Raw genomic sequence first — 72,089 nt, forward strand, 5'->3', positions numbered from 1 at the left:
GGACTGATACCAAATTGACAAACCACAGTAAAATTGCTCATACACTGAACCTGGGAGATAAAACAGCTGAGTGACAGGTGGGACTAATCAGTTGGTAGGTAAAAAATCAAGATTGGATTTGATGAGGGGATTTCTTGGTCCGTGGTGCATTCAATCCTCTTTTCAATATACTGAAAAGTCATTTTTTTTTTTAAGCTAAGTTTGATTTTCATTATTTCCCAACCGTAGGTATGTCAATGTTCTTCAACGGATTGCCTTCTCACCGGGCCTAATTCTGCACCTAACCAAATGGCCTGAGGGGAAGATTCAGAGGTAAGGAGCAGCGGCTGTGCCTTGTTGGAGCAGCCGTGAAGAGATACCCCATGCCCAAGGTAAGAGAAACCCAAGTAAGATGGTAGGTGTTGCAAGAGGGCATCAGAGGGCAGACACACTGAAACCATACTCACAGAAAACTAGTCAACCTAATCACACTAGGACCACAGCCTTGTCTAACTCGATGAAACCAAGCCATGCCTGCTGGGCAACCCAAGACGGGCGGGTCATGGTGGAGAGGCCTGACAGAATGTGGTCCACTGGAGAAAGGAATGGCAAGCCACTTCAGTATTCTTGCCTTGAGAACCCCATGAACAGAACAAAACGGTAGGGAGAAAATTAAATGCCTGGGCTCCTGTGAAATCTTGCTTTGAAGACCTGCTGTTTTTATGTCAGTAGTTAGTTGCAAAAAATAAGTAAATAAATAAAAATAAAAGTCATTCAGTGAGGTGGCATCAAGTTGGTTACTTTCATCTGGTGACAGACTTAGCTCCTCTTCAGACCAGTCCTTTCCTGATCACCCATAGTGGTCAAGAGAGGCGATCATTTTAACACCCAAATTAGGTCTATAATATTGTAAGAAATCCTACACAGATAACGTTTCCTTTATTCTTCTCTAGATTAGAAACTCTTTTTTAAAAATTTACTTTCATGGAGTATAGTTGAATTATAATGTTAGTCAGTGCTGTACAGCCAAGTGACTCATTTATACATACATATACATTCTTTTTCATATTCTTTTCCCTTAGGGATTATTGCAGGATATTGAACATAATTCCCTAGGCTACATAGCATTACCTTGTTGTCTATCCATTCTATATATAATAGCTTGCATCTGCTAATCCCAAAGTCCCAATCCATCCCTCCACCACAGTTCTTAACAAAAGGGTGTTTCCAGGTATCTGGAGGGAGCATTGCCTAAATTATACAGTGAATTCTCTCTCTGTCTCTTTAAGAGGTTCTGCTAAGTTAAGTGCATTTCTGTTAAAAGGAAAGTGAAGTCGCTCAGTGTGTCTGACTCTTTGCGACCCCATGGACTGTAGCCTATCAGGCTCCTCCGTCCATGGGATTTTCCAGGCAAGAGTGCTGGAGTGGATTGCCATTTTAAGAGCTTACAATATCTTGATTCTCCACTCTTTCTCCTTGCTCTCTCTCACTGCTATGACCATGTAGCATTCAATGGTTTGCTCTGTTATGGGGTGGAAATTCATATACTGAAGTCCTAAGCCTCAGAACCTCAGACTGAGACTATGTTTGGAGACAGTACCTTTAAGGACGTAACAGACAAAATGAGAGCCTAAGTGGGTGGGCCCTAATCCAGTATGGCTGGTGTCTTTGTAAGAAGAGGAGATTAGGACCTGAACACAGAGGAAAGGTCATGTGAAAACCCAGGAAGAAGGTGGCCTTCTTCACGCCAAGCTGAGAGGCCTCAGGAGAAACCAACACTGCTGATACTATGGTCTCAGACTTCCAGCCTCTGGACTGTGAAGAAAATACATTTCCATTGTTCAGGCCATCTAGTCTGTGGCACTTCATTATTGCAGCCCCAGGAAACTGAGGCACTCTGGGCAGCTACACTGGTGGTTGAGATGCAGAGAGCTGCCTTGGTGATGGAAACACTAAAGTGGGTCAGCAGGTGGGGGGAGATACACACGATGTGGCCTCTATAGGCATTGGGGGAGAGGGTGTGGGGACTGTGCGCCGTGTGGGTTCAGGGCAGTGTGAGGAATTGAAAACAAGAAGGCCTGGGCATTGCTGACACAAAGTCCAGATGTTTAGGCTGCCAGGGCTTAATCTTCCTTCATTGACAAGGTTAATTTACTTTAAAAAAGGCAACTAATAATTGTTTTTAAAAGCATAACAGGAGAATGCTTGTGATGAAAGCAGCCATCCTCTGCTCAACCTCACCCTTCCTCCCAGTAGCAAGCACTTTCAACTCTTCTGGCTGTGTCCTCTACTATTAAGTTCATCTTTTAAATAATATATTTATATTCTTATTCTATTCACTCAATGAATATTTAATAAGGTTCAGAACTAGTTGCAGGTACCCAGCAGTGAATAAAATAGTCCAAATTCACTGTCCCCATGGAGCTGATATTTCCTTGGGGGAGGAGAGTGAGGAGCAAAATGAATAGGTAAATTGTGTGAGATGTAATAGTGCTACTGTGAAACCATGTCATACAAGAATGTGATATCTAAATTAAAAAGCACACCCCTAAAACTGGAATTAAGCAAGGGAGTGGCTCGTAAGGACATCTGAGGATGAAGATTGCAGGGACAGAAAACACAAATACAAAGCCCCTGAGGTGGGGGTGCTTAAGATGTGCTTTAGAAATAAGAGCGATGAGGAAGTGGAGTGAGCAGGGGTTGTCCTGTGGATGTGGCTGGAGAGGGCAAGGAAAGTGCAAGGAAGGGTGATGGAGAGTCTTGAGCCCACCAAAGCCTTCAGCTATCACTCTGAAAGATGGGAGCCATGGGAGGGTTTTGAGTAGAGAAGTGACAAGATCCAGACCAGACAAGCTTAGCAAGAGCCTTTCTGGTTGCTGGTGTACGATGAGATGGAAGAGGGGCTGAGCTGGAAGGAAGCAGTAACCAGGCTACTGTAGCCACATGGCCTAGAGGATGAGGAATGGGGGAGCTTGGGGCATATTTTGGAGGTAGAGTTGGTTGGATTAGCTGATACATTGAGTTGAATGAGCTTATACATTGCATGTGGGGGGTGCTGGGAAGAAGACAGTCAAGGATGACGCCAAGCTTTTTGGCTTTAGGAACTGAAGAATGGAATTTCCACTAACAACACTGGGTGAGCTTTTATAAAAAGCAAATTCAAGAGGGAACAACATGGGCTAGGACAGTTTCAGTTTATCTGTTGTCATGATGGAATTAGCAGCAGCTTCCTCTCCCTCTCAAAAGCACCCCTGTTAGTCTGATTGTTGTGGTTGCCTTGCTCTTAAGTGGGGATGTCAAGAAGGCAGAAGAGTAGGGGATTTGGTGAGAGGCTGTGCCGGGTACAGACTGTCAGATCCTTCAACATCTCTACCATTTGCACAGCAAAATAAGTTTAAAATTCTTCAACATGTCACTTCCAATCTCCACTAGAGATTTCACTCCTAGGGTTCGCCATGTATTTATATAGTTAACAAACACAGTGAACACATTAGGTGCCAGGCACAGTTCTAGGTAGGTTGTAAATAGTTACTGACTTTATCATCATAATGGTTTTACCGGGGAGAAGAGTGGCTATAGAAACTCATGTTGAGAAAAAAGAAATATTGTTATGAATTTTGAAAGCCTTTCCCAATATCTTTCAGATCTCAGAGTCCACTGTTGTTGAGAAATCATTTTCATTCTTAATATATGTTATCTGATCCACTTTTGTAAAGACTTCTTGTCCCTAGTTTTCTAAAATGTCAAGAACCTCAGTGCCAACATTTTTGGATCATTGCATTTTGTCCCTACCATTTGGAGACTCAAACGTGTCTGTCTGGGAAATTCATATTCATTCTCTCCCTCAGAATTTTTTCTTTTTTTCTTTGTGAACATCTTTTATTGGGTTTCTCTCTCTTTTTATTTTGTTTTCTATCTTCTGCTCTAATTTCTAGAAAAAAAAAAACTTAACTTCTAACTCTTTTCTCAAACATTTTATTTTGGCTTTATTTTTTTAATTTTTATTTTTCTCTCAAGAACTGTTACTTCTCCTCTGATTGGCCTCTTTTCTTAGCAGTTTGTTTGTGTTTCATTGGTGCAATATTTTGTCTTATTTCTCTGGGGATGCTTATTTATTTTTGCTGCTCCTTTGGCTTCCGGAACCATTCTGGCTTCTTTCAGTAGTGCCCTAAACTTTGGGGGCATATATTTGTTGATTTGATTTAGTCTCTCTGTGTCAGGATGGAGGCTTTTCATAAATGTCCAGTGATGCTTGGTTTTCTAGTCATATCAAAATATGAGGCTGAAAGGTTGTGGAGAGCTCCCTATGCCTCTTGAACTTGTCTTCTACTGGAGGATGGCTTTGCAGTGAGATACCTCATCCCACCCTTGCCTACCTCTTTTTCAAGGGGTTCTTCCAGTTCTTCAGAGAAAACTTCTGTCTAAGAGATATTGGACTGGAGGATAAGGGCTAGCTTCCCACCATCCAGTGTACATTTTCATTTTGTTTCCTTGCTTTAATCGGAATCTGACCTCCACTCCAGCCTACTCTCACTGTGCTTGGTGCACCTAATCTTGAGTTTCTCAGGTTTTTTTTTTTTTTTCTTTTTTCCTACCATAATTCAATTACATGGATGTGGTAGGGTCCTGGCTTCATGGACCAAGAGGGGAGTTTTATAGTTCCAAACTAACACACAGACTTTCCACCCATCTCCCTACTATGAGCCCCTGGATGAAATCCCAAGCCCCCAGCAGGCTTAATGGACTTGCTTTTCTTCTGTATTCTCTTTTGCAAGCAGCATTTACATTTACTGGGTCTGCTTTTGTTCCTCCAAATTTTTAATACATTCTCTCCTCCCTTGTTGTCATCTTTCCTGTTCTCTTTGTCTTTTCTTGGATTTGATTGCTTTTTAAAAAAAGTTTATGTCTGTTTTTTCAGAGTTTGGAAGGGGCAGAAAATAGATCCATGCTTGCCATGCAATTAATTGACTTTTGATCTAAAACCTATCCACAAAAAATAAAATAAAATCCTATTTTGGATACATTGTTGAGATAGATAAAAACTACATTTTGAGTTATCAATCAAACTTATGCCTCTGCATCTTATAAGTTTCAACCTTACCCTTGAGAAAAAAAAAACAAATACATAAGCCAGGTCAGTATCCTATTGAGTCAATTTTGAAATGCATTGAAAGAAAAAAGAAAGTGCTAGTTTAATTTTTTGTCTCAAAAGCATTCAATAATTCATGTAAATTGATCCATTATTTTAGGAGGAGCTAGCCCCTCCCCTCACCAACCGCATGTTGGTAGGCTGCGCTTTCTCTGCCTTTGTGCTGATTCTGACTTCTTCTGTGACAGTGGATCAGGTTGAGAGCAGTTTTCTATGAACAGCCCACTGTCTTTCATCAGAAGTAAAGTTTCATGATGTATTCATTCCCATGCCTTTGCACTCAGGTGATGGGATAGTCTGTCTCCCAAGAGAGTTGACAGGGCTTTTGGAAGGTCAGATCAGAGCTTTAGGGGTCATTCAGATCATGATGATAAAACACAGGACTGAAGCTGTCTGCACAGCTCTCAATCCTGGCTCTTGGTCTTCATGTGTGTACACATGATTTTTTTTTTTTTTACACAAATGGCATCAAATGAGGCACCTATGGTATCATACCATATGTGCGGTTTTGCAAGTTCTATTTTCACGCAAATATTTGTTTTGGAGCTTTTTCTGATGTTGATTCATGTAAACTTTATTCATCACTTTTAACTTCTGAATACCATTCCAGTGAATAAAATGCCATATTTTATGTATTGGCAAGTTTTCTAGAGCCTCCAGGTGTCTCTCAACTTAAGCCTACAGAAGGATGTCTGAATCATGGGCTATAAGAAAGGCTCCTCCTTTAAACTAAGATTTCTAGTCCTTTCAGCAAGTTCTCCATTCTCTGCTGGACCAGGTGTTTCTCGTCCCTTGCCAGAACAGAGGTACCTGGACAGATGCCCTCAGATGGCCATCTCTTCCTTATTAATTGATGGGATTAGCAGGCAGTCAAAGCAGAGATTTTATGCACCCATGTCTTGCAAACGTCACTGGGTACTAAGGTGCCCACTGCTAACACTTTCAGGAAGTGGGGGTGCACTGCTGCAAATGGGCTCCTACCCTTAATCACTGCCTCCAGTTGAGCTTGTGGGAAATCAGACACCAAGACATCATTCAGAGCATGTTTTGAGCAAGTTAATGCAATCATAAGACACAAATAACTATCATCTGAATTGCTAGAATGGTTGTGAGGAATCACTAATTAAATAGATTATAAAGCATTTTATTATTATTATTTGCAAAAAGCCCATCAGAGAAATGGAGTCTTAGAGGCTGGCATCAGGTCAGCATGAAATCTCCTTCTCAGGAAAACAGACTCCATCTTGCAATTCATGAAGCTATGAAATTTCTAATTTGAGGATTTGTGAAAAGATGCACAATCTGTTGCTTCATACAGTCCATGACTGGATACGGTTTGGCCCATCTGCTCATTGGAGAATCACTTGGGTATGCCTTCTCTTTAGTATTTTAATTTCAGGTGTAGGTGTTTGGAAAAGGGAGTTACTAAAATTAATTGTGTCAAGATGAGATATGTAAACTTATAAAGTGAAGCCACATGTTTAGCAATGCTAAACAATAGTTCTGTCCAGTTATCTCTGCAGACAGTTCTGATGGGCACAGATATTTATTTACTTCTACGTATTAACCACCTTCCTATTAAGAGAGGAAACATTTTAAAAAATATTTTGTACTTAGCTCAGAATTTGGTGAAGAGAATTTTGACAGTGGTGGTGAGCATTTCAGGGTGAGAGGGAGTTTCAGTTATTTAATTAACAAATAGTTTCTGTTTGCCTCCTTGATGTCAGAGCTTGAATTGAATGCCGGGTTAGGAAAAACAAAGATCGTCTTTGCCTTTCTGGAACTCTCAGGCTCCTGAGGCTCAAAAATAAATAACCATGCTAATGCGTATGTGATTTCAATAGTGGAAGTGCTGTGGGTGGCTGTACCATATGTCACCGTGAGGAATGACCTGGCCTGGGAATCAGGAGAGTAGGATACTGCTTTCGTCTTGAAATGTGAAGAGTCAACAGGATTTTAGATGGGCCAGAAGGGGTGGATGAGCAGTAAGTGTGAAAATCTGTACCTGAAAGGTGACAACACCTTTAAAGCCCTTGTTGTGAGGCTGGGTTAGGGTTGGGGGACAGAAAGCCCTGTCACCTGTCCCCTGAGGGTAGAGAGAATGGGCAGGTGGGAAAAGAGGATGCCTGGAGTGTATGGAGGAGCTGAAGGGGTAGGGCTTGCTCTGAGGTTATGCTGAAGGCAAAGGGAAACCAATGAAGTATTTGAATAAGAACACTTTGGTTGCAGAGTAAACAAGGAGAGAAGAGGAACTGGGAGCCCAAGGCAGTCCAGGTGAGAGTAATTTTATAAAACACACTACATACCCATAGTGGTGAGGAGAGAGAGTGAAAGCAAGAGATCTGCAGACATGTGTGTACGTGCGTATGTGTGTGTGAAAGAGAGACTTGCAGACATGTGTGTATGCACGTGTGTGTGTGAAAGAGAGAGAGAGAGACCTGCAGACACATGTGTATGTGCGTGTGTGTGTGTAAAAGAGAAAGAGAGAGACCTGTAGAAACATGTATGTGTGCGTGTGTATGTGAAAGAGAGAGAGACAGAGAGTCCTGCAGACACGTGTGTATGTGCGTGTGTGTGTGTGAAAGAGAGAGAGAGAGACCTGCAGACACGTGTGTGTGTGTGTGTGTGTGTGTGTGAAAGAGAGAGAGAGATGAGTTCAAAGCTTGAGGGGCTTGGGTTTTAAAGTCAAAGCTGGGGATACCATTCTGAGACAATTATAAAATTTAAACTGGGTCCTCGCTCTGTGATATCAGGGTGGTTAATAGAGCAACCCACAAAGAGAATTACAATGATAAGCTTCAGCTACAATGGTTTATATATTTTTCTACCACTTTTCATACAAGAACAACAAAACCAAAAGCTAAATTTAGCTCTGCCATGTTCCAACTGTGTGACTTTGAGCAGTTTCTTAAAGCTTTGGGCCTTAGTTTCTTCATTTCTGTTAACTAGTGCTAACAGTGTTCCTTGAGAGTTGAACAACCAGTGAAAGCACATAACACGTGTGTGTCTGTGTGTGTTTTTGTGCTTGTATGTGTATGTGTGGAGGGTAGTGGAGGACAGAGGAGACTGGTGGGCTACTGTCTATGGGGTCGCAAAGAGTCAGACACGGCTTAGTGACTGAACAATAACGTGTGTATGTGTGACTGTGTGCGTGTCTATGTATATCTGTGTGTGTGTGCGTAAACCGGCTTCCCCTTCTCCTGGACATGGCACAGCAGGCACTCCCCACCGTCAGTGTGAACCCCTCCCTCTTCCTTGGTGATGTGGTCCAGGCCTACACCTTCTCTTGTTGCCTTCAGGCAATGGCTCCCTAATTTAACTCCAAGGAGAACCACTTCAGGAGTGAAAGACTGAACTCAGACCTGCTTTTTCAAATGTGTATGAGCACCTTTCTTTCAATGTGTAGCTAATAATTTAAACTCAAGTAGGTCTATTTGAAGATTCTATAGGAAAAACACCGACTTTGGAGGAGGCCCAGGTAGCTTTGGGCAAGGACTCAAGTCTCTTGGGCCTTGTTTTCTTTAGCTCTCAGGACCCAGGGAACTCAGGGTTAGAATCAGGGTCAACCCTTGCCTGGTTTGCAGATAAAGTCTGATTGGAACACAGCCACATCCATTCATTTACTTAGTGCTGAATAGTTGCCACCGAGACTAAATACTTGCCAGTGGACTGTAAACCCTTAAATATTTATTATCTGGCACTTCACTGACAAAGTTTGCCAACTGTTGAGATAGATCCTTGGTCTCAGCCTTCCCTTTCTTCCTCTTTCGTGTTTTCTTCGTCCCCTCCACCCCAACTCCTTCTTTCTTCTATTTCTTTCTTTCCTTCTTCACATCTGACTCTTTCTACCAACAATATATTATCTATTAATAAAAGCCTTATACAAGACAAAAATGGGACTCATCTATTTCAAAGATGTGGATGTGGGGATGGTTTTCAGTTACTTCAATTTGAAAATCACTAAACTGAATTGTGGCTTTCTTGGTAGCTCAGCTGGGAAAGAATCTTTTGGCATTTCAGAAAACCCAGGTTCAATTCCTGGGTTGGGAAGATCCCCTGGAGAAGGGATAGGCTACCCACACCAGTATTATTGGGTTTCTCTGGTGGTTCAGATGGTGGAGAATCTACCTGCAATGGAGGAGACCTGGGCTCGGGAGACTTGGTTTTGATCACCTGGGTTTGATCCCTGGGTTGGGAAGATCCCCTGGAATAGGGCATGGCAACCTACTCCAATGTTCTTGCCTAGAGAATCTCTATGGAGAGAGGAGCCTGGTGGTCTATTCTAGAATTTATATCTTGACTCTTGAGAACTCCTTATAGACTTTAGAAAAATAGTCAAGTGAAACAATGTGACTTGCCAGCTTCCCCCATCCCATCCCCTCTCCCCTGCTGGCAAAACCTTCCTTTATTTGGTTTCATCTTCTGTTCCCCACGTGTTTCTTGTCACCCCTGTAAGTCAGTCTGAGATCCCCAGTCCCTGCTGCCATCTAGCTGCCCAGGAACCCTATCCAGGGTATGCACTTGACCTTTGCCCCAGCATCTGCAGTTCCAGGCTTTTCTGGATCTCATCTCTGAGGGAGAAATTTCAGGTACTCTCCTCAGTATCTGCTTCCTACTGAGTGACAGCTGGATAATCAGATACATTAAGGCTTTTAATTTTATAAAGACTGTTAATTTTTACTAATAGCTTAATGAATTTATTCCTCCCAGGTAACACATTTGCATTCTAATCAGGGCTTTCAGAACGATGATGTGCTAGTTAACCCAGAGGAAGGACTTCATCGGAGGGAATGCAGGCCATATTCAGAGAATTTAAGAGGCATCTAGAGTAAGAAAAGCTTCTGGGTGCGGCTCACATCTCTGTAAAAATGGCAATCCATTCCGCTTGTTCTTGCCACTTCACTATTTCATGCCACTTGGCTCAGATGAGTAGGCAGCTTCGTATAGTAGGCTGTGTCCCTTCTACTTATAAGCCAAATGACCAAGAGCATGTGACATGACATTTCTGTGGCTCAGACTCTATCTGTCCATTGCAGTGATAAGAGGAAATCAGCTTAGTTTTCTGCATATAAAGGTCTCAGTAAATGTTCCTTATTTTCCCATCAAAGTGCAATGCAGACCTCTTACATATGGGATAAGAAATTTTCATCTTTGTCTCATGCACAACAGGTTCACTGATTTAGAAGATAAAGCTTTTGGGGGGACCTTCTTTGTGGTCCAGTGGTTAAGACTTCACCTTCTAGTGCAAGGGGTGTGGGTTTGACCCCTGGTAGGGGAGCTAAGATCCCACATACCCAGCAGAAAAAAAAAAATCAAAACATAAAGCAGAAACAATTTTGTAACAGATTCATTAAAGACTTTAAAATGGTTCACATAAAAAAAAATCTTAAAAAAAAACTTTTTTGTCTTTTTCTCTTCTCCATCTCATTCTTCAAGGGGACAATCATTGAAATCAGAGAAGTCAAAGACACAAGAGACATTTTCATTTACATCTCAAATGCAAGGAGAGCCTAACTGGTTTATTTAGGGTCATCAGAGGTCTAGTTAGCAGCAGATGGAGAGCTGGAAAGCAAGCCTCCAAATCCCCAGTCTCTGCAAGTCAGAAAGCAAATAGCACATTTCCTCCCCTGAAACTTTTATCCTATACCAAAGAAAATGCTGAATCAAAACTCCACCTTTGGAAACATAAAGAATTGCTCAAGAAACCTCCAGGACTGGTAAGGTGGCATATTTCATCCCATTTGGACCAGGGAAATGGTCAAGCTCTCAAATCCACTTAAGGAAGCCAAAAAGTAGGTCATTGTATCTTGCCCATCATTTATCATCTGTTTCTTAAGTCTGTTTCTGTAACTAGCAATGAAACCTGACTTCATCACATTTATTATGGGATGAAAACTGAGCTTCTGTGTGTTGATGGCACAGATCTGGGGACTTACCCTGCCCACTTGAACTTTAAATAGACCTCTTACCGTTTATGCTGTATTCATTCCACCATGCAAAGAGCTCTCTCCTCATTGCTGGAGAGCCTAACAAGAAAGTGGCCAGCTGCTTCAAGTAGCCCTAGTCTTGAGGGTAATAACAACCTAGCCGGCTGTGGGTCTCTCCTCCCACCCCTCTTTTCAATCCCCATGCAACTGTTTGAGTCTCTCCTTGCACCAGCTGCCCCACCCTCCCTTTCAAAAATTACTTTCAGTAATTACTCCAGCTCAAGGATGCTGTCCAATCTAAAAGAGCTAATGAGAACCAGTCCTTCAATCTAAACTGTAATCAGCTTATAACAAGCTCCCTTTTCCTGTGCTTCATTACTGTGACACAATCTATTTTTCATACCTCAAAATGATAAGGCAGAGTTGGGGGAAAAGAATCTCTATCACCAGGCTTGCATGAAAGGGAGATGGGCTTAAGCATGCAGAATTGATTTATTTGCATTCTTCTATTGCTTTGGTGGCTGCATCTTTGAAAGAAGTTAATATCGTATTTTTGATTTGGCCCTAAGAACAGCAGGGCCTGACAATCAAGCATGCTTATTACCAGCCAGGAAGGGAAAAAAAAAAAAAAATAACCCAGTGGAGCTCAAGTGCATCGTGATTTATTTGGACATGTGGAGACTTGGAAGAGAAAAGCATTTTAAATTCTTTTGGGGCATCTGCCAATACTTTCTTTATCAGAGTGTTTGTTCTCCCTGAAATATGGATGCTTGTTACCTGTAAACCTATTAGCTACTTACCTGCCTTACTTTTCATGTGTAAACTCTTCATTGTTCATTTCCAAAGAAAGAACATGGAGGGCGCCGGCCACGGGGGTTCTAACTAGGAGTTTGGGAAATCTGCTTGCCTAATATTGTAGAGTCTGTTGATAAACACCCAGACTATTTTAATCTCCTTTCCAAGTTTATCCTCCTGAGTTCATTTCCAAACTGTCATGTTTTGCCTGGTGTGATTAAAGCCGGGCCTGACGAAGCGGCCGCATTCTCCTGGCATGATTTCCTAGGCACGGAGGCTATGGCAGAGCATGCCTATTAATCCCACCTAATGATTAAAGAGGCTGATGGCCTGCAACATCTGATGGGTTAATACCGGTAGCCGAGTCCTTGGGTTTAATCCAACTCAGGCATCACTTTGAATGAGACAGTTTGATGAGCTTCAATAAGGCTGGGGCTGCTGTCATTGTCCATTTTAGTCTCCAAATACCAGGAAAAGATAAAAGCCAGTCTCAAAGAGCTAGACAGCTCCTAGGAGTTTGAATGTCAATAGCATAAAGATATCAAATGCAGATTGGAGTATTTTTGTTAAATAACTGTTAACGGGCAGAGAAACCACACAAAGAACCCCGGTGCACTATTCTACTAACCTCCCTGCCAAGAATAGGAAAAAAAAAAAAAAAATAGAACTCATTAGCCAGATTTTAAAAGTTGTTTTTCACTGCTTTATCTAAAAATGTGTACAACATGAGGTTAAATTGGAAAATCTTTTACCCCATTCCTTCATTGGTAGAAAATAAATGCGTACAACTCATTTAAAGCTAGAGGCTCAACAATTTACTCATTAGACACAATAACCAGTAAGCTGGTACCTCCACTCAAGTGGGGTCTTGATCAGACAATCAGGGAAGGTGGGTCTCTGCTGCCTCTCCGTCTTCAAGAGCACTGGGATCCAACTTGCTTTTAAAATCGCAAGGCTGTCAGAGGACCCAGATAGAGCATCTGCACTTCAGGCAAGTCCATAAATTAACTTCTAGTAGTTATGGCATTCTGAAAGAATGGCGCTTTCATTGGAATTCATGGTTCGTCTGTTTCAGGAATGTTATGTAACCATGCCTGTTATGCAGGGAGAATGTTCTAACTCTCAGGTTTGCAGAAAGGAATTTTTCTTGCCAAAGCAAGACTTTAGGTTATCATCCTCTCCTCCTTCTGCCTCCCTCCCTTCCTCCCTCCTGGACTCTTTCTTTTTGAAGGTGACCAGCTGAAAATATGTAAAGGGGAATGCCTTTACATTTGATGCCAGGGGACAGAATTCATAGCCTCCTCCAGACTTTTCAATCAGGATTTTCTTGTATGAGTGTTAGATTTGAAGGAATTTGAGTTGGCTGGCCGAATATATGAATTTATACATCACTGTATTATTTTCTTAACGGATGTTGATTTCCAATATGCTTAGCCTCTCTCATGTTTTATCCACCTGCCCATAAGCATCACAATTGTGAACTGTGTTGCAAGTAAAAACTCAGGTTTCTGTCATGCATATAGGTCTTTGCTAAAGATAAAACTGAAAGCACCAGATTGTCTCAGGAATAATATAAATTTACAATCCTGTATGGTGACTTTCATCTTAGTCAACATACACACAATATGCGGTAAATCTTTATTTCTAACTAAGAACATTTATAGACACCTTCTGTATGGTAAAGAAGAACACTAGGTATTCAGAATATCAGACGCGTATTTCCTGGAATCTAAATAAAGATTTTTCTTGATAATGTTAAGCAAAAGGGGAAATAATAATTTAAAAAGCCTACTCTTAAAGGTATACCTAAAAATAATATTCAGGTTATAGTTTGGGAAGATACATTTCTATTGGTGATATAATGAAGCTAGTCAGTGTATCCACGAGTATTTAAAGATGTTTGCTTTGTTTGATGACCAATTTAGGATTATAGTTTAAAGTTTCCCCAAATAAGCCAGGGAACATGTAAATGATTTTAAACACATAATAGCTTCAGTGCAATTTCTTAGGATGTAAAGACACATGAAGAATCCTTATTGTCAAGGACTTTAAAACCTAATAGAAGATATAGAAACACTGAAATCAAAGTTTAAACATATCCACATATTGTCTTTATAAATATAGTTTAAATTAAGCTCATACATTTTTCAACAGCTAATGCATTTTTAAGTGAAAAAAGTACAAAAGCGTACCTGGAAACTTATATTGATTAGAAATATTTTGAGTGAACTGTTTATGACTTGTGGCAAAAAATGAATGCTGTGGTGATTTTACACTGAGGGCCACATCGAAGGTGGGGAAGACAATCAAGATAAAACGGCTGCACGTCCATGTGCCTAGATTTTAGAACTAATGTTTCTTGTATGTTTCATTTTGTTTTCCTCTCTCCCATCTTTCCTACCACTTCTCCCTACCTCCCTCAAGACTTGGGTTATCATGTAACTCATCTGTGACTTTTTCTCTTTAAAATTCACTTTTATAGAAGAATATTATTCAAAAAAAATACATCTTGTTATAGAAAACAGTCTAATTTCTTAAAAGAGAGTTTCATAATATACAATTTTATCATGGTAACTTTATCATTAAGAACACTTCATGATGTAACCTCATTATTGTTAATAAAAAGCTGAAATAAGCGCCTTAACATTTTCACTCAGTGTTTTTAATATGAAACAGTCATGGGTTAATCTTTCAGAGAGGGGCTTAATGACAATGGAATATTATGAAAATATATAAATATTATAATACAAATTGGTTCTAGTTAGCAAGCTTGCATCCTCTTGATGGAATATAAAAATAATCCTTTGAGGATTTATTAACCTGAGATCCAAGCATTAGTTATGGATTTTCTTCTGAGAGTTCATTTGGTCAGTTAGCAAATCTAAGTTTTTAACTTTGCCTTGAACTGAAAAACGAACTTCCCAGGTGGCCCTAGTGGTAAGGAACTTGCCTGCTAAAGAGACACAGGTTGGATCCCTAAGTTGGGAAGGTCCCTTGGAGTAGAAAATGGCAACCCACCCCAGTATCCTTGCCTGGAGAATCTCATGGACAGAGGAGCCTGGCAGGCTATTGTCCACAGAATTGCATAGAATTGGACACGACTGAACCGACAGCACAAGAATGAAACTGGTGACTGAAAAGGCAGAGCGAAATGGAATTAATAAAATGTTATTCATTGCCAAGATTTCTAATCTGGGCAATAAATTCACATGATAAATAAATTCAAACAATAAATTCAAAGAAATAATTTCAAACAATTGCAGTGCACCATTGTTTTAGGCCTGGGCATGGGCACCTGTGCATCTCATGTTTTCTATTTTTACATTTACATCTCATGTTCTACTTGGTACTGTGGGGGGTCAGAGGGCACCCCAAATATGAGTGACAGGAGATGGTGAAATAGGGATAGGCATCCAGGAGGAGGAAGTGGGAAGATCCCAAGTACCTTGAATAGTTTTAGAATTCTGCTTTAGGGTAATCAAACCAGAGGTCCACATGGATAACGATACTATAAGTAACACTAACTCTTGGTGTTAACGTATTTCTTAGTTCTGTTCAATAGATGTCCAGGAAGATATCATAGAACTGGTGGCTGTGAGCTGGGAAATCAAAGAGCAAAATTTGAAAACTAGGAGACAGAATAAGAACATTCAAGAAAGAATGCACTGTGTATAAAGAAGAAATGCTTCTGGGGAGTTTTTGATTTACAAGTTGCAGACATCATCTAGTTCAGTTCAGTCGCTCAGTTGTGCCTGACTCTTTGTGATCCCATGGACTGCATCACGCCAGGCTTCACTGTCCTTCACCAACTCCTGGAGTTTACACAAACTCATGTTCATTGAGTCAGTGATGCCATCCAACCATCTCATCCTCTGTCATCCCCTTCGCCTCCCACCCTCAATCTTTCCCAGCATCAGGGTCTTTTCAAATGAGTCAGCTCTTCCCATCAGGTGGCCAAAGTATTGGAGTTTCAGCTTCAACATCAGTCCTTCCAATGAACATCCAGGAATGGTCTCCTTTAGGATGGACTGGTTGGATGTCCTTGCAGTAAGGGGATCTCAAGTGTCTCCTTCAACACCACAGTTCAAAAGCATAAATTCCTAGATGCTCAGCTTTCTGTATAGTCCAACTCTCACATCCAACATGCCTACTGGAAAAACTATAGCCTTGACTAGACAGACCTGTGTTGGCAAAGTAATGTCTCTGATTTTTAATATGCTGTCTAGATTTGTCATAACTTTCCTTCCAAAGAGTAAGTGTCTTTTAATTTCATGGCTGCAGTCACCATCTGCAGTGATTTTGGAGCCCAGAAAAATAAAGTTTCCACTGTTTACCCATCTATTTGCCATGAAGTGATGGGACCGGATGCCATGATTTTAGTTTCCTGAATATTGAGCTTTAAGCCAACTTTTTCACTCTCCTCTTTCATTTTCATCGAGAGCTCTTTAGTTCTGCTTCACTTTCTGCCATAAGGGGGGTGTCATCTGCATATCTTCTGCTTCTGTTAGGTCCATACCATTTGTGTCCTTTATTGAGCCCATTTTGTATGAAATATTCCCTTGGTATCTCTAATATTGATGTTATTGATATTTCTCCCAGAAATCTTGATTGTAGCTTGTACTTCATCCAGCCCAGCACTTCTTATGATGTACTCTGCATATAAGTTAAACAAGCGGAGTGACAATATACAACCTTGACATGCTCCTTTTCCTATTTGGAACCAGTCTGTTATTCCATGTCCAGTTCTAACTGTTGCTTCCTGACCTGCATATAGATTTCTCAAGAGGCAGGTCAGGCGGTCTGGTATTCCCATTTCTTTCAGAATTTTCCACAGTTTATTGTGATTCATACAGTCAAAGGTTTTGGTATAGTTAGTAAAGCAGAAATAGATGTTTTTCTGGAACTCTCTTGCTTTTTTGATGATCCATCGAATGTTGGCAGTTTGATCTCTGGTTCCTCTGCCTTTTCTAAAACCAGCTTGAACATCTAGAAGTTCATGGTTCAAGTATTGCTGAAGCCTGGCTTGGAAATTTTGAGCATTACCTTACTAGCGTCTGAGATGAATGTAATTGTGCGGTAGTTTGTGCATTCTTTGGTATTGCCTTTCTTTGGGATTGGAATGAAAATTGACCTTTTTCAGTCCTGTGGCCACTGCTCAGTTTCCAAATTTGCTGGCATATTGAGTGCAGCCTTTCACAGCATCATCTTTTAGGACTTGAAATAGCTCAACTGGAATTCTATCACGTCCACTAGCTTTGTTTGTAGTGATGCTTTCTAAGGCCCACTTGACTTCACATTCCAGGATGTCTGGTTCTAGGTGAGTGATCACTCCATTGTGATTATCTGGGTCATGATGATCTTTTTTGGTACAGTTCTTCTGTGTACTCTTGCTCCCTCTTCTTAATATCTTCTGCTTCTGTTAGGTCCATACGATTTGTGTACTTTATTGAGCCCATCTTTGTATGAAATATTCCCTTGGTATCTCTAATTTTCTTGAGGAGATCTCTAATCTTTCCTATTCTATTATTTTCCTCTATTTCTTTGCATGGATCACTGAGGAAGGCTTTCTTATCTCTCCTTGCTATTCTTTGGAACTCTGCATTCATTGACCAATGTGGCAAGGAAGCTCTTTTACATAGGAAAAACTTTAGTAAAAAGAAGTGTTTTATAGTACTTACAGGATTTATCCATATTTACACTTTACTCTAGGGCTCAATTAGTACAGACAGTACCATTGCTAATATGATATACAAGAAAAACTAGTTGTTAATTATACTATAGACTGGAGGTTATCAGTACAAATAACAAAATCATAAAGGTTTGGTGAGTTCACCATAGTAAGTCAGTTGGGGAAAAGTATGCTAAAACAATACACATGCAATCACTGATTGTTAACTTAAAAAAAAAAAAAGAGAAAAAATCCTCATGAGTCAGCCAGAAACGTCACAGTCTTGCAGATTTTCTCTTTTTAGACAAAAGTAAATCCGTCTCTAAGAGGACATTCTCTGTCTGAGTCACGCTGATAAAACATGCTGAACAGAGAGACAGGAAGATGACACCTAAACAGTTTCTACCCCTGGGGATGATCAGCATGGTGGAGGAAAAAAAATCATGTTTTTCACTGGCTAATTCTGTTTTCGAGTTAAAATAAACTTGGAAAATTATCTTTTACAAGAGAAGCATGTTTTCTTGTCATGAAAAGGCTTTTAACCACTTTTCACTTGTAAAATTTGAAATGTTTTTAAGCATGGTTTTTTTTTGGAGTAATTTTTGCCTCCACTATTGTTCATGGTGAGAAGTTTAACTCTCTGGTGATTAACATATGCGTGCATGCTAAGTCGCTTCAGTCATGTCCAACTCTGCAACTCCATGGCCTGTAGCCCTCCAGGCTCCTCTGTCCAAGGGATTCTCCAGGCAAGAATACTGGAGTGGGTTGCTGTGCCCTTCTCCAGGGGATCTTCCCCACTCAGGGATTGAACCTGTACCCCTTTATGTCTCCTGTGGTGGTAGTCCAGTTCTTTACCATCAGCGCCATCTGGGAAGCCTGATGATAAACACATATTTATTGAAATGCTTTCTACAAGCAATGTTTATAGAAATGCTTTCTATAACTGCTTTGGGTGTTAAGAGCATTACAATAATTTATTTTACTTTGAAAATAACTCCTCCAGCCTTCTAGTGCTGCTGGATCTTCTTTGCTTTAGGAAAGTGAGTAGTTCGTGCACAAACTATGCTGAAGCAAGCTGATGTAACAAATGCTATGAGGTCAGGAGGTCAGGTTTCCTTGGTTCTGGCTCCAGGGATCTGAAGAGTGCTTCCTTCAGTTCAGTTCAGTTAAGTCAGTCAGTAGTGTCTGACCCTTTGTGACCCCATGGACTGCAGCACGCCAGGCCTCCCTGTCCATCACCAACTTCCAAATTTCCTTACTCAAACCCATGTCCATTGAGTCGGTGATGCTATCCAACCATCTCATCCTCTATCATCCCCTTCTCCTCCCGTCTTCAATCTTTCCCAGCATCAGGGTCCTTTCAAATGAGTCACCTCTTCGCATCAGGTGACCAAAGTATTGGAGTTTCAGCTTCAACATCAGTCCTTCCAATGAATATTCAGGACTGATTTCCTTTAGGATGGACTGGTTGGATCTCCTGGTTGTCCAAGGGACTCTCAAGAGTCTTCTCCAACACCGCAGTTCAAAAGCATCAATTATTTGGTGCTCAAGTGCTTCTTTGGAAAGTGAAGTCACTCAGTCATGTCCAACTCTTTGCGACCCCATGGACTCTAGCCTACGAGGTTGCACCATCCATGGAGTTTTCCAGGCAGGAATACTGGAGTGGGTGGCCATTTCCTTCTCCAGGAGATCTTCCCGACCCAGGGATTGAGCCTGTGTCTCCCACATGGTAGGCATTGTAGGCAGACACTTTACCATCTGAGCCACCAGGGAAGCTGGGATGTTATGTTCAAAGTAGTTTATTTACCTTAGCCTTGACTTTGTTGGGAGCAAAAGTTTGCCCCCAAATTTCCAGAATTTCAGTACTTTTTATTTCCAGGGTAGACTGGAGTGGTTGCTTATTCTAACAATACATACTTAAAATATCTTGATTTTGAAGCAAGTACTTGTCAGCCAGACCTATACTTTGCAACTGAAGAAAGGCACACAGACATAGCAAATTTAGCACACCTGCTCTAAAAGCATAATGAATTCCTCTCATCTCTCCTTTTCTCTCTTTTTCTTCATCTAAACTTCCTTGTCTTTTATTTCATTTCTTACCTGCCCCCTATCATTTTCAGGATGCTTTGGAGAGTACCTACTCATTCACTAAGTTTAAATATTGTGTTTGCTATATATGTCTTTTAAAAGGAATTGTTTGTGGATCAGCTTTCTGTCACATAAAAAGTACAGATTTCATTTTAGTTGGATCTTCCTGGACTCTTAAACTTAGCACTTAAATCCTTTCTGAGAGACAGTATTGAATAGTGACTATAAATTTAGACTCTTGTGACTCCAGCTTTGTGATCACCTTTGTGCCACTTATGACCTCAGTTTTTTGACCTCAGAGCACCTAACAGCTTTAAACCTTAGTTGCCTTATTTCCATTTCACAAAATGAATATGTGACAGAGGTGAAATGAGATAATCCACTTAAAATCCTTAATGTAGTTTCTTGGGGCTTCCTTGGTGGCTCAGATGGTAAGGGATCTACCTTCAATGTAGGAAACTTGGGTTCAATCCCTGGCTCGGGAAGATCCCCTGGAGAAATGAATGGCTACCCACTTCAGTATTCTTGCCTGGAGAATTCCATGGACAGAGGAGCCTGGAGGGCTATAGTCCATGGGGTCATGAAGAGTTGGACACGTCTGAGCGACTAACACTTTCACTGATAGTAATTCTTCAGTTGAGTTGAATATTCTTTATCAGCATCATCATCATCTTTGTCAAGGTGCCAAGTGGTAGAGGGTATCTTTTTGGAACATCAATTATGCTTGAGAATTTAAGGAAAAGAATTAACTGACTTTACTCATAAATAGTTGAAAGTATCATTTGTACATTGAAATAAATGCAGCCCTATTGCAGAACAGAATGCAAGTCGTCGTATGGATTTCTCAAAGTAAAATAAGACTTAACATCATTTTGTACTTGTAGCAGAAAGCCTCTGATGGAGTCTATTCACTTTCTTCTGACACTTGGGTATTCTACTCCAGGGGATATTTTGAGAGGTGCTGCTACTGGTTATGGGCTTCCCTGGTGGCTCAGAGGATAAAACGTCTGCCTGCAATGCAGGAGACCCGGGTTCGATCCCTGGGTTGGGAAGATCCCCTGGAGAAGGAAATGGCAACCCACTCCAGTATTCTTACCTGGAGAATCCCATGGACAGAGGAGCCTGGCGGGCTACAGTCCATGGGGTCGCAAAGAGTCGGACACGACTGAGTGACTCCAAATGGGAAAGAGCCACAATACACATACAGTGGCATATGTGGTGGATTTGTAATGCAGCAACTTAGCTAAGCTTGTGTTGCATTTCCAACAACTTCTTTTCCTGAACAGTTTTGATTTAGCAAGGACTATCAGAGACAGTTTTGGGGAGATGTAGATGGTGCATATGGAGCGATCATATTCCTTTTTACTGGAGAGGTCTGTGGTAATCATGAGGCATCATTGCCATCTGCACCTGTTGTCATTTACCTGACGGTTCACCTGCTTGTCGTTGGGCAACAGCTGGACCCTCAGCGTCTCCTTCTGGATCTTGTATCTCCAGCTCCAGGTTCATGATGAGAGGCAACCGCCTTTATAGCAGGTACAACTGGATACACAATTTCTGAGGCCTGAATGTACAATGAAAATATGGAGCCTCTGCTCAAATATTATTAAGAACTTCAAGATGGCAACAGCAGAACATTAAACCTTCTGTGAATAACCATAGGAATGAAGTCTCTATACCACAAAGCCATCCATATTTTTCACAGTGTTATTTCAATGACACCAGTGGGGTTTCTCTATTTTCTCTAATTCCTTCACTGAGGTTTATTTATTTATTTTTGGTAGTGGGAATAATATTTGAAAATCTTGAGAAGATCTGAGACTTAACAATGAGAAAACTGCTGAAGATGACAAGATGTCAGGTCCTCCTTCAAGAACATGGGGGGATCTGAGGAAGTGGAGAATGTCCTTTGGACAGACATACAGGCCACTGAAAGAATAGAGGTGGGGCTCGAGGGCAGATGTCAGCACACTTCCCCTGTGAGGGGTGAGAGAACACATATTTTAGGCCTTGTGGGTCATATGTTCACTATTGCAACCACTCAGCTCTGGTATAGTAGTGCCATGAAAACAGCCATCCACAATATATAAATGAAAGAAAGTGGATCTATTCCAATAGAACATTATTTATTGACACTGAACATTGAAATTCATATCATTTTCATGTGCCACAAAATATTTATTGATTTTTTCCAGCCACTTAAAAATGCAAAAACCATTCTTAGCTTTCAGGCTGAACAAAAACAGGCAGCAGACTGGTGCTTGCCAATCTCTTTTCTAGAAGCAAACATCCCTGGTTATGTTTGTCTAAACTTGACTTGGCCACTAGACCAGAGTTTATGGTGGGTCACTAGGCACTGGGGTCACTGAAGAGCTATCACAGTGAAGAATCCTGAGCCTCAGAAATCAGTATATGGAACAACTACTCCAGATCAACCCTATGTAAAATAACTTTTTAAAACTATATATGTAGAATTTAAGTAGCCTTTTCTCTGATTCCCCCTCTTTGCTTATGAGGAAAGAAAATTTGAACACCAGACAATTCTAAAGGCTGAGACAAAACTACACATATAAATATATTTGGACATGTATCTACACATTCATGTTTGGATAATATCCATCTAGGTACACAGTGTGTATTAATGACATATGTATGACATCCCATATTTCTATCTATGAACATGTATGATTATGGATGCACTGGTACATGCTCATGCAATACAACATGTACAAAATCTTGTTTTGCAGCTATTTAAGACAGTGATGAAAACCCAAATGTTCATTTGAGAAACATAATTGGTTGCATACCATATACATGCTTTGACATAGGATGGAGTAGAAATGATCGTATAACACTATCACCTCTGCTGAAGTTGGAGGTAGGGTAAGCAAATGTTATTTGCTCCAGGCTTCAAGCCTCATTAATGTGTGTTGATGAAGTCCTTTATCACATCAAAGAAGCAGCATCTTTTAGAGACAGTTGCTTTGAATAAAAGGTTTAAACATGGGTACAAAGTAAATTTTCTTAAATTTACTAAATGAGCACACACATTCAACTATTATTACAAATATTACTCACTCATGGATTTTATAGTGATCTGATTAATTTGAAATGATTTTCAGATGAAGGACAAAACCATTTAATCTCCTTAAAATGCTGTTCTTTGATTTTAGCCTACCTTTTTTCTTCCTTTAGTTTGTATAGTTTTGCTTTAAACTTGACTTTCCCTTTCCCATTTAGAGAGACGTTCTCAAACACAAGACTAATTCCTGCTGGTAATGTTGCTCATTAGGAACATTTCCAGCAAGAGAGGTGAATGGTGCAGCAAATATCTCTTCATTTCCAGCATGGCAAATAATCTGTCAAGACAACACCCTAGCCAATTGTTTAATTGCGTATCAGGTTTAGGTGACAGAACTTGGACATGACATGACAAAAGGGCTTAGGGAGGGCTATCCATCTTCCTTCCCTTTAGAACAGCTGAGTCTTCAATAAAGACATCTGTTAAGTCTTTATTTCCTAAGGCATATAGAACCAGCCTTCTTACCTTTCAATTAGTAATGGAGGAACTTCAAATAGGTGAGTTTCATTTTGGTTTTTGCTATTGCTGGCAGGTTTCAGATACTTGGAGAGTTTAATGGATTCCATCTCCTCCTCGTTCCTGTTTTTTTTTTTCATACTCTCAGGATGGTTCCTATTAGAAGTTCATTGGCTTCTTTTTCTTCCTTGCATGCAATTAATTATTTTTGAGATATTGGCCAGGAGAGAAAGAAAAGAAAAATCTTTTTGAAAAGATTATTTTTCTTCTTTTTTTTTAAAAAATAATAACCACCTTTTAGAGCTGCTGAATGAATTCATCTGAATTACACCTTCACACATCATCACTTGCAAATAAATTCTTCTTGAACTTAGTTTCCTAAAATTTTCATAAAGTTTAGAATGTGCCCAAGATAAAAAAGGGTCTTTTTGTATTAATCCTATTTTTATTTTAAAGTTTGATCTATTTTTGGATCCTCTTCTTTTTAACAGTTCCTGAACTAGTTTGTTGGAACAGGCAATGGCACCCCACTCCAGTATTCTTGCCTGGAAAATCCTACGGACGGAGGAGCCTGGTGGGCTGCAATCCATGGGGTTGCGAAGAGTTGGACATGACTGAGCGACTTCACTTACTTTTCACTTTTATGCATTGGAGAAGGAAATGGCAACCCACTCCAGTGTTCTTGCCTGGAGAATCCCAGGGATGGGGGAGCCTGGTGGACTGCCGTCTCTGGGGTCGCACAGAGTCGGACACAACTGAAGTGACTTAGCAGCAGCAGCAGCAGAACTAGTTTGTATCAAAGATTTCCAAATTATTAATATACATACATCTGGAGACCTGATCCATGGTACTAGGTACAGCTACTTGCTGTAAATGTGTTGGAATCTCCCTTCTAAATGTATTTCTTCTCCTATTTCTACTTTGTGCAAGAGGAGACTAAGCCTTATTTTCACTTTAACCTCAGCCTAACCGTAGTGATCGCTATACACTAAATCACTCACCCATTCGTCCATCCATTTAATGTATTTTACTAGGTACCCACTCTATGCCTTATACTTAGCTATTTGCTGGAAAAATAATGGTGGGATTAAAACTCAGACACAGTCTCTTCCTCAGAGAACTTGGAGTCTAGTGAGGAATGAGATACTAATTTTTAAAAATCTCACAAATAATTATATATTTTCATTGCAGGAGATGTACATGGGAACTTTTGATAGGACAAGTGTACCTGGTCAGGACAGGCAAGGAAGACTACCCCAAGGAAATGATGACAGAGCTGAAGAATAGAGGGTGAAGAAGAGGAAGACAAGGAGGGTAACTGGGGAAAAAAAGCAGTGGAAGAATGGAAACTAGAGAGGCAACGAACTACCCTTCCCCCACCTCCAAATCCCACATTGAAATAACAGCACTCTATTTTTATGTTATGTATGGCTAGGGCTTGCACATGTGCTTTGAATAGTGGTGATGGAAGGATGGGTTTTCCTTGAGAACCACAGAGGGTTTTGAGTCCTAACTAGAAAACAATATAGAATAAAAACACCTGAAGATCTATTATGTTGGAAAAAGTGTGCCTTTTCAGAAAACATTTGCAAGTGGGTTTCTGTTTCTCCTCCCAGCCTATCAGTCTTTTTTCATGTGGATTATCTACAGGAGACATGTTTGATCACTTTTAACCAGTTAGGTAACAATATTCCCACATCAAATCTTACATTGTGTCTCAACTCCTATTATTCTGGTCTTGGAAGAGTTAGGAAATGGCATATCAGATGTGGAGTAGGATATGTACTACATATATGAGTTTATGATTCAGGACGTGAGCTTGAATTAGGGCTTAGTTTAAACCTCAAAGGGCTTCTCTTGTGGCTCAGATGGTAAAGAATCTGACTACAGTATGGGAGAACTAGGTTTGATCCCTGGGTCAGGAAGATCCCCTGGAGAAGGGCATGGCTACCCACTCCAGTATTCTTGCCTGGAGAATTCCATGGTCAGAGGAGCCTGGCAGACTAAAGTCCACGGGATCGCAAAGAGTCAGACATGACTGAGTGACTCACACTTAAAACACAAGTTGAGCCATTTCTCCCTCAATGTTCTTCCCATAACATCAGTGCAATGTGTCCTCAATAAATATATATATATATATATTTTAATTTTTAAAGGAAGAAAAGCCTTACCTTCTCACAGCATCTTTAATTTTAGAAAGACAAAAAGCAAGCCTGTCCAGAGATGGAGGCTTTCTTCTCCCATAATTTTCTCTGTTCCATTTTATTTTATTCCTAAGCTTCTCTTTTAGCTCATTTTACAATTTCATCTAGCCAGCCTTTCTTCTCGCATGCCCAGGGCTTGCAGGGGATGCGACCACGCTCTCTGCCTGTGGACCTACAGCATTTAGCATTTTGCACTGTCGCCTCCTTGCCGAGCTAGGAAGCCTGGACCAGATTGGGAAGGAACACGTGTGAGCAGTTGTCCTTTGTTCTTGTCTTGGCTCCTCGCTCTGGCCATGTGTTCTAGGCAGGACTTCCAATTAGGGCGCCTGGAAGAAACGAGCAGATTGGAGGTGCCATGTCCTCCTCCGCCGCCAGCAGGGCTGGGGGTGGCATAATATGCCACCCAAAACTCATCAGGAAAGACTTGTTTCCAAGGAAGGAAAATGTGGCATTTCAGCCCCCAGGTAAAGGATAGAGGAACACATGGGAAGTGTGGTGTATCTGGGGCAGGGTGTACATAAATCAGTGAGTCCATATTTTTGTAATAAGATGAATATGTCCCAAACCTGAGTATAATTTTTGATTGTAACTGTTGCATATGTTGAAGTGCTGTGTCCTTAAGTGAGCTATAAGGTCATTCAGCCTTCTTTTCCCTTAAGCCTTCTTTTTCTGTTGTTACACTCACTATAGGTACTATATGATTAATACATGCATTAAACACTTGTAGGTAAGTATATAAGTACCATAAATACAGATACTTGGGGTTTTGTTTGCTTCTATATCCTAGTGTCAGAATGGAACCTAGCACATGGTAAGCACTAGCGTAATATTCAGAATATTTCTTTAATTATCGATTCAGTACCGGTAGCAACCAATCCAAAGATGTAAAAACAACCAGTATACTAGGATGACCATCAATCTTAATAAACTCTCAATGAATGTTGGTTGAATAAGTGCTGAATATATACTTTTAAATTGATTTTTGAGAACTTAGGAGATCCAACCAGTCCATCCTAAAGGAGATCAGTCCTGGGTGTTCATTGGAAGGATTGATGTTGAAGCTGAAACTCCAATAATTTGGCCACCTGAGGAGAAGAACTGACTCATTTGAAAAGACCCTGATGCTGGGAAAGATTGAGGGCAGGAGGAGAATGGGATGACAGAGGATGAGATGGTTGGATGGCATCATCGACACAATGGACATGGGCTTGGGTGGATTCCAGGAGTTGGTTTGGACAGGGAGGCCTGGTATGCTGTGGTTCATGGGGTCGCAGAGTCAGATACGACTGAGCGACTGAACTGAACTGAGTCATTTCACACACACTTACTAAAACGTGTATATGAATATAAAAAATCTTCAGCTTGTCTAATAATCAAAGACATACAAATTTAACATATTGTATTGTTGTTTCTCTGAACTTCCAAAATGAAGACAAATAATGTTTCCTTAACAGATATGAACGTTGTGAGTGAACAGCTCTCTAGTCCAATTATTCTACAGGTCACTCTCTCTAGCCTGGAAAATGGTTTCATTCACATTGACCTGTAACAGGATAAATGGATAAAATATTACATATATTACACAAACTTTTAAAATATATTTAAGAGTGTTTTGCTGAGTAATTCCTCCTGGAAATTTTATTGTAAAAAATTACTTTATGAATGCACAAAGTTATACTTATGTTCATCATACCATTTTTAATAATAATTAAAAAATGAGAGTTGCTCAAAATGTTCAGAAACAGAGAATCACTAAAGACATTACGTTGCATCCATGCTAGGTTATCCTGTCTATGCAGCACCTGATAAAAGGGACTTTGCACATTATAATAACACACAGGAGTGATAAAGATTGATATTTATTCACTGAATTATTATAGCAAAGGTGGTCTAGCTACCAAAAGACCACATTCCATTCAAAAATTATTGAGCATAAAAAAGAATGACCCCCTCAACAAAACAGTGTTTATACTTTTATATTTTTGTTTGGAAAACACATACCTGTATGGAATACATGAGATCAGATGGCACTAAGTACAGAGCATCTGTGCTCTATAGTATCTGTCAGTCAGTCAGTCTGTTCAGTAGCTCAGTTGTGTCTGACTCTGCGACCCCATGAATTGCAGCACGCCAGGTCTCCCTGTCCATCACCAACTCCCGGAGTTCACTCAAACTCACGTCCATCAAGTTGGTGATGCCATCCAGCCATCTCATCCTCGGTCGTTCCCTTCTCCTCCTGCCCCCAATCTCTCCCAGCATCAGAGTCTTTTCCAATGAGTCAACTCTTCGCATGAGGTGGCCAAAGTACTGGAGTTTCAGCTTTAGCATCAGAACACCACCCCGGGACCGATCTCCTTTAGAATGAACTGGTTGGCTCTCCTTGCAGTCCAAGGGACTCTCAAGAGTCTTCTCCAACATCACAGTTCAAAAGCATCAATTCTTCGGCACTCAGCTTTCTTCACAGTCCAACTCTCACATCCATACATGAGCACAGGAAAAACCATAGCCTTGACTAGAAGGACCTTTGTTGGCAAAGTAACGTCTCTGCTTTTGAATATGCTATCTAGGTTGGTTCCTTCCAAGGAGTAAGCGTCTTTTAATTTCATGGCTGCAATCACCATCTGCAGTGATTTTGGAGCCCAGAAAAACAAAGTCTGACACTGTTTCCACTGATGCCCCATTTATTTCCCATGAAGTGATGGGATCAGATGCCATGATCTTAGTTTTCTGAATGTTGAGCTTTAAGCCAACTTTTTCACTCTCCTCTTTCACTTTCATCAAGAGGCTTTTTAGTTCCTCTTCACTTTCTGTCATAAGGGTGGTGTCATCTGCATATCTGAGGTTATTGATATTTCTCCTGGCAATCTTGATTCCAGCTTGTGCTTCTTCCATCCCAGTGTTTCTCATGATGTACTCTGCATAGAAGTTAAATAAGCAGGGTGATAGTATCTGTAGTATAGTGTAGATATTATAGCTTTATCTACATATCACTACATAGATAAAGAGATAAGGAAAATCTGTAGTCTATCCCAGTATGTTCATGGTAGAATTTACTGGAAATTGGATAATTATTTTGCTTTCTCTCTTGTTGTCTTTGTTAATCTGCATTTTCTAATTTTTCTACCATTACCATGCATTTCTTGTGAAATTGAATAATAATAAATGGATAGAGAGTATCCCTTTGGGATTTTGGTAAAGTGAAATAAAGTGAAGTGAAGTGAAGTTGTTCAGTCTTGTCTGATTCTTTGTGACCCCATGGACTTTAGCCTACCAGGTTCCTCCATCCACGGGATATACCAGGCAAGAATACTGGAATGGGTTGCCATTTCCTTCTCCAGGAGATCTTCCTGACCCAGGGATTGAACCTGGGTCTCTTGCATTGTAGGTGGATGCTTTACCGTCTGAGCCACCAGGGAAGTCCAGAGACGATGGTAAGAACTGGCAATCCTGCCTAAGGAAAATGGCACAGGCTTTGTACCTGGAGAGACCCCTGCTCCATTCCTCAGTCAGTTCTGTGTAACCCCAACTAAATCACCTAACCACTGGGGTAATACCTGAATTGTAGGACTAGTTTGAGGAAGAGAGACAATGTTAAGATTTTGACATACTTCCAGCACAGAGTAGACCCTCTGTCAGTTGTTATTTATTGTTACTGTTATGAGGAGACAATTCCTTGAAGTTTGAGAGCAGGTGTGGACTTTTGGTCTTTCTAAGCTCTGTCAACTAAAAAATATAGTCACATCCTGAAAGTAGTTATTTTATTTGATGGGAATGTTTAGGACTCTAATCCCAGGAGACAGCATATCAGTAACTCTGAGAAAACTGCGCCAAGGAGGCAGGAGGGGAAGTTAGGCTATATACAAGTTTGCAACAAAGAAAGCAGACAGTCTGTACCTGGAAGATCAGGTATCAAGTTAAGGAATTTAGCTTTCTATGTATGGGCAGATGCAAGCCTGTGAACTCACTGAATTCATTCCTTTCATATGCAACCCAGCTCTCTGGGACTAATCCTGTTTCCTTGCTCACCTTGCCTCATGCATTCCCCCAGCTCCTTAGTAGTCATTCTGGTGGGTGGCAGCATCCACTGATCACAGCTTTGGGAGCCCTCATTCACATTTAGTGGCCAGAAATCGCTGATGGCTGTGACATTTTTTGTTTATTGATATGGCAAGAGATATTTTCACTTCACAGACTCATCTCCATGTGCCCGATTGAAAACCTATCCATTAGGAAACCTGCTGTTGTCATGGGTACTAGTCACACAGTGACACCTTGAGACAGGAGCCCTGTGTAAGGAAAAGGAACCAAGTCCTGAAATAGTTAAGGAGGGAGTTTAGGATTTTAAGCTTCCATCCCTAGGTCTGGGTTTTAGTTCATGTCTGCTCAAGAAGTCCACATCATCTACTGAGAGTGATGACCCCTCTTTGGGGTTTCCCCTGCGGCCCTGAGGTAAAGAGTCTGCCTGTGAAAGAGAAGACAAGAGAGATGCAGATTCAATCCCTGGGTTGGGCAGATCCCCGGGGGGAGGGCATGGTAGCCCACCCTAGTATTCTTGCCTGGAGAATCCCGGAGACAGAGGAGCTTGGCGGGCTACAGTCCATGGGGTCACAGAGTTAGACACGACTGAAGTGACTCAGCACACATGCACACAACCCCTGTTTGACAAACACATAGAACCAAGAGGCAATCTGTGTGTTGGATTTTCCCTTAAAGCTAAAATAATTAGAAAATGCACAGACACAGAAGGCTATGTACATAGACACATGAGCCTAACTGCTTCCACCAAGCTCAGTTTTCTACTTTCACATATAACAGTTGATAATAAAAGGGGGCTGTGTCCTCATCCTCTTTGCATTCTTGGCCATGTTTCTGTGCCTCCTAAGAATCAAGATGATATTACAAGAATACTTTCTAGGGACTAAATACATAATCCAGAAAGAAGAACAGACCTTGTGGATATGAACTGGAAATTATTCTAACAAAGGTTTAGGATAGTGGGGGGCTGAGGGTCCTCTCGACTTTCTCATCTGTTCCCCTGTGGCAAATCGCAGCTCTACAGAGCGGGGTGTTTAGAGTCTGCTACTGTAGAACAGAGTTGGCTTTGCTGCAAAGTCCTTGTCTCTTACCTTTTTAATTTAGAACTAAACTAACGAACTTAATTAAAATATAAAAGAGTAAACATCTTTCCAGATTTAAAAACAAAGTGCTGGGATATAGGCAAGATTATTAGATAGATGGGCTTCCCTAATAGCTCAGCTGGTAAAGAATCTGCTTGCAATGCGGGAGACCTGGGTTCAATCCTTGGGTTGGAAAGATCTCCTGGAGAAGGGAAAGGCTACTCACTCCAGTATTCTGGCCTGGAGAACTCCAAGGACTGTACGTATAGTCCATGGGGTCACAAAGAGTCAGACACGACTGAGCAAATTTCACTTTCACTTTCATTATGTCGATTGCAGATTTACAACTGTTTATGATTAGATATCTTTTAAAAACACAGTCTAAAAAGATATGTTAATACCAAAGAGGGAAAGTGTCATGCCAATTTTCTAGGCACAGTAAATTAATTCTGAACTGGAACTTAATACCTCTAACAAACAACCTGCTTGAAATCTTTTTATGGTGCTCTTATTAAAAGGTAAGTATCATTTGAGGAGGTAAGTATCATTTCAGAAAGTCTTCCCTGGTGGCTCAGATGGTAAAGAATGTGCCCACAATGCAGGAAACAAAGGTTGGATGCCTGGGTCGGGAAAGATTCCCTGCAAGAGGAAATGGCAACCTGCTCCAATATTCTTGCCTGGAGAATTTCATGGACAGAGAAGCCTGGTGGGCTATAAACCATGAGGTCACAAACAGTTGAACACAAATGAATGATTAATACACACATCATTTGAGGAAATGACCATCAGTGTTTAGCTCTTCTCTTAAAAAGGTCTTCCTTCTTTATGGCATGTATTTTTGGCTTTTGCAAAAAAGAGTAATACTTCAGGAAAAGTAAAGAAAAAACTTCCTGGAACCACTCAAAATGTATTTTGTCAGGGTGGGGGGGTATTTTATGATTAATTTGATCTTCAGCTGTTTCAGTTTACATAAATTAGTTTGGGATAATATGATTGAATCCCAGAAAACAAAATTAATGTCTTTTTCTTATACATTTGTGTATATAAGTAGGCCTGGCTCATGAAAATGTTGATAAGTAGTTAAAGCTTATATTTTATGACTAAGTCAATCTGAATCTGTTCTTTATCCCTAGTGTTCCCAACACATGTTCCATTCCCAATTAGTCTAGTTCTTAGGTAATTAGAATAATTCCCAATGGCAAGATATGCTTTACTCCCAGAGGAATTTCTTTAGGAGAAGGGAATAGGGAATTAGAAGGCTTGGTTTCAAGATTCAACCCTGCCACTTGCCAGCCATAAAACCACTGGTAAATAAACCACACTTTCTGAGGCTGAATTTCTCATCTTAATAGAGCTCTACTATAATACCTGTATCAAAGGACTGCTGTGAAGAATAATTTAGATAGCATATCAAAATTGTGGAGCATTATGTAATGTAAGGGCTGATTATAATTTAGCAAAGATTGGCCAATTGCATAGATTACATAGTTAACTTGATCAATTCTGCAGCTAATTGAATCAATGTAGATAGCAAGCCATATAATCAAATCCTCAAAGAATTACCCAGAGTTGGGTACTTAAGGGTCCCCCTGGATAAAATATATTTTACCTTTCTAGACTGTTTCCTCATTTGAAAAAATAAATCATTGCATTTGAAGATTTAAGGTCTTTCCCAACACTGACTTCTATGATGATAGAAACCATTTTTTCAAAAGTTATTAAGTCTTTTTAAAGTAAGACATTTTTCACAGTTTTAATTCCTGTCATTTGATCCTTTTTGCAATAGAATAAAAATCTGCCACTGAGATCTGTTGTGTTGGCATCACAGTGTCAGAGATACTCAATAACAAACAGATAAATAGAAAGTGAAAACAAAAAGGTCAGAGTGTCATTTGGGAAGCTGGCAGACAGCATGGTGCCAACCAGCTCTCAATTACAGGCGATCTGGGGGTTCAAATGCATTGGTTTCATTTAACTCAGTGGGAGGCTGGTACCTACCACTGTTTCCTAAACTGGTTCTTCTGTGTCATCCAGGATTTCATGCTTAATACTGAAGTGATCAAAGCCAGCTTCACCAACTGACTCTGGGTTGTAACTGGTCATCCAGCCCCAGAGGCTTCTATATCATAACATTGCTGCACTGGGTGACTACAGAATTTTCACACTGCTACTATATCGTGAAGCAGAGTAGCTGGAAATTAGATCAAGGGGATAGGAATGTTTTTATAGGCCAATGAAGATTCCCTGTGAAACTGTTCTCTAGGAATTCCCAGTAAAATGACACGATTAGGATGCGAAACAAAAGTATTCTATAAAATGAAGAGCTGGATAGTGTAGCTAAGATTTATTAAGCACTTAGTATGTGTCAGAAATTATTCTGGTTATTACACACATCATTTGATTTGGTCCTCTCAACTTTTCTTTAAAGAAGTCATGGTTAGCTCCATTCTCATAAACAAATGAAGGGACTAAGGTGTTGAGAGGTTAAATAACTTATCCAAAGCCACACACATCTGTGCAATTTCCAACATGCACAAAGAGGCAGAATAGCAGCTAATTGCAGATATGAACCAAACTACAGTGTTATGTGTACTTAGCTACCCACAGTATTCCCTCCACTGTCTATACACCTGTGTGAATCATAACACTTTCAATATCCTGACATCCCTGCACAGAGAACATTATACTCCTCCATAGCAGGTGTTCAACACACAAGATTTCAGCCAGCACCTATGAGCTCTTTTTTTTTCCTTCCATAGGAAAGAAACAAGTATGACCATTCCAAGTTAATTTCATCCTAAAGGGACATGATAAAAGATGATTGATTCTTTTAGTTTCATGCCCTTTGGTACCATTTCAAAATTTAATACATCCTGAACAGAAATTGATTACAGCACACTTTGGTAGTTCAACCATCTTTCCCTAAGAGGAATGTGTGTGTGAGAGAGAGAAAGAGAGAGAATTGGATGGGTATAAGCATGTGCCTATGTAACTGTGAGGTTATTTAAGGGAAAGTCCCCTTGAAAAAAAAATGCAAAGACCAAATAGAATAAATAGATTTCCAAGAATGTCTCAAAAGTTTTGTAGTTATATTAGGATTGCTATTTATTGCAGAAAAGTGGGGCAGTATCGTATTATGCTCAGCATTTCCATGCAGAGTAGAGACGACTGACATCAGGACTTAATCATAGCATTTACTTTATGTCATGGAAAGTGATGTCAGTGCAGCTTCCAGGAGGTGTGTTCAAATGAGATTTAGTCCTTAGGGCACTGATAGTTGTGGTGTCACCCAAGTGAAAATCTAAACAAGTTCACAGCAGAACACATTAACTCTCTAAAGCATTATTTCAAGCTTTCTCTAAAATAAAAGCTCTATGAGAAGTTACTTTGAGTGTCTGCATGCAATGTATTTTCACCTTGGTGGGGATTAGAATCTAAGTTTAGAATGGGAAATGAGTTTAATTGAAACCTTTCAGCATCGGTGCTTTTGGAGGCAGACTGACAGATATAAGCATGCATCCTTTCAGGAGGCAGATCCCCACTGCTCTTCTGATGGCTGTCCATTGGGTACCACTCACAGAATGCATCTCCTTTACCTCCACAACATGGCAGCTTGGGAGGATGGGGAGTGAGAGAGATCAAAAGAAAGGATTGTAGCAGAATGGGAAAATAATCAGAGTGATATTTTAAATGACAATAGAGATTATAATATCCTACCTATGAAACTGTGGCCAGTATATAAAAATTGAATGCACACTTGCTCAAGGACTAGAAATGCCATATGAATGAAAACATTGATTTGGCTAAATAGGATTGCAGACAATTCTGATTCAGATTTACCTTTTCAGTTTAATATTGTTCTTTATGTAAAATAATATAAGTTTGAAGCAATTACATCTTCCACATGACTCTGCACAGTTATTTAGATGAAACTTATGCTTAACTTTTTTGACTCAAGAGAAGAAGCATGTGGTCAGGCTCTATCATTTGACAGAGAAGGAAATGAGGTTCAGTGTGCTGAATATACTTGGTTAGGTTCATATAAGTAGGGATAGCATGGATTTTGAATGCATGGGACTCTTTCCTCTACACCAAGGTGCCCTCCTGCCATCACTCACCATGGGCAATGCATCTCTTTCCTTCCTAATCTTTCATAGCCTCATGACTCCTATAGAAGGCTGAATCTGACTAATGGCCATATGAATGTATTAGGTTCTAATTCCCGGAAACTACAAAAGCCTAGTTTATTTGGAAAAAAAAAAGTCTCTGTAGATGTGATTAAGTTAAACATATTATGATGAGAAGGTAATACTGATTATGTGAATGAGCCATAGATGTCATCATAGGTATCCTTATAAGAAGAGTTACAGGGAGACTCAACATACACATAGAGGAGGAGATGGAAAGACGGAGGTTGCAGAGATGCAGCCACAAGCCAAGGAAAGGCAGAAGTCCCCAGAAGCTGAACACATAACTCTTCCTTAGTGCCTCCAGAAGGAGGCTATTCTGTGCTTGATTTTGGCATTTATGGCTGCACTTTTTTTATTTTTTGCTTCACCATGTGATCTGTGGGAATCTTTATTCCTTAGTTCTCTGACCAGGGATCAAATCATGCCTCCTGCAATGGAAGTTCCAGGTCTTAACCACTGGGCTGCCAGAGAAGTCCCACATTTTGGCATTAAGATCTGCAAGAGAATAAATTGCTGTTGTTTTAAGCCACCACACTTGTGGTACTTTGTTAGGGCAGCCACAGCAAACTAAAACAACTTCAAAATATATTTTATTTCAATTTCCGTACTCTCACTTGCTGTCTTCTCCTCTCCCCTCAACATGCTTCTGAGCTCAGGCAATCTGTCACCCATTCCTAATCGAGCTAGATTTTACCTTCTTTTTTCTCATTCCCAACATCTAATTAATTACCAGATCCTCGTGATGTTATCTTGAAAACAGGCTTCTTGGATCTTCACTCACTCTCCATTCCCAGAATTTTATCACCTTAAGATTTCTGCAATGTTCTCTATACTCCTTATTCACTCCCTATTCCACCAACAGAATGCCTTTCAAAAATGGCAAATTTGACACATATTCTTGTGCTTAAAACTATCTATAAATTTAAGTTCACTAAAGCAGTAACAGAATGTGGGGTTTCACTCAGGGCTGTGCCACTTACTATGTGAATGTAGGCCGGTTACTTCTCAGGGCCTCATTTCAGCTTCTTGATATTGAGGATAGCAATAATGCCTCCCTCAAAAAGGGGTAATCAGGAATAAATGAGTTAAGACCTGTAAAGCATACAGAAGAATATCTTGGGCACCCAAGAATTAAGCAGAAAAACTATGGCTTGTCAGTAATAACAACTATAATATTTAAAAGAAGTATTAGCTGTTTTTAATATGTGCAGAACAACCATTAAATTCTTTACATGCTTATCATGTCTCCCGCTACAATCTCATCTTCTGCCACCCTTTTTATTAGTTAGGGTTCTCTAGAGAACAGATTGAGAAGGCGATGGCATCCCACTCCAGTACTCTTGGCCTGGAAAATCCCATGGACTGAAAAGCCTGGTAGGCTACAGTCCATGGGGTTGCGAAGAGTCAGACACGCCTGAGCGACCTCACTTTCACTATTCATTTTCATGCACTGGAGAAGGAAATGGCAACCCACTCCAGTGTTCTTGCCTGGAGAATCCCAGGGACAGCGGAGTCTGGTGGGCTGTCATCTATGGGGTTGCACAGAGTTGGACACGACTGAAGTGACTTAGCAGCAGCAGCAGCAGCAGCAGCAGTAGCAGCAGCAGCAGCAGAGAACAGAAGCAACAGAATATGTCTGTGTGTGTGTTATGAATAGATACAGACATGTAGATAGATATAGATAGGTATAGAGAGGCATAGCTATAGTACACCTATATAGTTACAGATAGACATAAATATAGATATGGATAGATATAGCTATAGTACAGCTATCTATAAATTTGTTGTTGAGGTTGTTGTTCAGTCCCTAAGTTATGTCTGACTCTTTGTGATCCCATGGACTGTAGCATACCAGGCTTCTCTGTCCTTCACTATGTCTTGGAGGTTTCTTGAACTCATATCCATTGAGTCGATGATGCCATCCAATCATTTCATCTTCTGTCACCCCTTCTTCTCCTTCCTTCAATTTTTCCCAGCATCAGGGTCTTTTCCAGTGAGCTGGCTTATCACTTCAGGTGGCCGAAGAACTGGAGCTTCAGCTATAGATAGATAAAGATACAGATATAGAAAGAAATTTATTATGAGAACTTAGCTCATATGATTGTGGAGGTCTGCAGATCTGCAATTGGTAAGCCCTGGAGACTCAAGAGAGCTGATGATATAACTCTAGTCTGAATGCTGGCAGGCTTGAGGTTCAGTAAGAACCAATGTTTCAGTTCAAAGCCAGAGGCAAGAAAAGACCAACGTCCCAGCTCAAAGGCAATGAGGCAGGAGAAGTTCTCTCGCACTCAAAAGCAGGTCAGCCCTATTGTTTACTCAGGCCTACAGCCAATTAGATGAGCCCCTCACCAGGTTAGAGAGGGCAATCTGCTTTACTCAGTCTACCAACTGAAATGTCTAGCTCTTCCAATCTCACAGAAACACTCCGAATAATATTTTACCCAACTGGAAAAAGATCCTGATGCAGGGAAAGATTGAAGGCAGGAGGAGAAGGGGAAGACAGAGGATGAGATCTTTGGATGGCATCACTGACTCAATGGACATGAGTTTGAGCAAGCTCTGGGAGTTGGTGATGGACAGGGAAGCCTGGGGTGCTTCAGTCCATGCGCTCACAAAGAGCCAGACATGACTGAGTGACTGAACAGCAAATATCTGGGTTCCTCATGGCCCAGTGAAATTGACACAACATTAACCATCACACTTTCCTAAGTACCGTCTGTGCCAGCTCAGCAAATATTTGGTGATTTCCTGAGAAATCACCTCATACTTTCTGTTTGTTTTCTTAGATGGTCCTTTATGCTTCTTCTATGTCCCTCCTTCTCTCTGGCCTGGAAAAGTCCTTTGTATTTTTCACAAATGTGTTCAAATGTCACCTCCTTTTCTACAATTCAATTCCTTCTTTTTTCACAGTGAGATTGGACTTGTCATGCCCTGTACCACCAGACAGCACTCAATTCACAGAAATGATCACCTAGTGTTACAACTGGATGGGCAGCACCTAGTCAAAGTCAGACCTTATGGAGGACAGGAACAAAGCTTCCCATCTTATTTTTCTAGGAGTTTGAGTGACTGACCTGGTGCTTGGCACATTCAGTTCAGTTCAGTTCAGTTCAGTTCAGTCGCTCAGTCATGTCCAACTCTTTGCGACCCCATGAACCGCAGCATGCCAGGCCTCCCTGTCCATCTCCAACTCCCAGAGTTTAACCAAATTCATGTCCATTGAGTCAGTGATGCCATCCAACCATCTCATCCTCTGTTGTCCCCTTCTCCTCCTGCCCCCAATCTTTCTCAGCATCAGGGTCATTTCAAACGAATCAGCTCTTCACATCAGGTGACCAAAGTATTAGAGTTTCAGCTTCAACATCAGTCCTTCCAATGAACACCCAGGACTGATCTCCTTTAGGATGGACTGGTTGGATATCCTTGAAGTCCAAGGGACTCTCAAGAGTCTTTTCCAACACCACAGTTCAAAAGCATCAATTCTTTGGTGTTCAGCTTTCTTTATAGTCCAAGTGTCACTTCCATACACGACTACTGGAAAGGGGATAGTTGTTCAATAAATGCTTGTTGAATTAATTCTTGGTTTCTTTGGGGAAACAGAAAATATGAACCTTGACAATAAGCAATGAGGGGTCATTAAGAGGAATTCTAGTTAGTGCCAGCTTTACCACTCCCTAACTGAAGTTTTTCTCAAAAGGCATTCTGCCGTTTATCCCCTGCAGAGGGAATCTGAGGACTGCCAGCCAAACTGCCCTGGCTGAGTGAATCACTGTGATGGTGCCTAGGGAGAGAAGCAATCTTTGAAGCACCCAGGCAGTAACCTTTATTTAATGGGCAAGATGGAAATCAATGACACATATGGCATTAAGCAATTTTAGATTCTGGATTAGTTTGCAGTGATAGCTGTGGATCAAAAGAAAAATAGATTTAAATAATCTTCAAACCATTTTTTTTCCAGTAAAATTCCCAGGGCATTTGTTGTATTTCTTAATAAAAATTCAGTTATTTAAATTTGCACGCAGAAGGGAAAAAAAGCAATTGTGTAAACAGTTATCTAAAAAAAATGCATACACTAAATAAAGATCACAGACTGTGAAATACGGCAGATTGTCCCCTCTATTTCTTGCCTGGTGAGAGATATGTCTATTATTATCTATTGCTTTATTCTAAACTTTAAACATCTTAAAGATATGCAAAATATTGGTGTGCACAAATCAAGAAGCTGAGAAAAAAATCTCTCTGAACCAAAATAAAGAATATGTGTTAGTAACACTCTGTATCACTCAGAGTTCAGTATGTGAAACAGAAACTACTTTAGACATATAAGCAGAAAGGGATCTAATACAGGAAATTAAGGGCTTAGAAGATTGTTGTGAAGGCTGGCACCGTGGATGTGAAGGGCCACCTCTGTGGCTACAGAACAGGCAGCTCATTGACCAAGATGCTGCTGTGGCTGCTACGTGCGTGCATGCTCAGTCACTCAGTTGTGTCTGACACCTTGAGACCCCATGGACTGTAGCTCTCCAGGCTCTCCTGTCCATAGGAGTCTCCAGGTAAGAATATTAGAGTGGGTTCCCATTTCCTATTTCAGGGGATCTTCCAGACCCAGGGATGGAACCAGCATCTCCTGCAATGGCAGGCAGATTCTGTACCACTGAGCCAGCTGGGAAGCCCAGCTGAAACCATTGACTCCAGATACCCAGATGCTGGTGATCCAACAGTGGAATGCGTCCCTTATCACTGACATTTCCCTTGTCCTGTCATTTGATGGGCCAGACAGCAATAATAGTACAGCCTTAACTATAGAGTCAACACAATATACCCATCGACAGTCCAAACTAACCAAGGTGTCCTTCAGTAGGTGATGGACAAGTAAACTGTAGTAATTCAGACGGTGGAATAGTTACCAGAGCTTAAAAGAAATGAGCTATTGGGCCATGAAAAGACATGGAGGAACCTTGAATGCATACTACTAAGAGAAAAGAGCCAATCTGCAAAGACTACATACTGTATGATTCCAACTAGGCTACATTGTGGGTAAAGCAACACTATGGAGTGAAAAGATAGTGGTTTCCAAGATTAGGGAAGAAAGGGTAGGATGAATAGTAGGATCATAGAGGTTTTGGGGAGGGCATTGAAATTATGCTGTGTAATGCTATAAAAGCTAAATACATGTTATTATATATTTGTCCACAGAGAATGTGCAACCAAGAGTAAATCCTACCATAAACTACAGACTGGGTGATAATGATGCATGCATCAATGTAGCAAATATACCACTATACCAAATATACCCATCAACTGCAGCAAATATACCACTGTGATGAATGATACTGAAAACAAGGGGAGGTTATGCCCAGTGGAGGCATGGCAGATACAGGAAAGCTTTGCATCTTCTGCTCAATTTTGCTATGAAACTAAAACTGCTCTAAAACTGGTCTTCTTCTTCTTCTTTTTTTTTAAGGCCAACCTCTGGCATATGTGTAATTTGTTGTACAAACTTTGAAGAGGAACTTACAGATCTAGTCCAAATCCTATATATGAAAAATAAAGAAACTGACACTTTGTGCTATCTGAGAACATTTTAGCTGGAAAAATAGCTGAGCTGACACATAAGATCAAATTGTCAAATGAGATTTTCACAAGTTAGACTTTCCCAGAACATATCTTTACTAAATAATTTTTGAGACAAGCCACTGAGGGCACAGGTCAAGAACAGAAGAGTGCAGCCCCCTTGGTTCCTTCCTTCCCCCCACATCCACATAATCTGATCCCCATTAGATGAAGTCTAGCCAAAGGACACAGGTCACCTCACACAGCAGAGAACATCTGGGTTGTGAAATATCTCAGTTTTGTACCTCAGATGGTCACCTAATTTATATGACTTTTCCTAGGCATCCAGGTCTCATAAATCCACAGATCCTAGGTAGGTCTACCTTAAATAGCCCTAAAACAGTCACATTCTGCTAAGAACATTCCATAGTTATGGATGCTCTTCCTAGGAGATATTGGTAACATATTTACAAAGAACTACAGCTATCACCATGAAAATATGACAGTTACCAGCCCTCCCACTTTTTCTCTTTCCTTGGGATTATATCCCTTAGTAATGAAAAGAGAAACCGACTGCGGGCCAGCTGCTCTATGTCCTTCTTCCCTAGTATCAGCCCTACAGAAAAGTTGAAAGAATAGTAAAATAAACTCATCTAGATTCACTACAGATAATATTTTGTGTTATCTATTCCTTCCTTTCACTCTCTCTGGTGTCCGTATATCTTAGATTGGATGTCCCTAAAACGGATCCTAAGATGAGGATTTCTGTGAAAGTGATTTATTAAAAATGTGCTCACCTGGGAAAAAGGAAAGGAAGTTGGGGAGAGCAGGAAGACATTAAGAAAAGGGTGTGATTTCAGGCTAAAGTCAAGTTTCACTCTAATCCTATGTATATTTCTTGAAACCACGAAGCCTTAAGTGTGGGATGTTAGATGGAAAAAGAAAAATTGGTGCATGGACACACAGAAATTTAAAAAAAAGGGATCTGGAAGAATAACCAATCTCACAAACAGTGTGTGTGTTTGTGTGTGTGTGTACACATAGCCCTTCATACATATATCTTTTGGTGAATCACTTGAAAGAAAGTTGTAAGCATCTTTGACACTTCACTTGCAAACACTTCAGCTCTTATCTCCTAAATAACATAACCATAATACCATTAATACATTCAAAAATGTTAGCACTAATCTAATGTTAATCTAATATAGATTCCTCACTCAAATTGCCCTAATAATGGTTTTTAAATTGTTTGAATTTTTCTCTGATTCAGAATCTTATCAAAGGATCACACATTCCTATAATTGTCATCTCTTTAGACCCCTCTAATCTAACACTGGAGTGGGTAGCCATTCCCTTCTCTAGGGGATCTTCCTAACCCAAGGATCGAACCCAGGTCTCCTGCATTGCAGGTGGATTCTTTACTGTCTGAGCCACCTGGGAAGCCCAATTATTTGATTTTTTTCTTTTTTTTTCTGATTCAGGGTCTACGGAAGGATCACACATTCTTGTAATTGTCACCTCTTGACAATTAGGCTAGTTCCACCAACTTTTTTGACTTTTATGAAATTAATACTTTTAGAGTCTAAATTTTATAAAAGATCCCACTGTTTCTATTTGCCTAACTGTTTCCTTACAATCTGATGCAGGTTGAATAACTATGGAAAATACAAATAGGTGATATTTTGTGTTGTCGGAGTATCTTAGCAGGAGACGTACAAGGTCAGCCATCCCACTATTGTTGGTATTGTTTCATCACTTGGTTGAGATGTTCACCAGATTATGGTATCCTGAAAGTATCATATGACTTAAGCTGTCTTACAACTGTCTTGTTCTACACCACAGTTCTTGCCAAGCTCTCACTGACAATGTCTTTATCAATTTCTAATTCTCTAGTCATATAGTTTTGAAATCAGCAAACAGAAACAAAACGGTTCATACAAATCTACATATTGACGATCCGTTCTCTTGCCAATTTTCAAGTTTCTTCCTTTATGCTGTTTCTCAGATATATTCCCTTATCTCCAATATGCAACCTAATTTAGTCCTTAAAATTTTGTTCCATGAACTCTTGGAACAGATGTTATAGTCAGCTCTTTTGTATTATAGTCAGATTTTTCTATTTCCATTCTGGACCTATTCGATAATAAAGTTGACTTTTTAAAAAGTATTTTAGCTGTTAACATAGTAGTTATAAGAAATTGATTTGTCATTTTTTTCTCTTTAGTTGATATGAAAGTTAGTTTTCAAATAAGACTAAAATTTTAATTATGAGATTTAATGGTAGTCATCAATTTCACCGACTACCTCCAACTAAAATTTTAACTGTTGATCCAAAAGACAAATCTATTCTGTATTATTTAGATTTTGAGCAATGTTTTCCTATTAATATTTCACTGTTTTTTTTAATATTCATAGGGTTTTTTGATATTTATTTGTTAATTATCTTTGGATCCTGTATTCATTTATTGGGGCCTCTGTAACTACGCACTGGGGACTTAAATAACAGAAATTTATTGTCTCAGAGCTTGGAGGCTAGAAGTCTGACATCAAAGTGTCAGTATGATTGAACCTGTTTTGTGTCTCTCGCCTAGCTTTGATGCTTTGCTGGAATCCTTGTATTCTTGGTTTGTAGAAGCATTGCCCCATCTCTGCCTTCATCTTCACATGGCATTCTTCCTGCATGTGTCTGCCTCCAAATTTTCCTGCTTTTTATAAGGACGCTAGTCATATTGGATTAGGATCCCATCATATTCCACTATGACCACATCTTAAAAGTGATTAAATCTGCAACAGCCCTACTTCCATACAAGGTCACATTCTGAGGTATTGAGGGTTAAGATGTCAACATATGAACTCTGTTGGGACACAAGTTAGTTCAAAACAAATCTTTATATACACTCCTATATGCCAGGACATGAACTATTGCTTTATAAATATTTGATCTAGTGAAAGCATCATTTATAATGTCTTGCCTGAAGCCTTTCTTACTTAATTCTAATCCAGTTATTTTCTTGTAGAATATTCCATTAAAATTTCCTTTACACTTACCATCTGCTATGGTAAAATCAGATCTTTACTAATGTCTATAAACACTGATTGTGTTTATGTACTAATTGGGTACCATTTGTCATTAAGTGAAAGGAACCCATTTCATATAATCAGTGTTGGGGCTGAATCTAGGGCCACAAAATAGAGCATGGGGATATTGTCTGGGTTTCTTGCATTTAACTTCCTCCTGCTTTGACTACATTTTCAGACTAAAATTTTCCTCTTGGTAACCATTTTGACATTGCCAGGTCCACGCTAATAGCCTATCAACTGAGCAAACCAACTGGAAATAAAATGCATATTTTTTGCCAAAAGATCTCTTGCAGACTACTGATTATGCATCTCATTGACCAAAGCTGGGTCATATATTTGTCCCTGAACTGATAACTCAGTTCAGTTCAGTTCAATTCAATCACTCAGTTGTGTCTGACTCTTTGTGACCCCATGAACAGCAGCATGCCAGGCTTCCCTGTCCATTACCAACTTCTGGAGCTTACTCCAACACATGCCAGCTGAGCTGGTGATGCCATCCAATCATTTCATCCACTGAGTCCCCTTTTGCTCCTGCCTTCAATCTTTCCCAACATCAGGGTCTTTTTTCCAATGAGTCAGTTCTTCGCATCAGGTGGCCAAAGTATTAGAGTTTCAGCTTTAACATCAGTTCCTCCAATGAATAGTCAGGACTGATTTCCTTTAGGATGGAATGGTTGGATCTCCTTGCAGTCCAAAGGACTCTCAAGAGTCTTCTCCAGCACCACAGTTCAAAAGCATCAATTCTTCAGCACTCAGCTTTCTTTATAGTCCAACTCCCACATCCATACATGACTGCTGGTGAAACCAAAACTTTGACTAAATGGACCTTTGTTGGCAAAGTAATATCTCTGCTTTTTAGTATGCTGTCTAGGTTGGTCATAACTTTTCTTCCAAGGAGCAACTGTCTCTTAATCTCATGGTTCCAGTCACCATCTTCAGGGATTTTGGAGTCCAAAAAAATAAAGTCTGTCACTATTTCCATTTTTTCCCCATCTATTTGCCATGAAATGATGCCAGATGCCATGATCTTAGTTTTCTGAATGTTGAGTTTTAAGTCAGCTTTTTCACTCAACTCTTTCACTTTCATCAAGAGGCTCTTTAGTTCCTCTTCACTTTCTGCCATAAGGGTGGTGTCATCTGCATATCTGAGGTTGTTGATATTTCTCCCAGCAATTTTGATTCCAGTTTGTGCTTCTTCCAGCCCAGTGTTTCTCATGATGTACTCTGCATATAAGTTAAATAAGCAGAGTGACAATATACAACCTTGACGTACTCCTTTTCCTATTTGGAACCAGTCTGCTGTTCCAAGTCCAGTTCTAACTGTTGCTTCTTGACCTGCATGTAGATTTCTCAGGAGCCAGGTCAGGGGATCTGGTATTCCCATATCTTTCAGAATTTTCCACAGTTTATTGTGATCCCACAGTCAAAGGCTTTGGCATAGTCAATAAAGCAGAAGGAGATGTTTTTTCTGGAACTCTCTTGCTTTCTCGATGATCCCACGGATGTTGGCAATTTAATCTTTGGAATTGATAACTGCAGCAGTGTAGTTGGTGATGCTCTGGAGCTGCAGGCAAAGCTTGGATTGAGGAGTGAAGTGAAGTGAAAGTTGCTCAGTCGTGTCCGACTCATTACGATTCCATGGACAATACAGTTCATGGAATTCTCCTTGCCAGATTACTGGAGTGGGTAGCCTTTTTCTCCTCCAGGGGATCTTCCCAACCCAGGAATCAAACCTATTTCTCCTGCATTGCAGGAGGATTCTTTACTAGCTCAGTCACAAGGGAAGCCCATCTTATTCAAAGGAAATCCAGGATTTTTTTTTTCTTCACAAGAAATTAATGAATGCTGATGATACAAAACAAACAAACAAAAACCAAATAACTCACCATATGTTCACTATAGCTTATGTTTTTGCTTCTCATATTTTGATTGGCACTTTTAATAAATGAATATGTATGCATTTACACAGATATATCTGAGTTTCACAATTTCTGCAGTGCTGTAGAAAATCAAGTGGATGCAAATCTCCATATCTTGATTAAGAGAGTTTTCAAGAACACACCTCTCTGGGGCAAAGTGCAGTATGCTTTTATCTTGCAGGAATAACATATGGATTAACCAATACTTTGAATATAAAAAGTACAATATAAACGTATCCTTTAATTATGCTTCTGAAAATAATGTCTGTGTTCCCTGTCTATTAGGAATAACATCAGGTAGCAGAAGTAAAACCTAATGAAAGAGAATGAAATTAATCATGCTGGGACCAAATAAAAGACTGAAGCAAAAGAGCCAGGCAGAGACTCTTTCTTCTTGGATACAAAACCAAATCCAAACATGAGTTCAACTTGCTAAAAAATAAATCACATCCACTTTCTTCACACGCTTCTTTATGTATTGCAAAAAATGACCTTTAAACTACCTTGAGAGATAGCAGCTGACTAGAAAATTACAGTTATTAGCAGGATAACCAGAGATTGGAGTATTTAGAGTATTGTAAAAAAAAATGCTAAGAGACAGATGTTAACAATTTGCAACCTTAAAAGACAGCTACAATAAAACCCTATATTGTAGTGTTTCTGAAGGATGATTGGGGATTCTTGATGGTATACTGTACCTAGAAATCTGAATGTGGTTAAGTAACAATATCATTTTTCAGAAATTTATCATAAAATTTTGATTTGGGAAGGTCAGAGGAAATGACAGTGTTTATGAAGTAGTCACCTCCATTCCAGAGATTTTTAAGTGTAATGTTTTCCTTTTGTAAAAATAAATAACTAAAATGCATATAATTTTTGAAAGACACTTTTAAAATAAAGAGTGCCTAGCTATTATAGTCTGTTCAGTGTTAACCCTTCAGTAGAAGGGCAAATGCAAGCATGAATTAGGTGTTAGCAATCTTGTGTTATACTCATTGTGGTTAATTTCCCTTCAATCCTGGAGCAATCATTTGATAATCATTTTTCTTTACTTCTCAGAGGGAAGCTCCAGCGAAGTTTCTTCTGGGCAAAAGTGGGAGGAAAACATGAGCTCTGGAAGCAGGTGGATTTGTGTTTCAACCACACTATGCCCCTAAAGTCTGCAAAGACTACATAAGATCACAGTTAAGCTCGCAGACTCCAGAACCAGCCTGATTGGGTTCAAGTCCTGGTTCTGACTCTTGTTTGCTGTATAACCTTACTCCAATGACTTAACTTTCTATACCAGGGTTTCCTCATTCCTCAAATGAAGATGATAATAATACGTGCCACTGCAGCTATGAGAAGTAAAAGGTTTAATATTTGTAAAGAGCTTGAAACATTGCCCAGGGCGGGATTTGCTGTTACCTGCTATTTGAAAGCTCTTAGATAACCAAACCCATTACCTCTTCAGTGAAACAGAATTGAAATGATGTTATGAGATGTAGTTTATAAAATGCCTAAATGTTTTATTCGGAGTAGCCATCCAGAGAATGATAGTTGATTTCCAACTGATGAGAATTTTCCATGATGATAGCTGAACTTGACTCCAGGAGATAGTCTATAAAATGACACAGTTGTCTTCACTGAAAGCAACTTCAGATTTTAGTGTTGGCTCTAGGATATTCTCTTTCCACCACTGTTACCATATACTTTTAATGTTTGCTATAGATTCATATCAATGTAATAAACCTTTATTAACTTATTTTGTGTATTACTCTCTCAGGTACTGAATTAGGAGGCAGATAAAAGGAGGAAAACAGTTATTTGACATCCCTACTGGGATTCCTATTTTGCTCCTATCCAGTGTTTAACACTTATATGTTCCTCACTTTAGTTAATGTACCACCATGTCCCTGGTTCTTCAAAACCTTGACCTTCCTCTTTTCTGCGCTCCACATGCAGCCAACAGCTAAGCCTTGTCAAGTTTCTGCATAGAGCCTCTGCCCACTGCCACTGTCTCAGTCTTGGTCCTCATTTTCCTTTGCTTACACTCTTGATGTAGCCTGATGAACAACCCCAACACACATGGGCCCCATCTGTTCTGTCTATCTCAGCTTTGGGTGCAGATTAACAATAAGATACTGTTCAAATTTCTCAGAATAGCATTGGTTTCCAAGCTGCCACTCCAACGGGCTTTTACGTTTTCTCTTTATGCATAACATGATTCCCCTTTCTGCTCTTCCTGTAATGTCTTTACTTGGGCTGTTTTCTTTACTTGGGGGAATGTACCTACCCATTCTACAACCAAATCCCACCTATCTTCAGTGGGCGATTTCAAAACCTGTCTTTTTCCATGAAGTCTTCCCTGGTTTTCTCTTCTTCCTCTCTGCCCACTCCCTCTCTCACTATTGAAGTGATCTCCATCTTTACCTCTCTTACATCACTTATGTTAATCTTGTATCATATTTATTTTCTGCTGCTCTTTTATTTCCTACACTGTAAATTCTTAGAGAATAAAATATAGTCTGATTTATCAAAGTGTCTCCATAATGCCTAACATAGTGAATATGAACACTCAAAACTACTTATTTAATGATTGAATGAATAAATGGGAAAAAAGAGTCATGACATTTATCCTTAAAGAGTTCGTAACTACTGAAGATTAGCTATCTACCTATTTAACTATACACATTCACACAACCTAATACACAAAGATGACTCAAAAAAGGCAAAACAAACAAACAAGCAATTTGTGAGAACAAGATGGCAGAGGAGTAGGTGGATGTGGAGTACATCCTCTCCATGGATACATCAGGAATACACCTTCAGACACAGAAGTGCATGCAGAACACCAGCTGAGAGCGGACGGGAGGACTTGACCGGTGGAAAAGAATATATAGAACCATGCAAAACTTGGTAGGATGAAGGAACTGGGGAGGGGGGGTGGTGGAAAGGAGTGTTAGTAGGACTGGACCTGCCCTTGGCTAGTGGGGGAACTGAAGCAGGGGTCTGACCCCCACATCAGGGCAATTGTCTGAGTGAGAGGAGAAACACTGAAGGCTGAGAATGAAACAGCTGATCTGTGGCAGCCTAAATGGAATGAGAATCAGACAGTCCTTGGTGCAGCCATACTTACCCTGGACAGGAATGCACGTCCCCTGGGAGGTGCAGCAGCTGGGAGCTGGAGTTTAGGGACTGTGGAACAATCCCAGGGCGAAGGCTGCTGTTGACTGTGGAGAGAGGAATCAAGGGGATATGAGGGAGGAGACTGTGGTGGGAAATGCCTGTGGAGGAAAGCTGGGCAACCTTGTAAGCAAGGTGCTACTGCTGAGTTATGCATAGGGGGTGGAGCCATCACCATAGCCTCTCTCTCCCCACATGCCAGCATCACACATACATACAATAGAGACAATAGAGAGGACAATAGAGAGGCTGGTCCATCAAACGCCTGACACACTGCACTACAGAGTAGGACCCCACCCAGGGTGCTCCTTTAAGTGACTGATGTGCTGAACTACAGAGCAGGACCCCACCCACAGTACCCCTTTAAGTGCCTGATGTACCGATCTACAGAGTAGGACCCCAGCCAGGTGGGGGGCCCTCTAAGTGCCTGCTGTGTGGCACAACAGAGAAGGACCCCAAGCAAGGGAGCCCTCTAAGTACCAGAACAGGTGGAGTTACGAAGAAAGACTGGCCAAAGAGGTTTTCTGATTGCCACCTGCAAGAGGCTTGAGAAAAGACTCTGTTAGGGCCAGAACTCCTACAGTGGAGGCAGTCCGTGTCCCTGCGCACTTGGTGCTGCCAGGGTCCCTGCAAGCCAAGCAGCTGCACCACCTTCACGCTCAACTCTGGCTGGGGCAGAGCTGCCACAGGGAAAAGATGTCTTGCATCTGTACATGCAGGGTCACTTCGGTAGTGTCCGACTCTTTGTGACCTTGTGGACTGTAGCCTGCCAGGCTTCTCTGTCAGGGAGGGGAGTTCTCCAGGCAAGGAGACTGGAGCATATTGGCCAATATTGGTTGCCATACCCTTCTAGAGCACTATATTTCCTGTTGCCCTAGCTGCCAACTCCCCTGAGTACCTGGTGCTGCCACAACCCCTGAGACTCAAGCAGCTGCACCACCTCCACACCTGGCCCTCACAGGAGCAAACCCAAGTCCTCCAGGGCAGCCCCAGGAGCAAATCCCTGTGGATGAGCCACATGGAGAGGTGGAAATAAAACCACAGTTGAATCCAGGGGCAGTGTGGCTAAGGAAGAAGACCCAAAACCTTCCCACCAGCCATACAAGCTGCAGATTAAATCCATATCACCAGGAAGACTCTCTGTCTATGGAATATATAAAAGGTCATTGAGAGCTCACACACACACACACATGCTCTAGTTCTGATAGCTGTGGACATTGGAGGCAAAAATACACAGGAGTAGGACCAGATTAGAATCTGAGCTGCCCCAACATCAGGCCCAGAAATCAGCAGTGTTGGAGGGCATCCTGGGGAGGTGAGGTGAACTGTCACTCCCACCACAGGGAAGGACTCTGACAGCAGAGACTCAAGAAAAACATTCATTATTCTTATGTTTTGACTTGTTCTGTAGATTCTTTTGGGTATTTTTTCTTCTCTTTTTTTTTTCTTTTATTTCCCCTCTGTTGTAGTTGTTGATTTTATTGGCACTATGAAATCTAATTAAGCTTTTGAGCTTTTTTTCCCCTCAGTGACGTTTTTTATTGCTATAAACCTCTGCCTCTACACTGGGCTTTTGCAGTTCTGTGGAGTTTTCTTTTTTTTCTCTCTCTTTTTTAATTTTAATTTTTAAACCTATTTTTATTTTTTCTACATTTATCCTTTTGTTTGTTTTTCCTACTGTTCTTTTCCCCTTGCAGTTAATTTTTAATGTATATAAATCTTTTTTTATCTACCTCTCTTTAACTTTGCATATTTATTTTTTCTTTTCTTTCCTCTTAACATATATATTGGTTTTATTTTCATTGCTTTATTCCCCAGTCGGCACCTTGCTTTAGTTTTGTTTTCCAGTTTGTGCTTTAGTTAGTTTTGTTCTTAAATGGTAAATATAAGTTTTGATTTCCTTTGTTTGCCGGATCAATCTACTGTACTCTATTTCTTTTGGACTGCTTTTACTTTGCTCATGGGTATATATGTATATGTGCATATTCCATTATTTTAATTATTATTTTCCCGATTTTGTAACTGCCATTTGTCTGGGGTTCATCTTTGGTTTCTCATTTTTGGATATTTCTTTTAATCTCACTTACTTCCATAACAAACCACTTGTGGAATCTTCATTCCTAACCAGAGATCAAGCCCTGAGCCTTTGGAGTGGGAGCACTGATTCCAGGACCCTAAACTGCCAGAGAACTAACCCTAGGGAATATCAAATAGTGAGAACTCACACAAAGGGAACCGCTTGAATACAAGACCCAGCATCACCCAACCGCCAGTAGCACCTTGTGCAGGACGCCTCATCTAAACAACAAACAAAACAAAAATACAAACCCAATCATCAGCAGACAGGATTACCACTTCACTCAGCCTTGCCCATCAGAGGAAAAACAAACAAACAAAAACCCAACACAAATGTCACCATCTACCAAGCTTACACAAACCACTGGACCAAACTTAGGAAGGAAGAAACCAAAAGGAAGAAAGAATTCAATCTTGAAACCTTGGAAAAGGAGACCTCAAACACAATAAGTTAAATAAAAAATAATGAAAAGGCAGAGAAATACTACACAAATGAAGGCAAAAACTAGAAACACAAAAGTCCAAATAAATGAAGAGGAAATAGAAGAACTACCTGAAAAATTATTCATAATAATGATAGTAAAGATGATCAAAAACTTTGAAAGCAAAATGGAAAAAATGCAAGAATCAATTAACAATGACCTAGAAGAATTAAACATACAGAGGCAAACAACATAATTACTGAAAATAAAAATACTCTAGAAGAAATCAATAGTAGAATATCTGAAGCAGAAGAACAAATCAGTGAGTTGGAAGTTACAATGGTGTAAATAACTTCTAAAGAGCAGAATAAAGAAAAATAATGAAAAGAACTGAGGATAATCTCAGAGACCTCTGAAAGTGAAAGTGAAGTCACTCAGTCATGTCCGACTCTTTGCGACCCCATGGACTGTAGCCTACCAGGATCCTCAGTCCATGGGATTTTCCAGGCAAGAATACTGGAATGGGTTGCCATTTCCTTCTCCAGGGGATCTTCCTGACCCAGGGATCAAACCCATGTCTCCTGCATTGTAGGCAGATGCTTTACCGTCTGAGCCAACAGGGACAATATCAAACGCACCAACATGCAATTTATAAGGGTCCCAGAAGAAGAAGAGAAAAAGAAAGGGTATGAGAAAAAATTTGAAGAGATTATAGTTGAAAATTTCTTCAACATGGAAAAGGAAATAGTCAATCAAGTCCAAGAGGCACAAGAATCCCATACAGGATAAAGCCAAAGAGAAACATGCAAAGACACATACTAATCAAACTAACAAAGACTAAACACGAAGAGAATATTAAAAGTAGCAAGGGAGAAGCAACAAGTAACATACAAGGGAAACTCCATACTCTTATCAGTTGATCTTTCAGCAGAAACTCTGTAAGCCAGAAATGAATGGCAGGATATATTTAAAGTACTGAAAGGGAAAAAACAACAACCAAGATTACTGTACCAGCAAGGATCTCATTCAAAATTGATGGAAAAGTTAAAAGCTTTTCAGACAAGCAAAAGTTAAGAGAATTCGGTACCACCAAACCAGCTTTGCAACAAATGTTAAAGGGGCTTTTATAGTCAAGAAATACGAGAGAAGAAAAAGATCTACAAAATCAACCCCCGAACAATTAAGAAAATGACAATAGTAACATATATATCAATATTACTTTAAATGTAAATGGATTAAATGCTCCAACCAAAAGACACAGACTGGCTGAATGGATAAAAAAACAAGACCCATATATATGCTGTCTACAAGAAACCCACTTCAGACCTAAAGACACAGATAGACTGAAAGTAAGAGGATGAAAAAATATATATATTCCATGAAAATGGAAGGAAAAGAAGGCTGGAGTAGTAATCCTCATATTAGACAAAATAGACCTTAAAATAAAGAAGATTACAAGTGATAAGGAAGGACACTACACAATGATCGAGGGATCAATCCAAGAGAAAGACATAACAGTTGTAAATATCTATGCACCCAACGTAGGAGCACCTCAATACATAAAACAAACACCAATGCATGAAAAAGGAGAGATTGATAGTAACACAATAATAGTAAGAGACTTTAACACTCTACTCCACCAATGGACAGATCATCAAAACAGGAAATTAAAAAGGAAACACAAGTCTTAAATGATACATTAGAGGAAATGAAGCTCATTGATATCTTCAGGACATTCCACCTAAATGCAGAAGAATACACCTTCTTCTCAAGTGCACATGGAACATTCTCCAGGAAAGACCGCATTTTAGGTCATAAATCAAACCTCAGTAAATTTAAGAAAATTGAAATCATATCAGGCATCTTCTCCAACCACAATGTTATGAGACTAGATATCCATTAAAATAAAAAAAAAAAACTGTAAGAAACAAAAATGCATGGAGATTAAACAAAATGTTTCTAAATAATAAACAGGTTACTGAAGAAACCAAAAGGGAAATTAAAAAAAATTCTAGAAACAAATAACAGTGAAAACACAACAACTCAAAACCTATGGGATATAGCAAAACCAGTCCTAAGAGAGAAGTTTATAGCAATACAATCCTACCTCAAGAAACAAGAAAAACTTCAAATAGACAACTTAACTGACACCTAAAACAATTGGAAAAAGAACAAAAACCCTACAAATTAGTAGAAGGAAAGAATCGTAAAAATCTGAGCAGAAATAAATGAAAAAGAAATGAAAGAAACAAAAGTAAAGATTAATAAAATTAAAAGCTGGTTCTTTGAGAAGAGAAACAAAATTGACAAACCTTTAGCCAGACTCATCAAGAAAAAAAAAAGAAAGAGAAGGCTCAAATTAACAAAATTAAAAATGAAAAAGGGGAGGTTACAACAGACAATGCAGAAATACAAAGGATTATAAGAAACTATTATGAACAACTATACGGCAATAAAATGGATAACCTGGAAGAAATGGACAGATTCTTAGAAAAGTTCACTCTTCCAAGACTGAACCAGGAAGAAATAGAAATTATGAACAACCCAATTACAAACACTGAAACTGAATCTGTGATCAAAAATCTCCCCAAAAACAAAAGCCCAGGACCAGATGTCTTCACAGGAGAATTCTGTCAAACATTTAAAGTAGAGCTAATGCCTATCCTTCTAAAACTCTTTCAAAAAATTGCAGAGGAAGGAACACTTCTAAACTCATTCTATGAGGCCGCCAGCACCCTGATACCAAAACCAGACAAAGACAACACACAAAAAGAAAACTACAGGCCAATATCACTGATGAACATAGATGCAAAAATTCTCAACAAAATTTTAGCAAACAGAATTCAGCAACAGATCAAAAAGCTCACACACCATGATCAAGTTGGGTATATTCCAGGAATGCAAGGATTCTTCAATATGTGCAAATCAATCAATGTGATACACCATATTAACACATTGAAAGATAAAAATCATATGATAGTCTCAATAGATGAAGAAAAGGCCTTTGACAAAATTCAGCACCCATTTATAATTAAAATTATTTTAGAAATGGACATAGAAGGAACCTACCTCAACATAGTAAAGGCCATATATGATAAGCCTACAGCAAACGTTATTCTCAGTGGTGAAAAACAGAAAGCATTCCCCCTAAGATCAGGAACAAGACAAGGGTGTTCACTTTCACCACTGTTATTCAGCATAGTTTTGGAAGTCCTAGCTACAGCAATAAGAGAAGAGGAAGAAATAAAAGGAATCCAGATAGGAAAAGAAGAAGTAAAGCTCTCATTGTTTGCAGATGACAAAATGCTGTACATAGAAAACCCTAAAGACAGTATCAGAAAATTACTAGAGCTGATCAGGGAATTTAGCAAAGTTGCAGGATACAAAATTGATACACAGAAATCACTTGCATTTCTATATACTAATAATGAAAAATCAGAAAGAGAAATTAAGGAATCAATCCCATTCACCATTGCAACAAAGTATTAAAAGTATTAAATATCTAGGAATAAACTTACCTAAGGAGTCACTAATGAAAGAAATCAAAGATGACATAAACAGAAGGAGAAACATTCCATGTTCCTGGGTAGGAAAAACAATATTGCGAAAATGACTATACTACCAAACACAATCTACAGATTCAATGCGATCGCTATCAAATTACCAATGACATTTTTCACAGAAGTAGAACAAAAAATTTCACAATTCATATGGAAACACAAAAGACCTCGAATAGCCAAAGCAGTCTTGAGAAAGAAGATCGGAGCAGGAGGAATCAACCTTCCTGACTTCAGATGATACTACAAAGCTACAATCACCAAGACTATATGGTACTGGCACAAAAACAGAAATATGGACCAATGGAACAAGATAGATAGCACAGAAATAAACTCATGCACCTATAGGTACCTTATTTTTGACAAAAGAAACAAGAATATACAATGTGGCAAAGACAGCCTCTTCAATACATGGGGCTGGGAAACTGGACAGCTACATGTAAAAGAATGAAATTATAACACTTCCTAACACCATACACAAAGATAAATACACAAAGATAGACTCAAAATGGATTAAAGACCTAAATGTAGGACCAGAAACTATAAAACTCTTAGAGGAAAACATAGGCAGAACACTTGATGACATAAATCAAAGCAAGATCCTCTATGACCCACCTCTTAGAGTAATGGAAATAAAAGCAAAAGTAAATCAAGTGGGACCTGATTAAACTTAAAATCTTTTGCACAGCAAAGGAAACTATAAGCAAAGTGAAAAGACAACCCTCAGAATTGGAGAAAATAATAGCAAACAAAACAACTGACAAATGATTAATTTCCAAAATATACAAGGAGCTCATACAAATCAGTACCAGAAAAACAAACTACTCAATCAAAAAGTGGGTAAAGACCTAAACAGACATTTCTCCAAAGAAGACATACAGATGGCTAACAAACACATGAAAAGATGCTCAACATTGCTCATTATTAGAGAAATGCAAATCAAAACTACAATGAGATATCACCTCACACCAGTCAGAATGGCCATCATCAAAAAATCTACAAACAATAAATCCTGGAGAGGGTGTGAAGAAAAGGGAATGCTCTTACACTGTTGGTGGGAATGTAAATTGATACAGCTACTATGGAAGATGGTATGGAGATTCCTTTAAAAACTAGGAATAAAACCACTATATGACCCAGCAATCCCACTCCTAGGTATATACCCTGGGGAAACCAAAATTGAAAAAGACACATGTATCCCATTGTTTATTGCAGCACTATTTACAATAGCTAGAACATGGAAGCAACCTAGATGTCCATCAACAGATGAATGCATAAAGAAATCGTGGTACATATGCACAATGGCATATTACTCAGCCATAAAAAGGAGCACATTTGAGTCAGTTCTGATGAGGTGGATGAACCTGAAACCTATTATACAGAGTGAAACGAGTCAGAAAGAGACAGAAACATCATATCCTAACACATATATACAGAATCTAGAAGAATGGTACTGAAGAACTTATTCACGGGGCAGAAATGGAGAAACAGAACAGAGAATAGACTTATGGACATGGGGCGAGGGAAGGAGAGGGTAAGATGTATGGAGAGAGTAACATGGAAACATATATTACCATGTGTAAAATAGATAGCCAATGGGAATTTGCTGTGTGGCTCAGGAAACTCAAACAGAGGCTCTGTATCAACCTAGAGGGGTGGGATGGGGAAGGAGATGGGAGGGAGGTTCAAAAGGGAGGGGATATATGTATACCTCTGGCTGATTCATGTTGAGGTTTGACAGAAAACAACAAAATTCTATAAAGCAATTATCCTTCAGTTAAAAAAAAGAAAAAAAGGAAAACAAACAAACAAAAACTCTTGTAAAAACATCTTTTAAGCAAGCGTAAGCTGAGGAATGCTTCGTTCTGACTGGGAAATTTGAAGGCAGTAGCAGTAGCAGCAGCAGGACTTCTTAGGGGAGGTTAAATTTTAGTTGAACTTGGAAGGCAAGGTAGAAGAAACAGTAGCTTGGAATCAAAGACACTTCGTTCTGGGAAGTATTGTCTCCTTTAGGAGGGATGCACCTAAGTTGTGCATTGTGCACCTAAGTTGACTACTGCTTCTCCAGGGTCAAGAAGACCTGCCTCCCTCCTAAGGCAATAAAATGATTTACAAGGTGAAATCAAGTTTTAATTTTTCCATTCTTAACTGTGGTGCTGAGAGTTGGGCTTCCTCTTCTAACGGATAATGGCACAGAATCGCAAGCATGCATCATTTCTCATAACATAGAGCAAGATTTAAAGGGTTTGAAGACCACTTCATGCATTTGTCCATTCTTATGCCTTTATTAATTATCTTCTGGGACTGGAATTGCACAGGACTTGCTTTACCAAATTTAAAGAATAGCGGTTACATTTTATCAGCCTATCTTTTCCTAGAAGGAAGAATTTCCATAGTCATATAACCAAGAAGGCCACTGTACAGAGAGGAAAAACTAGAGTCCCTTCCATTATTCAGAAAGTTGAGCACTAATATTTAAATCAAGACTGTATTTAATATTTAAATCAGTGCTGTCTTCAGGAAGTAGTGCCCAGACTGGTCTCATTTGGACTTGTTATCCATGAACTTATCTAAATGTTATGATGGTGACCCTCATAAGTACATTCCCCCGGGATGAGTTTTTCTTCTCAATATGATCTAAGCTGAATTAATGTGATAGAATTGCTTTCTTAATATTATGTGGGGACAACTGCATTATTGAATACTACGTATTTTTGTGAACTATAGACCGCTCCCTTTACTCAGTGTAATTGACAGTTACTAAAAATTTAAGGAAGAGATGTGCTCATTCAACATTTTTCTTACTCGCCATTCTGTTTGATGATGGCAGAGTGAGCTGCGAATCAAACTTAATATGTATCAGTATGATTTTTTAGTGCTATCTCAAATCTAATTTTGAAAGAGTTAATTCATTTAAGGGTGACGATAGGACATGTAGGTTGACAAGCAGGAAAATCTGAGTGATGAAATGCTGCACACGTAAAAATGGTGCTTAATAAGTGAAGGCTAACTTGAACTGGTAGAGAGGGGACCCATGAGACCGTCTGTGCGGTGTTTCCCCTCTTGCTCATCCACCTTCCACAGTGGGAGCCACCACGTTCCAAGGGGGCACACACAGACAGTCTTGGTTTCGAGGCATATAATAAGCTCTATTATTTAAATATAAGGAAATCCCTTCTTTTTTTAAACTTAGTTTTTCAGTTGTGTTTTGGTCTTTTTCTACCCAAAGAGTTGAAGCAAATTTAATTTACCACAGCTTTCTTGCTTATACATGATTATCCTGAGCTAAAAAAATTCTATATGCCATTAAAAAAAACCCGTCAAGTTAATATTTTACATATAATAATGATTTACAACTTGTAGTAGACTTCTAAGCATCCTAGCTATAGGTTGATGATTATTTTTTAAAGTATTTTTTAAATTAAAAAATATATATTGGTTCCTGCAATCCAGGAGACCTAGGTTTGATCCCTGGGTCAGGAAGAATTCCCGGGGAAAGGAATGACAACCCACTCTAGTATTCTTGTCAAAAGAATCCCATGAACAGAGGAACCTGGTGGGCTACAGTCCACAGAGTTGCAAACAGTCAAATACGACTGAGTGACCGCTGCTGCTGCTGCTGCTAAGTCGCTGCAGTTGTGTCTGACTCTGTGCGACCCCATAGACGGCAGCCCGCCAGGCTCCCCCGTCCCTGGGATTCTCCAGGCAAGAACACTGGAGTGGGTTGCCATTTCCTTCTCCAATGCATGACAGTGAAAAATGAAAGTGAAGTTGCTCAGTCATGTCCGACTCTTAGCGACCCCATGAACTGCACCCTACCAGGCTCCTCCATCCATGGGATTTTCCAGGCAAGAGTACTGGAGTGGGGTGCCATTGCCTTCTCCGGACTGAGTGACTAACATAGCTGATTTGCAATGTTGTGGTTAGTTTCAGGTGTACAGAAAAGTGATTAAGTTTACATAAACAAATGTCTATTATTTTTTAGATTCTTGTCCCATTTAGTTTATTATGGAGTATTGAGTAGAGTTCCCTGTGCTATACTGAAGGTCCTTGTTGACTATCTTTCTTACACATAGTAGTGTGTATATGCTAACCCCAATCTCTTAATTTCTCCCTCCCCCTAACTTTCTCTTTTGATAAACATAAAATTGTTTTCTAAGTATGTAAATCTATTTCTACTTTTTAATTAAGTTCATTTGTATCATTTTTAGATTTCACATGTAAGTGATATCGTATGATGTTTGTCTTTGTCTGACTTACTTCACTTAGTATGATAATCTCTAGATACATCTAGAGAATCTAGATAATTTCTAGATACATCTCTGGATACATGTGTTATTGCAAATGGCATTATTTCATTCTTTTTTATGACTGAATAATATTCCATTGTATATATGTACCATATCTTTTTTATCCATTCATCTGTTGGACATTTAGATTGTTTCCATGTCTTTGCTATTATAAATAGTGCTGCAATGGACATTGAGGCACTCCAATGATACATGTAGGCTTCACTGGTAGTTCATCTAGTAAAGAATCCCCCTGCAATGCAGGAGATCTTGGTTCAATCCCCAGGTAAGGAAGGGATAGAGAAGGGATCTCCATTAGAGAAGGGATAGGCTACCTACTCCAGTATTCCCGGGCTTTCCTGGTGGCTCAGCTGGTAAAGAACCCACCTGCAATGTGGGAGACCTGGGTTTGATTGTTGAGTTGGGAAGATTCCCTGTAGAAGGGAACAGCTATCCATTCCAGTATTCTGGTCTGGAGAATTCCATGGATGGTATAGTCCATGGGGTTGCAAAGAGCTGTACACGACTGAGTGACTTTCACTTTCTTTCAATGATACATGCATCCTAATAATTTTTTTTTGTATAAAACAAGCGTTAGAAAGTGAAGACTTTTTCTCCAAATAATAGAAACATTCCTCAAATGCTATGTAGGCTTGGCTGGTTGCAGCAGAATCTCCATTTTTTTTTCTAGGAATAAAACACTAGTCTTTAATATCTAAGCTTCATTGTAGGGGGAAAAGATATTTATGATATGTCTTTCAACATTTCCCTTTTATCCTGGGTACTCTTCTGCAAAACCAAACTTCATATCTAGTGTGGACTCTGGCTATATCAAAGAATCATTTCACGAGAATTTCTAAATCTGGAGTCTATGGAGTTGAAACAAAAATCCCATTTGATGGCAGAGGCTGAAAGATATAAAACTCATGTGCTGTGGACTTCTACATTCTTATGAAATGGAGAAATATTGTGAGACAGCATGATCTTGACATCCAGAACAATCAGAAAGAAGAGATGGAAAAGAGGTGGCCTTAACATACCAGGTCACCGTTGATGTTGGGTGCAGCGACATCTTTGTCTTTCCAGCTGCTTGGGGTGCTAACTTTGGATTTTGCAAGTCATTATCATTCCTTTCTACTGGAACATGTTGGAGAGTGTTCTTGTAAGTTGTGGCCAAACCTCTATAAACTCTCTGACTTATTCTGAGAGTCAGGAAGCTGAAGGTATATGAATGGGGAAAGACTAGATGAGAGCCTTGGGATATGGAGGAAATGAAAATTGGTGGCCCTGCTTAAGCTTGAAAGAGGGAGACCAGGTGAAAGAAAAATACCTGACCTGAAGCAAAGGATCTCAAATGTTCCAATAGTCATCAGATAATCTCCAAAATATACAAACAGCTGGTATAGCTCAATATCAAAAAAAACAAACAATCTGATTAAAAAAAATAAGATTAAAAACCTAAATAAGCATTTCTTCAAAGAACGCATACAGATGGCCAACAAACATAAGAAAACAGGCTCAACATCACTAATTATTAGAGAAATGCAAATCAAAACTCAATGAAGTATCACTTCACACTGGTCAGAATAGTGATCATGGAAAAAAATCCACAAATAATAAATGCTGTTGAGGGTGTGGAGAAAGGGGAAACCTCTTACACTTTTGGTGGTAATATAAATTGATACAACCATTAACTGGAAAATGTCAGTTTTCATTCCAATCCTAAAGAAAGACAATGCCAAAGAATGCTCAAACGACCGCACAATTGCACTCATCTCACATGCTAGTAAAGCAATGCTCAAAATTCTCCAAACCAGGCTTCAGTAATATGTGAACCGTGAACTTCCAGATATTCAAGGTGGTTTTAGAAAAGGCAGAGGAACGAGAGATCAAATTGCCAACATCTGCTGGATCATCAAAAAAGAATGAGAGTTCCAGAAAAACATCTACTTCTGCTTTATTGACTATGCCAAAGCCTTTTGACTGTGTGGATCACAATAAACTGTGGAAAATTCTGAAAGAGATGAGAATATCAGACCACCTGACCTGCCTTTTGAGAAACCTATATGCAGGTCAGGAAGCAACAGTTAGAACTGAACTGCACATGGAACAACACACAGGTTCCAAAGAGGAAAAGGAGAACATCAAGGCTGTGTATTGTCACCCTGCTTATTTAACTTCTATGCAGAGTACAAAATGAGAAACACTGGGCTAGAAGAAGCACAAGCTGGATTCAAGATTGCTGGGAGAAATATCAATAACTTCAGATATGCAGATGACACCACCCTTATGGCAGAAAGTGAAAGGAACTAAAAAGCCTCTTGATGAGAGTGAAAGAGGAGAGTGAAAAAGTTGGCTTAAAGCTCAACATTCAGAAAACAAAGATCATGGCATCTGGTCCCATCACTTCATGGGAAATAGATGGGGAAACAGTGGAAACAGTGTCAGACTTTATATTTTGGGGCTCCAAAATCACTGCAGATGGTGATTGCAGCCACGAAATTAAAAGACGCTTACTCCTTGAAAGGAAAGTTATGACCAACCTAAACAGCATATTAAAAAGCAGAGATATTACTTTGCCAACAAAGGTCCTTCTAGTCAAGGCTATCATTTTTCCAGTAGTCATGTATGGATGTGAGAGCTGGACTATGAAGAAAGCTGAGCGCTGAAGAATTGATGCTTTTGAACTGTGGTGTTGGAGAAGACTCTTGAGAGTCCCTTGGACTGCAAGGAGATCCAACCAGTCCGTCCTAAAAGAGATCAGTCCTGGGATTTCTTTGGAAGGACTGATGCTAAAGCTGAAACTCCAGTACTTTGGCCACCTCACGTGAAGAGTTGACTCACTGGGAAAGACCCTGATGCTGGAGGGATTGAGGGCAGAAGGAGAAGGGGACGACAGAGGATGAGATGGTTGGATTGCATCACCAACTCGATGGACATGAGTTTGGGTGAACTCCCAGAGTTGGTGATGGACAGGGAGGCCTGGCATGCTGCGACTCACGGAATTGCAAAGAGCTGGACATGACTGAGCTACTGAATCAAACTGAACTGAACAACCACTAAATGTCCATTAACAGAGGAATGGATAAAGAAGGTGAGGCATGTATGTAAAGTGGAATATTACTCAGTCAGAAAAGGAACAAAATTGTGCCAGTTACAGAGATGTGGATGGAGTCCGTTGCACAGAGTGAAGTACATCAGAAAGAGAAAAGCAAATATCATACGCTAACACATAAATGTGGAATCTAGAAGAATGGTCAGATGAATCTATTTGCAAAGCAGAAATAGAGACATTGATGTAGAGAATAAGTTTATGAATACTAAGTAGGGAAGGGGGATGAATTGGAAGATTGAGGTTGACATATATACCCTAATATGACGTATACACGACTGAAGCGACTTAGCAGCAGCAGCAACAGCACGATGTATAAAGTAAATAAGTAATGAGGATCAACTGTATAGCAGAGGGAACTCTACTAAGGTTCTGTGGTGACAGAAATGGGAAAGAAATTCATACAAGAGGGAATGTATGTATAAGTATAGCTGATATACTTTGCTGTACAATAGAAACTAATGCAAGATTGTAAAGCAACTATACCCCATTAAAAAAAGCTAATTAGAAGACAGCCACTATGAAAAAGTCCTCTGGGTAGGAATAAGGGGTCTATTCTCAAGAGCCTAGGGCTTTGTCCAAGGGTGGGAAGGGAACGTGAGGATCCTCAGGGTTCTGATGCTTAAGGACTGACTCGAGTGCAGGGCCACCTCCACAGAAATGACCCAAAGAGGAGAACTAAATAAATATTGGTTAGGGTTTGGGAAATGATAGAAAAAAGCAATAGTCCTTCTTCCTCTCAAACCTGGAATATGAATCAGCCTCACCCACTGCTAGTAGATCCCGATAGCCCTGAACTTTGTTAACAAATATGAAATTGCGAGAGAGCCAAGGAGAGTTCTGTATATTTTTAGGGACAAAACGGGCATTTCTTTAGAGTACTGATATTTCAGAATATGTTTACATGAAACAGAGAATTTGGACAAAATCATCCCAGATCAGAAAATAGAAATGCAATCTGAAGTAGGGGCTTGCCTGGTGCCTCAGTGGTAAAGAATCCGTCTGCCGACGCAGGAGACACAGGTTTGATCCCTGGGTCAGGAAGATCCCCTGGAGAAGGGACTGGCAACTCACTCCAGTATTCTTGGCTGGGAAATCCCTTGGACAGAGGAGCCTGGTGGGCTACAGTCAAGGGGGTCACAGGAGTCAGACACAACTGAGCGACTAAACAATAACAACGTGAAGTAGATGCTTGGCCCAAGCTCTTCTCTGAGAAGTCTAAATACTAGTAATTGTGGGGTTCTTGGGTCCAGCCGGATACTTGGTTTTTGTTGCTGGCTGCAAAGCAGATAAATGTTTCAGAGGGCAGAGTTAGGTGCCGCTTGTGTTTCAGGAAAGTAAAAGCTGTTCCATTGCACAATCAACTGACATGGAATTATGAAACACCTTATGATTTAGTTCAGCAAAAACTGCCAGAAAACTCCCTCCTAAAATTCCCATCTTACCTTGGGAGATGAGGCGATACAAAGGTTTTTGTGAATAGCATGCTTTAACTTTCCACATCAGGTTACTGCAAAGCCATAAATCAAGACTATTTTTCATTCTTCCCTCCTGTGGGCACCCCTCTGTCTGGCTACATCCTGGGGTGGAAGGCCTTTCCTCTACCCCAGATGTGTTTGGAATGCAGTAATTCTCTCACTCTTCTCTGTCACTAATTGCCTTGTCTCTTGAAGCAGGCAGTTGCAAGTTGAGTGCACAGGAGGATGTGACTATGAGGTCTTATTAAATCAGGGCCAGTCAGGTTAGAAGCTGTGACATAACTTATGTGTGACCCCAAACTTGCTTACCTAAATTCCTGAACCTGAACTCACATTACAGTTCATTGCATTAAATATGGTTGTATAATTAAAAAAAAAAAAAGAAACAAAAAACTTCAAAATATTTGACAAAAGAAGGGTCTGAGAATTTTACTGGGTTTCCCTGGTTTGGTTTGTGTTAAAATGGTGAAACATTTAATTTGTCCACTTTCTCTGGTCACCCCGTAGCTCACTTATCAAGAGAAATACCACTTTTCTCCATTCTTTAGAGTCTTTCTTCTCCTAATAGACTGAGGTTAAGAACATATTCATTTAAAATAAGTGGTAATTTAGGTTCCTTCACATTTGTATAAGATTAGCACACAAAGCCAAACCTATAGATTACTCATAACCATCCTGTGTGGTAGCAGTTAGCTGCCAAGTTGAACAAGCCTGCTTTATCATGGTGGCCTTAGAAATTGTACGAGTCATATTCACCCTAAATTCCTTTCTGGGCAGAGAAGGGCATGATAGGGCTTAATATACACACAAATAAGTTGGAAAGCTGAGCCTTTCTTTTGCATAGGGAGCTCTATGCTACACAGATAAAGGGATTGCACTTCTGCTCTTATTAATCATAAAGGAGGTACCTGCTTAGCCCAATAAAATGTCTTTATTACTTTATTAGCCTTCTGGGTGGCTCAGATGGTAAAGAATCTGCCTGCAATGTAAGCAACCTGGGTTCGACCCCTGGGTTGGGAAGATCCCCTGGAGAAGGAAATGGCAACCTCCTCAAGTATTCGTGCCTGGAGAATTCCATGGACAGAAGAGTGTGGTGGGCTACAGCCCATGACATCACAAAGAGTCGGACATGATTGAGTGACTAACATTTACTTACTTACTTATGCATTCTTTGTGCCTAGGCTTGCAGTATGCATTCTTAAAGTGTTTTATATTCTCTCTTCTACCTGGACTGAGCACAAGTCCAATCTTTGTGAATTCACCAAATAACCCAATTAGCTAAAGAGGAGAGTGATGCTAATCTCTCTGAATGGGTCTGCAGGATGCCACATACCTCCAAGCAAACACCAAAACAGCAAATGCTTTCTGAAGATCCGATCCTCTTATAGCACAAAGTGTTGATTAGATTCATTGAATTTTTCACTCCTCTCCTGGGTGTTTCCTTGGTTTGTCTTAACAGTGTGCAGACAAAGTAGTAGGACTGCAGTTCTGAACCCTGAGAGGCTGTACTTGATCTTACCCAGAATTCCTCTGAAGACACACGTGATGAATGATGGGACCTGCTCTCCTGTCATAAATCCCAGCAAACAGAGGAGGGAGACCAGGTTGACACTCCACCTCTGTGGACTGGGCTACAGACTCCCAGCTGATTTATCTGCCCATTTCTACTCATTATAAAAGATGGAAATGGTTTAGCTCCAACGTTTTACAGAAACATTTGGTCAGGGTGTACCTATTTCAAAAAGAGACGATTGTTTTCATTCCATTTATTATCCTCCAAAAGCCATTGTTCTTTAATCTGGAGAGGTCACTACCAGGCCTCCACCAACAGACCCTTTTTTGTTCTTAGAAATAAAAAGCGAAACACTGGAATTGGCTAAGCCCTTCTATTCTTGAGAAGAAACGTGTATACAGGAAGCTCAACCTTTCCTGATACCAAGTGATGGTTAAAGGGAATAATGGTGAGGTATCAGGCAGATGTGTTCTAAAGGTTTTTCAGCTACTTCCCAGCTGTGTGATACTATTACATTCTATAAAATATTAATAATTATCAACATTTATCTATAAGCATAATATTAATATATAGTCTATCTTAACATATAATGTTCATAACTATTAATGTTATTAAATGATAGACATTACCTTCTGAGACTCAGTTCTTCATCTGCTAAATGGCATGCATCATAATGCCTGTCTCCTAGAGTTAAATAACACTTGTCACATAGTAAGTGCTAAATGAATAATTGCTTTCACACATGAGCAGCATCTTTGCATTCCTACCAACATGAAAATCAACAGTACACAAGGAAGGAGATTTCATGATTTTTAGCCTTGACGTCTCTCTTCCATTAGATCTTGACACTTTAATACCCAGGATATTGTAAATGGTCTACCTGGCTTGGGTTCATGCATACTTGATCTTGCATTAAATGTTGCAATCATCTCCATTCATCTATAGAATGAAGTCCAGTTTCCTTAGTTTCACTTAACACATTTATACATCCTCATACTTGACCTCATTTACTGTGTACTTTTTTCAGCAATCTGTATATTTCCCATGAGATCATCAAATTGCTACATTTCATTGAAATTGTGTGCCTATATGTCTGTTTTTCCCGCTAGATTAGAAAGTATCCAAGGGCAGAGATGTTCATATCAGTGTCTGATACTAAGAGGTGCTTGCCCCAAACCTGATTTTAAGGTGGTTTAAGCTTGGTGTTAGTCCCCACATGGTACAGTGGTAAAGAATATGCCTGCCAAGGCAGGAGACACAAGAGACACAGGTTTGATCCCTGGGTCAGGAAGATCCTCTGGAGAAGGAAATGGCAACTCACTCCAGTATTCTTGCTTGGGAAATCCCATGGACAGAGGAGCCTGGAGGGCTACAGTACCTGGGATCACAAAGAGTTGGACACAACTGAACAAACACACACACACACACACACACACACACACAGAAGCTTAGTGTTGGGATGGGAGTGGCTATGTGAATCTCTTTCATTGTGTGTATGAGTATAGAAAAAGCAAATGTGATTACAGGTGGTCCTATATAAAAATATTTATAGATATGCATATATACACAGATTAATGTATACATATATATTTCTTTGCTGTCTTAAATAAGCAGACAGACATAAAGAAAGGGCAGCCTAGTATCAATGAGCACATCTATCATCCAGATGCTGGTTTCTAATATTTTTCTCTAATTAAAGGAACCACAGATTCTTGGAAAAAATGACTGATTCTAGGATTGGGGCAAGAAAGTTACAAGATAAGCCTAAAGCTTCTTGTCAGTCCTAAAATAAGGAAGTATTAAAACACATACACACACAATAAGAGGGGCACAAAAACAGATTAAAATTCCCAATTGCCAAAAGCTGGAATAATTTGACCAAAACACTATTAAGGTAGTAGTAGAGAGTAATTCAAAAAAGAGACAAATATCTATGAGTCTCTACTGATATAAATAAATGCATAAATAAAATGATAAGTGGGAGAGAAGAGACAAATGTCCTGAGCACACTAATTTATGCATGTACCTAAAGGAGTAGGATGGCATAACCCATCATTCTTTAAGTGTGGGTTGTGTATAGAGAATTTCTCCCCAAAAGCAGAGCATGGAAAGGGAGGGGGGGGGGCGGGGAAATAGTGTAACTTTACAGTAGAGAAACCTGACCCACACTACTTCAGCCAGGTGATTGAGGTCAACATCAGTAGTCATAAGCTATGTAGATAGTATGTAACCTTGATATGATAGAGTGAAAATGGCACTTCTCTGCAATCTTCCTCTCTAAATCTCATAATCCCAGTCTAATCATGAGAAAAACCTCAGACAAATTCCAGCAGAGGGGCATCCTACAGTATTCTTGGCCAATACTCCCTCAAACTGTCAAGGTCATCAATAACAAGGAAAAGTCTGAGAAGCTCTTGCAGCCAAGAGGAGTCTAAGAAGACATGATGACTAAATCCAACATTGTGTCCTAGATGAAAACCTGGAAAAGGAACAGGATGTTAGGAAAAGAAGAAGGTAATCTGAGTAAAGTATGGACTTTAGTTAAAACCAATGCATCATCTGTTCATTAATTGTGGGAAGTACACCATACTGATATAAGATGTTAATAATAGGGGCAACTGAGTATAGCATAGATTAGAACTCTCTGAACTATCTTCTTTATTTTCCTGTAAATCTAAAATTGGTATAAAAATAAAGTCTATTTAAAATGTCTAAATATAAAAATAAAAAAAAATAAATGAGGAGTAAAATCAGGATTATCTGACTAATGTAGAAGAAATATTACTTCTTTCTTAACAGAGATGCCCTTTTCCCTGCCATTACTGGATAGTTCAGGTGAAATATCTAGGACACAAAACAACTCAATCATCGCCTCTCTCTTCTGCTTGATTATGTGTATGTGGATATGAATGGAAAGAAGATACATGGGATCTTTCCCATAATAAAAATAATATGTTTTAACACAAGTCACATTTTTAAAATCAGAAGCTTCATGGCTTAATACACATTTACTCATCTTTTTTGTAGTGCCTCAGAGGTGGTAGACTGCTTCAGAATAAAACCCAACCCATCTCCTTCCTGGCCACTGGTCAGAAACTCATTGAAGAGGATGATGAGCAAAAACTTTGTACCTTTTAAAAGAAGTGCATCTATGGCCACAGAAGTTGCTGCTGACTCTCTGGGTGAAAAACAGAAGGGTTATGTGGTATGGTCTGAATCAGTGGTGGGAAGGACAAGCAGGGTTTCCTTTTGAAGCAAACTGTCTTCACCTATGGATGAGTCTGCCTGCTACAAAATAAGGGGCATTCCTATTACAGACCAGGAAGGACTGGAGAAAGAAAGTGCAAATCTGTATCAAGTTGCATCATAAATGCTAACCTAAGTGTTTTCAATTTGGTCATCATTAAAAAAGGGAGAAGAATATTAAAGGACTCACCGATACTACCGTGCCTTTTCACCTGGAGCCCAAAAGAGCTAGCAGAATCCACAAACTTTTCAGTGTTTCTAAAACAGATGATGTCTGCCAGTATGTTATAAGAAAGCCCCTAAACAAAGAAGGTTAGAAACCTGGGACCAAAGCACTTAAGATTCAGCATCTCTTACTCCACATGTTTTGCAACTACATATCAGCAAATTGCTCTGAAGAGACCGAATTCTAGGAAAAAAGAGGAAGAGAGTGCTAAACTTTTGGCCAAGAGAGTGAAGGAGACCAAAGAAAAATGCCAGATATGAGATGTTCTAAGAGTGACAAATAAATAAGATCAAATAATAATAATAATATGTTCACCCTAGTCCTTGCTTTGTCCAAACTGATATTCTGGGTCACAAAGATGAATTCCCAATTTTCTATAAGAGCTGACTTTCACATTACTCTTGGGCAGAAGTATTGGAAGAATTCAGTTCAGTTCAGTTCAGTTCATTTCAGTTCAGTCGCTCAGTCGTGTCCGACTCTTTGCGACCCCATGAATCGCAGCATGCCAGGCCTCCCTGTCCATCACCAACTCCCGGAGTTCACTCAGACTCATGTCCATCCAGTCCATGATGCCATCCAGACTTCTCATCCTCGGTCGTCCCCTTCTCCTTCTGCCCCCAATCCCTCCCAGCATCAGAGTCTTTTCCAATGAATCAACTTTTTGCATGAGGTGGCCAAAGTACTGGAGTCTCAGCTTTAGCATCATTCCTTCCAAAGAAATCCCAGCGCTGATCTCCTTCAGAATGGACTGGTTGGATCTCCTTGCAGTCCAAGGGACTCTCAAGAGTCTTCTCCAACACCACAGTTCAAAAGCATCAATTCTTCAGCACTCAGCTTTCTTCATAGTCCAACTCTCACATCCATACGTGACCACTGGAAAAACCACAGCCTTGCCTAGATGGACCTTTGTTGGCAAAGTAATGTCTCTGCTTTTGAATATGCTATCTAGGTTGGTCATAACTTTTCTTCCAAAGAGTAAGCGTCTTTTAATTTCATGGCTGCAATCACCATCTGCAGTGATTTTGGATCCCCCAAAAATAAAGTCTGACACTGTTTCCACTGTTTCCCCATCTATTTCCCATGAAGTGATGGGACTGAATGCCATGATCTTCGTTTTCTGAATGTTGAGCTTTAAGCCAACTTTTTCACTCTCCTCTTTCACTTTCAGCAAGAGGCTTTTTAGTTCCCCTTCACTTTCTGCCATAAGGGTGGTGTCATCTGCATATCTGAGGTGACTGATATTTCTCCCGGCAATCTTGATTCCAGCTTGTGTTTTTTCCAGTCCAGCGTTTCTCATGATGTACTCTGCATAGAAGTTAAATAAGCAGGATGACAATATACAGCCTTGACGCACTCCTTTTCCTATTTGGAACCAGTCTGTTGTTCCATGTCCAGTTCTAACTGTTGCTTCCTGACCTGCATATAGGTTTCTCAAGAGGCAGGTTAGGTGGTCTGGTATTCCCATCTCTTTCAGAATTTTCCACAGTTTATTGTGATCCACACAGTCAAAGGCTTTGGCATAGTCAATAAAGCAGAAATAGGTGTTTTTCTGGAACTCTTTTGCTTTTCCCATGATCCAGTGGATGTTGGCAGTTTGATCTCTGGTTCCTCTGCCTTTTCTAAAACCAGCTTGAACATCTGGAAGTTCATGGTTCACATATTGCTGAATCCTGGATTGAAGAATTTTGAGCATTACTTTACTAGTCGGGAGTGGAGTGAGATTCTGAAGACGTGAATGGAAGATTCCCCCCCACATAAAGCTAAGGAGCATCCCAAAATGTGGCAGTCTGGCTTATGAGGAGGAGAAGCAAGGAGACTGAAATGAATGAGCCTGTGAGGTGGAAGAAAAATCGATAAAATGATGTCCCAGGGTGGTGGGGTGGGGTGAAGAAAATGTTTCAAGAAGGAGAGATCACTGTGTTGAATGCTGCTGATGAGTAAAGTAAGATTACTTCAACATTATCACATTTTGAGACCCTTTGAGATTGTAGACGGCTCAGTGATACCTGTGAACTATCAGATTGCCCAGACCACTCTGTAACTACCACTTATCTTGTTAGAAAAGCCTATGGCTTGGAATCATTTTCCAGTATCTGAAGACACACATTTGAAGCCAGTTGGGTCATCTCAGCTCAGTTGTAAGTCCCTCTTGATGAGTAAGAACAGCTTATATGGTTCTAGCACAATATTCAGTCCAAGAAAAGCCTGAGTAGATTGACATTGTTCCTTCCAATGCAGTTGGTCCACTGCCACGATGCCTACCAAATGAAGAATAAATGGTTTGGTATTAAGGATTGTCAGCTAATATATAACCCAAAAGGGTTAACTCGACACTAAGCCTACTTGACTTTTTTTTTTTTTTTTAAGAATATAATCAAATCACAAAGAACAAAGAAGCATGTTCATAGAGAACTCTTGCTGACCCCAAAGGAAAGAATGCCCCAACCATTTGCCTTCCCACAAGCAGGGATAAGGGAGGAGGACTCATTAGAGGGAGAACAGTTCTCTTCAGTGTCCTTGACTAAAGCAGAATGACTGATGCTCTTCGTGGTTAGACTGAAGGGATCACACACTTGGGAGCTACTCAGATCAAGGCAGTTGGAGAAGTTTCCAGTAGGCTATGTTCTGTGTCCTAATGAGACCACTGAGAGAGCAGGCCTAGGCTAGACGGGTCAATGGATCCATTTTGCCAGTGAGTGACGAGGCATTGGTGGACAGACCCCAGGCATCTTAGGGGTCACTGTTCTGGGCAAAACGCCAAAACTGGAGCGTGTTCAACTGCTGCAAAGGGCTACAAAGAGTCGGCAGGGAGCCTGAGGGCAAATACAGACGTCATGGTGTTGGGTCAGATAGAGTGTAGAAACGAGGAGGCCACAGGGCACACACGCTCTGCGGTCTGGCCCTCCAGAGGTCAACCAGGGGTTTGATGGGCAGGCCAGAGGGCAGGCAGCAACGGCAGGAAGCCGGCTCAGCAGCCCCAGGTGTGGAGGTCAAGCATAAGCCCTCAGGAAATTTCCAAGGGTGGGGAGGGACAAGGATTCTCGAAAAACAAGCCTGCTCTAAATGGAAACACATGCCCTTGTCAAGGAGGGGACCACTCGAGCTATTGCTCGACCTTGAGTTCTGGTCTTTTCTGTGCTGTGAGTGGTATCAAATGCCAGGTCCAGATGGTCTCTCCTGAGGCCTGCAGGTGGAGCTGACAACTGGCAGTCAGCTGAGGCGGGTGTGCGACCCTGAGGAGAGAAAGGACCACGGCTCCCCAACCCCTGTTGTGTCTGCACCGGAGGGTGAGCTGAGAGCAGGAAGAAGCAGTGCCGCCAACCCCACCCCTGATTCCTGCCACTCCCTTCTTGCCTGTCTCATTATTATTAATGTCCTTATCATTATTATCAGTTTATTGAATGCTCCCTGCGCAATACAATGCACTTTGTTTTTTGCCTTTGTTTCATGTAATGCTCTATAAAGAAGGTGTGTGTGTGTGTTAGTCGATCAGTCACGCCTGACTCTTTGCAATCCCATTTCCTTCTCCAGTAGTTACGCTTATTATCATTTTGCAGATGAAGATCCTTAAGTCAAAGAGTATGAGAAATTTGCCCAAAGTTGCCCATTTGGGAAAAGACAGAGCTAGACTCAAAGCCTATTCAGTGTTATTCCAGATCCCTTGTCTTCCTAGGTGGCTCAATGGTAAAGAATCCGCCTGCCAATGTAGGAGAAGCAGGAGGCGCAGGTTCGATCCCTGAGTTGGGAAGATGCCCTGGAGAAAGAAATGGCAACCCTCTCCAATATTCTTACCTTGG

The sequence above is a fragment of the Capricornis sumatraensis genome, chromosome 3 (genome assembly GCF_032405125.1).
Source record: "Capricornis sumatraensis isolate serow.1 chromosome 3, serow.2, whole genome shotgun sequence".
Classification (NCBI taxonomy): domain Eukaryota; kingdom Metazoa; phylum Chordata; class Mammalia; order Artiodactyla; family Bovidae; genus Capricornis; species Capricornis sumatraensis.